The sequence below is a fragment of the Podarcis erhardii genome, assembly GCF_964252035.2.
Source record: "Podarcis erhardii genome assembly, chromosome: 8".
Lineage (NCBI taxonomy): Eukaryota > Metazoa > Chordata > Lepidosauria > Squamata > Lacertidae > Podarcis > Podarcis erhardii.
The window spans coordinates 93,092,545-93,164,633 of NC_138499.1; the positions used below are offsets into that span (position 1 = coordinate 93,092,545).

The following is a 72,089-nucleotide window of genomic DNA, read 5'->3' on the forward strand; positions in this document are numbered from 1 at the left end:
GACTCATCAAGTGGCTTGGGGCAATTCCACTGTTAGAGCAATGCTAACCCCCTTGTGATATTGGGCTGCCTGTAATGGTCACGCAGGTCTGATTTACACATGCAGCATTAAAAACCCTTCCAACTGCAGATGAAGAAACACTTAACAATCCCTTGCATCATTTCTCAATTTCTTGTGTGCTAGCTTTCCCCATGCTCCCTCCACGCCCTGTGGGAGCATTTAAAAAACGTGATTCCCCCACCTGGCCGACCATTTCAGAACTCGGAGCACTACGTTCTGTTTCATGTGTAGACCATATATGAGAGACAATGCATGCCAAGTGGTTTGAGTGCTCTACAGAGCTGTATAAAGGCCAAGAGGCATTATTGTTATTTTGTGTGGCTGAGTGCTCATGAATCGCAGTATGGGATACATAAATTTCCTTCCAAATGGAATTGCCTCCATTTCTTTAGTCCTGCCTGTTTGTTTTCCTGTTGGTATAATATCAGTGAAATGGAGGCAGACAGTGCTTTTTGCAGAACCTTAAAGAAGGTTAATATTTCCATCTACAAATTTCCCCAAGATGTTGCTAATATATTTATGTTCTATTTTCTTATTTATTTAATTTATCATCTGCCCTCTTTAAAATTAGAAGGTATAGAACACTCAATATGTTCTCCAGGGTTTGTGGAAATGATGGCAAGTAATTTGCATCTGGCTCTTGGAGGCTGAAGTTTCCGCAAGTGAGTAATATTGTGACCCAACCCCCCTCCCCCAACTATTCCAGTCCCTCCCTTTTGAAGCTAAAAATATATCTGGACAGCCATTAATTGTGAAACACACTGAAGAAAGCTGAGCTAATGGAGACAATTTGTTTTAGAAACAGTTCAGAGATTGCTAATTTCCAAATAATATGGCTTGCCTGACAGGTTTTTGCTTTGGAGTATTTCTGCTGCATACCAAGTAGAAATGCACAATGAATGGATCGGAGCAAACAAAGCACAGTAAAAAGTTCAGAGATCTTTAAAAGCGACAGCATCCCCTGCTGTACAGCGGCAGAAACAGGCTCCATTGACTTGCAAGCAAAATGCCCAGAATGACCGGGGGAGCTGGCTGTGGCAGAGAGGTGGCTTGCAGGGAGTCCCGAGGTTCTGACCTGCATTGAGAGACAAAAGGTTCCTCGATGCCTTCAGTGCAGCAGTATCCCAAATGCAATGTTTGCACTTCCCCCTGGATGTCAAGGCACTCGTTCATATTGACAGATTAGAGAACTGGGCCAAAACAAACAAGATGAATTTTAATAGGGAGAAATGTAAAGTATTGCACTTGGGCAAAAAAAATGAGAGGCACAAATACAAGATGGGTGACACCTGGCTTGAGAGCAGTACATGTGAAAAGGATCTAGGAGTCTTGGTTGACCACAAACTTGACATGAGCCAACAGTGTGACGCGGCAGCTAAAAAAGCCAATGCAATTCTGGGCTGCATCAATAGGAGTATTGCATCTAGATCAAGGGAAGTAATAGTGCCACTGTATTCTGCTCTGGTCAGACCTCACCTGGAGTACTGTGTCCAGTTCTGGGCACCACAGTTCAAGAAGGACACTGACAAACTGGAACGTGTCCAGAGGAGGGCAACCAAAATGGTCAAAGGCCTGGAAACGATGCCTTATGAAGAACGGCTAAGGGAGCTGGGCATGTTTAGCCTGGAGAAGAGGAGGTTAAGGGGTGATATGATAGCCATGTTCAAATATATAAAAGGATGTCACAAAGAGGAGGGAGAAAGGTTGTTTTCTGCTGCTCCAGAGAAGCGGACACGGAGCAATGGTTCCAAACTACAAGAAAAAAGATTCCACCTAAACATTAGGAAGAACTTCCTGACAGTAAGAGCTGTTTGACAGTGGAATTTGCTGCCAAGGAGTGTGGTGGAGTCTCCTTCTTTGGAGGTCTTTAAGCAGAGGCTTGACAACCATATGTCAGGAGTGCTCTGATGGTGTTTCCTGCTTGGCAGGGGGTTGGACTCGATGGCCCTTGTGGTCTCTTCCAACTCTAGGATTCTATGATTCTATGATTCATATATAGGGTGAAAGTCGTGAGACCAAGTCCCATCCAACTAGCAGTCCCCCTTCTGCAGTCTGAAGTGGTATAGTCCAAAACCAGTTTTTCTTACTTCGTGAACTTCCACCTGGCTAGGCCTTAGAACAGGTCTTAAGCATTACTCCTTTGCAGCAGCTGCTTAAACCTCAAGGCAAATAAGTGCAGAGTTTCTGGGAAAGGGAGTGATGGATTATTGGGGGAGGATGTTCAGCTGCTTTGTGATGACATTGGCAAGCACATGATGGCATCAGCTTGAGCAATGGTTGCTCAAGGCAAACAGAATGTTACAAAAGCTACTAGTGCTACTAATACCCCTTTGAAGTAATTTTAAGCCTCTTTCCCCCACTTCTATTAAATTCTGCAGCATCTTCCCAAGGGATGAAGGGGAAAATGGAAAAAGAAGACAGGCAGATAACACAGGCAATGCACTTAGATGGCAGCACAGATAAAAAGGAAGAACCCTTCTCCAGCAGAGAGAGATAGAATGTGTTCAATTGACCCCAGGCTAAACTGCTATAAGAATTGTAGATTGTGATCATTTCTCTTTTATTGAAGGGGAACTGCAGGCATCTTCCAATGGCACATGAAGTGCTCACAAGAGGATGGGTGAGTGCCTGGGCAGCTTCTGCTATATGGAAATCCATTGTGATACCAGGAGAGGAACGGGTGCAAAGCAGGCTGGAAAACGCATGTGCCCACCCTTTGAAATGGCACTGGGGCAAGTGGGAATGCCTATGGGTATTTAAGGATATTGCTGCTGGAATTCAACATTGGCATTTATCAGGTAGCCTGGCTCTACTCCAAAATTCTGCAAAAATGTGCCCATTGTTTCTGTCACATCTCTTCATTTGTCTCCTTTCTTACCATGAATCCAGCAGCTGGATGTGTTTTTGTGTGTTAGGCTATAGTAAGAATGACTCAGAAGGTACAATGCTGTCACTGCCTGGCCAGCTGCCCTCACTAAGACCCTGAGCAAGCTGGTATCTGGTGCTTAACCATCATATTAAAAACAGGCACTACAATGACTACATGATTTAACAGTATATTGTTAAGTGTCAATATGTTCCACTTGGTGCTTCTTATATTGTCCAGGCCACATTGAAAAAGAAGGAGAGAGAAGAGAGAAAGTACTTCAAGATAGGGAAAGCCTGTTAGCACAGCAGTATTTTATTTTAGTAGAAGGGATGTGAGGGCTATCACTGAGGTAAGTAGAGCTGTATTAGCAGTGCTATTTTCCCAGAAAAAGAGGTGCCGGAACTGTCCATGAACACCTCCCTTGTTCTCTTATAATGGTATTGGTGACCATCTGAAAGGTGCAGGAACTAAGTTCCAGACAGGGCTTTTTTCAGCTGGAACTCAGTTCTGGTACCTCTCAGGTGGGCACCATTAGCATTATAAGAGAACAAGGGAGGTGTTTGTGGACAGTTCCAGCACCTCTTTTTCGGGGGGGGTGCAGAGAAAGACACCATGTATGCATCTCAAGCATAATCTCCACATTTTGGCACCAATGAATTGCTACAACACTGGAAATACAACTGTCTCAATTGTGGCAAACTAGGTTGCTATTCCTGATACATTTCCCTCTTTTAAAAGCAAATGCATATCCTCCCCATATAACAAAATTACCTCTGTGTGACAGAGCAGATTTAGCATTTGGATTAGTTGAGGAACATATCCCTCTCTTTCTTGGGCAGATAAAACAAAGTGATGACGACTGCACCAACCAGGCCTTCGCAAATCGCCCTGTTTTCCTTTAGCTTCCTGAATCATATGCAAATATGCCCAACCTGATTGGGTGACTTTACTTTCAGGTCTGCATATGTTGTTCACTAGATGACAACATTCAAAATTGCCCAGTATCACCTCAAGACTTGAAAAGATGTGTTTCCTTGTAATTAACAGAAATGTCTATAACCTGCTTGCCCAGCTTGTGTGCCTGAGTGCTCTTCTTGCAATTTAGGGCATGATGCAGCCAAATTTAAGGAATTTTAATTTTATTTATTTTAATGACACGGAATAAAGGATGTGCTTGATTATCCATTAGAAGAAAGGGTGCTTAAACGGTGCTTAATTTGGGCTGGATCAAGCCTTTAATTGAGTTAGCTCAAATGATTAAGTCTTTTCTTATTGGAAGTAGTAGTAGTAGTAGTAGTAATAATAATTTATTGATTATTTATACCCCACCCATCTGACTGGGTTTCCTCAGCCACTCTTGCAACTTGCAGGTCAAGTTACATATTTAAGTATGCAAGGGCAATTTGAATTCAGAATATAAAGACCTCTTTCTTTTCAAGCTTCTTGCTCACCAGCAAAATCACACGTTATTGTCATGAATTTTAATTTTGTTTTCAAATTGATGAAAAGGAAAGAATATAATAATAATAATTTATTATTTATACCCCGCCCATCTGGCTGGGCTTCCCCAGAAGAAGAAGTAGAGATGAATATAAAACAATGATTTGAAACAGCCACTGTCTCTAATCTATAAATATGGAAACATTAAGGATTACATTTCTCTCTGACGTTAGATGACAGGCGAAACAATATGGAATTAATGGCATAATACAGCTGTGCTTTTCTATCACTGTTTCATTTGTTGACATGAGAATGAGAATGAGAATGTAAACTGGTAAAAAAATGGTTCCAAGCTTGCAAAACTGGATGTATTTGGGGTTGGGATGGACAGGAGGATCTGATTAACTCATGCGAAGGGGTAGATAATCAAATAACTTAATTTGGACTGGTATTGCAGCCCAAATTAGGTATTGCATTTAGTGCTTTTCTTTGACTTTAACTTAGGTATTGCAATTAGTGCTTTTCTTTGACTTTAAAAGCCACTTAGGCCACCCCCTTTACCCACATAAAACTTTCGGCATGTGTACCAAAACAATCACTTGTTGGTTTCAGCATGTTTTGAATTCTGCCCAAATTAACTGCAACTACACTCACAACAGCATATGCCAACTTCACCATGTGAACTCACTGCTTGACATGCATTGCTACTACACTTTATGGCCTGGATACTTTTAAGGCTGTGCACATCCTATAAGATCAGTGGAGAAAGACCTTGTGTCTATTCCACCAATATCAGAGGACCTTATGGCAGGAACATGAGAGAGAGCCTTCTCGGTGGTGGCAGTTATATTGAATGTATTTTTAATCTTTGTTGGAAGCCACCCAGAGTGGCTGGGGAAACCCAGCCAGATGGGCGGGGTACAAATAATAAATTACTATTACTATTACTAATTATATGGAATGCCATTCCTTGGGTATATCTGTTTGACACTCTCTCTAATTTCTTTTATTTGGGTTTTTAAAGACACATCTATTTTCCAGAAGGCATTGGTATTTTTATTGGGCTGATTTATTGGGGTTGTTCTGGAATTCTGTGTTATTTTAAAGGACTTCTAAAGTGTGTGTGTGTGTACATAGATGATTAGATAGATGATAGATAGGTAGATGATGATGATGATAGATGATAGATGATAGATAGATAGATAGAGAGAGAGAGAGAGAGAGAGAGATGATAGATAGATAGATAGATAGATAGATAGATAGATAGATAGATAGATAGATGAGATAGATAGATAGATAGATAGATAGATAGATAGATAGATAGATAGATAGATAGATAGAGATGATAGATAGATATAGATAGATAGATCATAGATGATGATAGATAGATGATGGTGATAGATGATAGATATAGATAGATAGATATTGTTGTTTATTATTTATTGTTAGGAATTTGTTGTCTCTGACACTTTTGCATAGAAAGGTGGGTATAAATCTGCTAAAATAAGAAAATAATGTATGAAAGCATTCCATATGTTCAATTGACTTACTGACTGAAAAGAAACCAAGCTTTATTCAATTTCCTATGAACGGTTAATTATTTTATTAGAGACTTTGATCACTCATTGAAGTCCCAGTAAAACCTAACATCCAGCGAAAGAAAATTATTCTTATCTGGAGAACTGGGCTGCCAAGTAAATGCTTTGCTTGAACTCTTTCTTTAAGGATTGCCCATGACACTATCTAGCTTCCCACATGACAAGTGTGGGTCAATAATAAGTAGCAGCCCGGGGTGTCACAGCTAAGATTGAGGCCAAGGGGAATTTTAGCCACTTAAGAACTTTGCACAAAACCAAACCAAACCAAACCAACCAAACCAAACCAAACCAAACAAAACAAAAACCCTCTTTATTCTTTCCATCAGACAGTTTTTGAATTAAAAATTGTGTGCAGTTTTTGTCTACTTTCTAATTGGTGGTGGCAGAGAGAAACAGAGGCTGATCTTTCTTTCTGGATGGTAGGACCCCAGCCATCTCCCCCAAGGGCAGGCCCATGCAAAACTTGTCTGAGGCCCAGGACAGGAGTCTTGTTAAAATAAAGTTATAAACTCTGGGTGAGCCCCATGGCCAGCTTAGTCCTCCAAGTGTACCCAGCTCCCTATCCTTTGCATGGGCCTGCCCGAGGGTCCTGGGTCCTTGACCATTGCTTTGGGTTGTTCCCAGGGCCTTGCAGAGCCAGTGCATTATTGCATTATTGTGCATTATTGCTGTCTAGAGAGGCCACAGCACAATGAAAGTGGGTTAAAAATAAATCAGAACATTTGGGTCCCTCCAAACATCCTTTTTATTCAACATCCACAATGATTTGTACTCATGATACTGTTGTGGCAGTCCTATGTGATTCCACTTTCAATACTGTTTGCACCTGTAAAGGTTTGGGTTGGTTACATGGCATCATTTCCAGTCAGTGAATATTCTGTAACTTCCTGCTGATCTCCCACCAGATGTCTTAGTGAATGGCACCATAGCACATATTTCAAAATATGTCAGTTCATTGCGTACATACTGAAGTACAAAGGAAGAAAGTAAACAGCCTGTATAAAGTAAAGAACAATCATGCAAGCTATGTGACATGTTGGGAAATAGTAAGTTCTGTAACTGTGGGAACTGTTTGAATCTCTCTTCTCAGAGAAATGTACCTGTTGGAGTTTATATGTTATAGTCTGCCTTAAGATTCACCTTTGCTTAATACCCTTTTTATATTGCTCATTTAAGAGAAACCAAATAAAACTCTCAGAAAGAGTGCAGAAATGGACTTCAGGATTGTTGTTGTTTAGTCGTTTAGTCGTGTCTGACTCTTCATGACCCTATGGACCAGAGCACACCAGGCACTCCTTTAAAAAATAATAATAATAATATTTATTAAGAGTTTAGAAAATACAAAAAGAAAAAATGAAATTTAAACATAACAATATAATAAAATACAAAAACAAAAACAAAAACACTACATAACACATTGAATTAAACAATTAAAAACACTTCCAATATTTTCAATCTTAACTTTCATTCGCTTGTTTCATTGACTTCCTCACGCCTCCCTTTTTGTATTCCACTTCAATTAACTATTTCAGCAAGTCCTTTCCATCTTCATCTATTTTCTGTCCTATAATTAATCTTAACATATTCTAACCTGATTTTTCTCTTTAATACATTAACAATCTATCTGTACCTAGTTCCTTATAACATTTCTGCCAAAGCCATATTGCTTCATTCCACCATTTTTCTAAAGCTCATTAATTTTACAATATTTCTGTAAATAATATTTAAATTTTTTTCCAATCTTCTTCCACCGACTCTTCTCCCTGGTCTCAGATTCTGCCAGTCATTTCCGCCAGTTCCATATAGTCCATCAACTTCATCTGCCATTCTTCCCGGGGGGGTAAATCTTGTGTCTTCCAATACTTCGTGATGAGTATTCTAGCTGCTGTTGTAGCATACATAAAGAAAATTCTGTCCTTCTTTGGCACCAATTGGCTGACCATGCCCAGGAGAAAGGCCTCTGGTTTCTTCAGAAAGGTATATTTAAATACCTTTTTCATTTCATTATAGATCATCTCCCAGAAAGTCTTAATCCTTGGGCATGTCCACCAAAGGTGAAAAAATGTACCTTCAGTCTCATTACATTTCCAACATTTATTTTCGGGCAAATGGTAAATTTTTGCAAGTTTGACTGGTGTCATGTACCACCTGTAAATCATTTTCATTAAATTCTCTCTTAAGGCATTACATGCCGTAAATTTCATACCTGTGGTCCATAACTGTTCCCAGTCAGCTATCATAATGTTATGTCCAACATCTTGTGCCCATTTAATCATAGCAGATTTCACCGTTCCGTCCTGAGTGTTCCATTTCAACAGCAAGTTATACATTCTTGACAAATTCTTAATTTTAGGATCTAACAATTCTGTTTCCAATTTTTTATAATCTAGCATCCTTCTTAACATTCAACCAAATTACAATGTTTTTGTAGAAAAACAAAAAAAAAACAAAGCTCTGCAGTTTTACTCTGTCTCCATCTTGTTCCAAAATTTCCCAATATTTCGGCCATTTGGCCTCCATATTGAGTTTTAACAAGTCCTTATATCTTATCCAAACATTAAACAATGCTTTCCTAACAATATGATTTTTAAACGCCTTGTGTGCCTTTACCTTATCATACCACAAATATGCATGCCAACTGTCAGGGGTTCAGGGAGAGAGGCGCAGATGAGGGAGGAGACAGAGAGTGAGGGGGAAGGATTCCAGAGTGACGAGGAAGAGGATGACAATGACCCAAGATTGTCCATGAGTCCGTCCAGTGAATCGGAGGACTCCCAAAAGGGAGCCCCTCTGGTCAAGCCAAGGGAAGCTAGAGGGGGAAGCAGTCAGGAGCAGGGAAACGAAGGGGGAACCCCCAGTGGGAGTTGGAGAGCGAGACCGGCTGCTCCGCTGGAACGGAGTGAGGGGGGAGGAGTGACCAGTGTGTCAGAAGGAGCAGAACAGGAAGCAGAGAGGGGAAGGAGATCAGGGCAAAACGTCTTGCCGGAAGGGGAGGAAAGTAGTATCGAGGGCAGTGTAACTGTCGAAGGGAAGGTCAGGAGCAACGTACGCGCGCCAAGTTCAAAATGGGAGGCGCACGGAAATGAAGAGAGTCCTGGGGAGGAGCCTGGTCCCAAAGCCCGAAGGAGGGGGGAGGAGGCGGCAGAGGATTCAGCCTCTGGAGAGTCCCGAAGGGAGAGAACACAGGGGGGCAGAAAGACCCTGCGGAAAAGGAAAGAGAGAAAGAGGTGGACCAGTACAAGCCTCTTAAACTGGTGTAGAGGGGGGACCGACTCAGAGGGGACTTCAGCGGTCTAAGCGTAACAGACGTAGAGTCACGGAGCTCGGATGTAAAGCTAATAATGTTCTTCAATAAAAGCTTTTGTACATAAGCTGGAGTGGACTTTGGTCTCTTGTGAGCTGGGACCACGGGTGACTCTGACACCAACCAAATACATTGTTAAAACCTTCTAAATCCAGCACATCAGTGTTTTCAAGAAGCAGCCATTCTTTCAGCCAGCAAAAAGCAGCTGATTCATAGTAAAGTTTAAGGTCTGGCAGGGCAAATCCACCTCTTTCTTTAGCATCAGTTAATATCTTTTTTTATTCTAGGCTTCTTGCCCTGCCAGACAAATCTAGAAATGTCTCTCTGCCACTTCTTGAAACAATCCATCTTATCTATGATTTGCAATGTTTGAAATAAGAACAGCATCCTTGGCAATACATTCATTTTTATCGCAGCAATTCGACCTAACAATGATAGCTTCAAATTTGAGCATGTTTCTAAATCCTTTTTCACTTCAATCCAACATTTTTCATAGTTATCCTTAAACAAGTTCACATTCTTGGCAGTCATGTTATATAATTTTATCGCTTTCAAGTTCTCCTGTGATTTTGGTTTTGCTCTCAGTTTCTTCTCTCCTTCCTTTATTTTCTCCAAGATTTTATCCTTTTTTTTCATTTTGAGTTCTCTTCTTAATTGCATTCTGTTGTATCAGGAATCCTCTCATGACCGCCTTACTTGCATCCCAGATTACTCTTTTTTCCACTGTTGTGTTCATATTTATCTCAAAATAGTCTCTCAAGGTTTTTTTGGGCCTTCTTGGTTACTTCTTCATTCCTAAACAAAGTATCATTCATTCTCCATCTAAAGGAACCAATTGGCGTCAATTTCATCTCCATCTTCACAGGATTATGGTCAGAACAAGTTTTGGGGCATATCTCCACCTTGCTAGTCTTCGGAACCAGACCTCTGCTTATCCAAATTTGGTCAATTCTTGTCCATGTCATTTTAGCTTCAGAGAAAAAAGTTCCCTCTCTTCCCAAAGGGTTCTTCATTCTCCAAATATCCACTAAGTCCATATTTTCAGTCACGTCAAAAAAAGTTTTTGGTAGTCTACCTTCTTTGGTGACTACTTGTCTCTGTGCCTTATCCATATTTGTAGACACCACTCCATTCATGTCTCCCATCAAGATCATATTGTAATCCATAAAATTCAATAGAGTCTCATGTAACTTCTTAAAAAAATTCCGATTTCCCTTCATTTGGTGCATAGATACCTACTATCAAAAATTTCTCTCCTTGTGATTGAATTTCAATTGCAACAAATCTTCCTTGTTCATCTTTAAACATAAATTTCAGTGATAGGCTCTCCTTTGCATAGAGTACTCCTCCTCTTTTTTAACTTTATCCGATGAAATAAATTCATGGCCCAATCTTTTATTGCTCAATATCTTCCTGTGTAGCGTTATCACATGTGTTTCTTGTAGGCAAATCAAGTCCAGTTGTTCTTTTTTAAATAAATGAAAGACTCTCCGCCTTTTTCCGGAGAGTTCAGTCCATTAACATTCCAACTCAATACTTGCAACGCCGTGGTGTAATTATTCTGCTTTTCCTCCAACTGCACCCAATGCTTGCTCTTCTTCTGTTGGTGTTGTTGGTATCACATTCTCTGGAGGGTCCAGTCCAAAGGAATATGCTGATATATCCAATATTCCCTTATTTGGTGATCTTCTGTCCAATGCTCTTTGCTCTAATCCTCTGTCTGATGGTCTTCTATCCAATACTTCTGGGTCTTTCCCAAGTCCCTTCTGAAGATCTTCGTATTTATCCAAAAACTTCACTTTATCCTCTACTGATCTTATTTTTATCTTCCTTCCTTTGAAACTGAAGGATAGACCTTGGGGAAACTCCCACCTGAAGATAATTTTGCTCCTCAGCTGGTCGACCAAATCTCTATAATTAGACCTAAGATCCAAAAGATATTTCGGAATGTCTTTAAATATTTCCACTCTTGACTGTAGTACTTCCAAAGACTTCTGGTAATGCCAGCCCAAAATTTTATCTCTCTCTTCTTTAGTTCGGAGGGTGATCAAACAGTCTCTTATTCTGCTCTCCCCCCCCCCTCTTCCAAGTCTGAAGGCACTCACAATTTTGAATTCCTCTTGTTCCAAGTTCAAATGCCAAAAATCAGCAAATTCCTGCGTAAGAAATTCTGTCAAACTGTCCTTCTCCAGTTCAGGTACAGCTCTAATCCTCAAATTTGTCTGTTTTTCTTTGAGCTCAATCATGGAAAGCGTCAGCTTATGGTCATCAAGTTGCCTCTGTAGATTTGGGACTCTCTCTGCCTCCAGTTGTGTTACTTTATCTTCTACAACAGCAACTTTTTCCCTAGCTTCCTCTGCGGTCTGTCGAATCAAAGTAGATTCCTGTATCAATTTCTAAGTGGTTTCTGTATTAGTATTCACCTTTTGTCCTAAATTATTTATACTTTCTATATTTAAATCAATTTTAATAGTTGCGGCATCCACTTTCGCATTGTCGCATCCACTTTCGCATTTGTCGCGCCTGCTTTTTTATTAAGCTGTTCCAATGCCTCATTAATCTTACCCAATGCAGCCGCTAATGCCTCTTCTGTTGACATTCCTCTTGATTTAGAATGTACTGATGCAGCCGCTGAGGGAGCAGGAGGGCCTGATGTTGAGGCTCTCCTAGGTTGCAGCCAAGACTTCCCAGACCTTGTTGTTTTTTCTGGGATTGACTGGTCTATCTTTCCCTTTCCATCTGCCATAACACTTAAAGAATTCAAGGTCAGTCCCACAGTCCCACAGTTTTTATCTTGCAACTGGGAATTACCTAGTACAGCTCCTGTGACAGTTTCAAAAACTTCCTCTAGAGGGAAACAGTTGCAATTTGTAACAATCCGTAATGTCCCCTTTTAAAATATAGTTCAAGCAATAAAGTTAGTTAGTTTCAGTTTTCAGTTACTTTTTAAAATCAGACGGAGACCGTCAAAACAATGTATCTCTCTTATTTAGCAAGCTGTCAATGAACGTTCTAATTGCAATGAGTAGACCTTTCAAAGCACGTCAATCTTGCTGGCGACCCATTTCCAGGTTCAGAGCAATAGTGTTCTAACTTCCTCCACGATTCAACACTTCCCCCCTCTTCTCCTGCTTCCAAAGGGGGGTTAGAAGTTTTTTACAGATGGAAATTTAGTCCTTTAGAGTAGGCTTTTCCAAGACTTTAGCTTGCAGCCTCTTTGCTTCAGTCTATTTACAAAAGGGGAAGGGGGACTTCCTGTTTTGAACCTTCCCCGTTCACTGCCAAATTAATACATTTTTTTAAAAAAAATCCAATTCTCCGCTCTACTCACGGGTAGTTGTATTAAAGTCAAATTGTCCACAGGAAAAAGTCAGCGCTCTCCGGCAACAGCTGTGCAGCTTCGCTCCATGAAGAAAGCAGTCGGTTTGAAGCACCACGCCGCTCACCCCGCGTCGCTCCGGAACCCTGAACTGGGTTTCCCCGCGAATAGGAGGGGCACAAAAGGTGCCAGCCAAATCCCACGTTCACAGGCTTCACCCGCCTGTGATTTTTGAAGGGTCCCCGCCTTCGCCGCGGCGGCCAGACCCGATTTCCACAGAGCAAGTTCCTCCTGATCAGAGGAACTCCGCCATTGCCGGTGGCGCTAACCCGGAAGTGCCACGCCAGGCACTCCTGTCTTCCACTGCCTCCCGCAGTTTGGTCAAACTCATGCTGGTAGCTTCGAGAACACTGTCCAACTATCTCATCCTCTGTCGTCCCCTTCTTGTGTCCTCCATCATTCCCAACATCAGGGTCTTTTCCAGGGAGTCTTCTCTTCTCATGAGGTGGCCAAAGTATTGGAATCTCAGCTTCACGATCTGTCCTTCCAGTGAGCACTCAGAAATGATTCCTTAAGAATGGAGAGGTTTGATCTTCTTGCAGTCCATGGGACTCTCAAGAGTCTCCTCCAACACCATAATTCAAAAGCATCAGTTCTTCAGCGATCAGCCTTCTTTATGGTTCAGCTCTCACTTCCATACATCACTACTGGGAAAACCATAGCTTTAACTATACGGACCTTTGTTGGCAAGGTGATGTCTCTACTTTTTAAGATGCTGTCTAGGTTTGTCATTGCTTTTCTCCCAAGGAGCGGGTATCTTTTAATTTCATGACTGCTGTCACCATCTGCAGTAATCATGGGGCCCAAGAAAGTAAAATCTGCCTCCTTTTCTTCCCCTTCTATTTGCCAGGAGGTGATGGGCCCAGTGGCTATGATCTTTGTTTTTTTGATGTTGAGCTTCAGACCATATTTTGCGCTCTCCTCTTTCACCCTCATTAAGAGGTTCTTTAACTCCTCCTCACTTAATGCCATCAAAGTTGTGTCATCTGCATATCTGAGGTTGCTGGGATTCATCCAGTCCAGCCTTTCACATGATGAATTCTGCATATAAATTAAATAAGCAGGGATACAGTCTTGTCATACTCCTTTCCCAATTTTGAACCAATCAGTTGTTCCATATCCAGTTCTAACTGGAACTTCTTGCCCCACATAGAGATTTCTCAGGAGACAGATGAGGTAATCAGGCACTCCCATTTATTTAAGAACTTGCCATAGTTTGCTGTGGTCGACACGGTCAAAGGCTTTTGCGTAGTCAATGAAGCAGAAGTAGATGTTTTCCTGGAACTCTCTAGCTTTCCCCATAATCCGGCGCGTGTTTGCAATTTGGACTCTGGTTCCTCTGCCCCTTCGAAATCCAGCTTGCACTTCTGGGAGTTCTCGGTCCACATGCTACTTAAGCCTTCCTTGTAGAATTTTAAGCATAACCTTGCCAGCATGTGAAATGAGTGCAATTGTGCGGTAGTTAGAGCATTCTTTGGCACTGCTCTTCTTTGGGATTGGGATGTAGACTGATCTTCTCCAATCCTCTGGCCACTGCTGAGTTTTCCAAATTTGCTGGCATATTGAATGTAGCACCTTAACAGCAACATCTTTTAAAATTTTAAATAGTTCAGCTGGAATATCATCACTTCCACTGGTGCTTTCTAAGCCCTATTTGACTTCACTCTCCAGGATAGAATCATAGAATCATAGAGTTGGAAGAGACCACAAGGGCCATCGAGTCCAACCCCCTGCCAAGCAGGAAACACCATCAGAGCACTCCTGACATATGGTTGTCAAGCCTCTGTTTAAAGACCTCCAAAGAAGGAGACTCCACCACACTCCTTGGCAGCAAATTCCACTGTCAAACAGCTCTTACTGTCAGGAAGTTCTTCCTAATGTTTAGGTGGAATCTTCTTTCTTGTAGTTTGGATCCATTGCTCCGTGTCCGCTTCTCTGGAGCAGCAGAAAACAACCATTCTCCCTTCTCTATGTGACATCCTTTTATATATTTGAACATGGCTATCATATCACCCCTTAACCTCCTCTTCTCCAGGCTAAACATGCCCAGCTCCCTTAGCCGTTCCTCATAAGGCATCGTTTCCAGGCCTTTGACCATTTTGGTTGCCCTCCTCTGGACATGTTCCAGTTTGTCAGTGTCCTTCTTGAACTGTGGTGCCCAGAACTGGACACAGTACTCCAGGTGAGGTCTGACCAGAGCAGAATACAGTGGCACTATTACTTCCCTTGATCTAGATGCTATACTCCTATTGATGCAGCCCAGAATTGCATTGGCTTTTTTAGCTGCCGCGTCACACTGTTGGCTCATGTCAAGTTTGTGGTCAACCAAGACTCCTAGATCTTTTTCACATGTACTGCTCTCAAGCCAGGTGTCACCAATCTTGTACAGTGGTACCTCGCGAGACTTCCAGGTTAGCGCCATCGGTAATGGCAGAGTTCCTCTGATCAGGAGGAATTTGCTCTGTGGGAAACGGGTCTGGCCGCCACAGCGAAGGCGGAGACCCCTCAAAAATCACAGGCGGGTGAAGCCTTTGAACATGGGATTCGGCGGGCACCTTTCGCGCCTCCCCTACTTGCAGGGAAACCCGAAATCGGGGCTCCAGAGCGAAGTGGGGTGAGCGGCGCGGTGCTGTGAATCGACTGCTTTTTCCATGGAGCGAAGCCACACAGCCGTTGTCGGAGAGCGCTGACTTTTTCCTGTGGACAATTTGATTCTAAAAGCAACTACCCCTGAGTAGAATAAATTGGAAGTTTTTAAAGAAAAAAAGACCTAATTTGGTACTGAAGCGGGGAGGCTCAAACAGGAAGAACACCTACCGCTTTTGTAAATAGATCAAAGCAAAGAGGCTGCAAGCTAAAGTCTTGGAAAGCCGATCGGAAAGGACTAATTTTCCAGCACTTAAAAATAGTGAACCCCCTCTTGGAGGCAGGAAAAGAGGGGGGGGGGGAGTTTGGACCATATATACCTGCAAGAGACAGGGGAGGAAGTTAAAATTTCACCACTCAGAACCTGGGAACGGACTGCCAATGCTTTGGAATGCGCTTTGACTGTGAATAGAGAGATACATTGTTTTTAGCTGTCCCCTTCTGATCTTAAAAAGGAGGAAAAGTAACTGAAAATTGAAACTAACTTTTTTCCTTGAGCTGTGTTTCAAAAGGCGTTATTTTGGATTAACACAAGTACAGATAGCAACTGTTTCCCCCTAGAGGAAGATTCTGAAACTGTAACAAGAGTTGGATCAGGGGAATTTTCCACTTGTAAGATAAAACTGTGGGACTGTGGGACTGACCTTGGAATTTTTAAGTGTTATGGCAGATGGGAAAGAAAAAGTAGATTCGTCATTCCAAGACAAAACAACAAGGTCTGGGAAGTCTTGGCAGCGAAGAGCGTCAGCATCTGGCCCTTCTGCCTCATCAGCGGCTGTACCAACACGATCTAAACCAAAAGGAATGTCATCAGAAGAAGCTTTAGCGCTTGCACTAAGATAAATAACTCACTGGAAAAACTTAATAAGAAAGTCGATGATGCAACTACTACAATTAAGCTAAACACAGAAAGTTTAAACAATTTGGGACAAAAGGTGAATACAAATACAGAAACCATCGAGAAATTGATACAGGAATCTACTTCGATACGACAGACCGCAGAGGAAGCCAGGGGAAAAGTTGCTGCCGTGGAAGTTAAGGTAACACAACTGGAAACAAAGAGGGTCCCAGACCTGCAGAGGCAACTTGAAGACCACAAGTCAACACTTTCTATGATTGAGCTTAAGGAAAAACAGACGAATTTGAGGATCAGAGCTGTACCTGAAGTGGAGAAGGATAGTTTGATACATTTCCTCACGCAGGAATTTGCTGATTTTTGGGATTTGGATTTGGAACAGGAGGAATTTAAAATCGTGAGTGCCTTTAGACTTGGAAGAGGAGGGAAGAAAGAGAAAAATAGAGCAAGAGACTGTTTGATTACCCTCCGATCTAAAGAAGAGAGAGACAAAATTTTGGGTTGGCACTACCAGAAGACTTTGGTAGTACAGAAGTCAAGAGTGGAAATATTCAAAGATATCCCAAAACATCTTTTGGACCTTAGGTCCAATTATGGAGATTTGGTTGTCCTGCTGAGAAGGAATAAAATCATCTTCAGGTGGGAATTTCCCCAAGGCCTATCCTTTAGTTTTAAAGGAAGGAAAATAAAAATAAGATCAGTAGAGGATAAAGAAAAGTTTCTGAATAACTACAAATAAGATCCGCAGAAGGAACTTGGAAAAGAGCCAGGAGCATCGGATAGAAGATCACCAGACAGAGGACTAGAGCAAAGAGCATCGGACAGATCATCAAATAAGGGAATATTGGATATATCAACATTTTCCTTTGGACTGGATCCCTCAGTGAATGTGACACCAACACCACCAACAGAAGAAGAGCAAGCATTGGGTGCAGTTGGAGGAAAATCAGAGTAATTACACCATGGTGTTGCAAGTATTGAATTGGAATGTTAATGGACTGAACTCTCCGGAAAAAGGCGGAGAGTCTTTCATTTATTTAAAAAAGAACAATTGGACTTGATTTGCCTACAAGAAACACATGTGATAACGCTACACAGGAAGGTATTGAGCAATAAAAGACTGGGCCATGAATTTATTTCATCAGACAAAGTTAAAAAAAGAGGAGTAGTACTTTACGCAAAGGAGAGCCTATCACCGAAATTTATATTTAAAGATGATCAAGGAAGATTTGTTGCAATTGAAATCCAATCACAAGGAGAGAAATTTTTGATAGTAGGCATTTATGCACCAAATGAGGAGAAATTGGAATTTTTTAAGAAGTTACATGAGACTCTGTTGGACTATATGGATTACAATATGATTTTGATGGGGGACATGAATGGAGTGGTGTCTACAAATATGGACAAGGCACAGAGACAGGTAGTTACTAAGGATGGTAGACTACCAAAAACTTTTTTCAATATGACTGACAATATGGATTTAGTTGACATCTGGAGAATGAAGAACCCTCTGGGAAGAGAGGGAACTTTCTTCTCTGAGGCCAAAATGACATAGACAAGAATTGACCAAATTTGGGTAACTAGAGGGCTGGTTCCGAAGATCAGAAAAGTGGAAATTTGCCCTAAAACTTGCTCCGACCATAATGCTGTGAAGATGGAAATGAAACTAACACCAATTGGTTCCTTTAGATGGAGGATGAATGACACTTTGTTTAGGAACGAAGAAGTGACTAAGAAGTCCCAAAAAACCTTGAGAGATTATTTTGAGATAAATATGAACACCACTGTTGAAAAAAGAGTAATCTGGGACGCAAGCAAAGCGGTTATGAGAGGATCTCTGATACAACAGAATGCAATTAAGAAGAGAGCCCAAAATGAGAAAAAAGATAAAATTTTGGAGAAAATAAAGGAAGGAGAGAAGAAACTGAGAGTGAAACCAAAGTCGCAGGAGATCCTGAAAGAGATAAAGTTATATCAAGTACAATATATGAAAATGATGAATCAGGAAATAGAATGGAAAATTAATCAGATGAGACAAAAGACATTTGAATCGGCAAATAAATGCGGAAAACTGCTGGCTTGGCAAATGAAAAAAAGACAAAAACTTAATACCATTACGAATTTGGAAGTGGAAGGAAAGAATATACAGAATCCAGTGGATATTAGAAAGTTCTTCCAGAGGTACTTTAAACAATTATATACACAGGAGACGCAGAAAGAAATGGACATTGACCATTTTTTGAAAACAAATGGACTACAAAAAATCTCTCAAGAAAATAAGCTAATGCTGAATTACAAAATAACGGAGCAGGAGGTAGAAGGGGCCATTCAGAACATGCAATTAGGTAAATCTCCAGGACTGGATGGTTTGACTTCAAGATATTATAGATCCCTGAAAGAATGGTTAGTACAACCTTTAAAGGAAGTCTGTAATGAAATATTGGAAGGGAAAATGGCACCAGAGTCGTGGAAGGAAGCTTATATTACACTTATACCGAAAATAGAGTCTGAGAAGACACATCTTAAGAACTACCATCCCATATCTTTGCTTAATGTGGATTATAAAATTTTTGCAGATATTTTGGCTCAAAGACTAAAAAAGGCACTAGTAGAAGAAATTCATAAAGATCAAGCGGGCTTTCTCCCGGGCAGACACTTGTCTGACAATACGAGGAACATAGTTAACATCTTAGAAAAACTACAAGTGAATATTAATACCAAAGCAGTTCTGATATTTGTGGACGCGGAGAAAGCCTTTGACAACATTTCTTGGAGTTTTATGAAGAAGAATTTGCAAGGGATGGGGGTTGGTCAAGGGTTTGGAAATGGTATAGGTGCAATTACTCAGAACAAAAGGCTAAATTAATTGTGAATAATGTAGTGACGGAAGAATTTAAGATAGAGAAAGGAACACGACAAGGTTGCCCAATCTCTCCATTGCTTTTTATATCGGTCCTGGAGGTCCTTTTAAACATGATTAGAAGGGACCAATTGCTTAAAGGTATACAAGTCGGAGCTAAACAGTACAAATTGAAAGCATTTGCTGATGATTTGGTATTGACACTACAGGAGCCAGAATCTAGTACTAAAAGAGTACTCGAACTAATTCAAGAATTTGGTCAGGTAGCAGGTTTTAAGTTGAACAAGATGAAAACTAAGGTTTTAGAGAAAAATCTAACAGTGACTGAGAGAGAGAGGTTTCAGAAGGAGACAGGATTAACACTGGTTAAGAAAGTGAAATACCTAGGGGTTAATATGACTTCCAGGAATGTGAATTTATTTAAGGATAACTATGTAAAATGTTGGATGGAAGTGAAAAAGGATTTAGAAATATGGTCAAATCTGAAGCTATCATTGCTAGGCCGAATTGCTGTGATAAAAATGAATGTATTGCCTAGGATGCTGTTTTTGTTTCAAACACTGCAAAATTTGGATAAAATGGATTGTTTCAAGAAGTGGCAGAGAGATATTTCTAGATTTGTCTGGCAGGGCAAGAAACCCCAAAGAAAATTTAAGATATTAACTGATGCTAAAGAAAGAGGTGGATTTGCCCTGCCAGACTTTAAACTTTATTATGAATCAGCCGCTTTTTGCTGGCTGAGAGAATGGCTGCTTCTTGAAAACACTGACGTGTTGGATCTAGAAGGTTTTAACAATGTATTTGGGTGGCATGCATATTTGTGGTATGATAAGGTCAAAGCACATAAAGCGTTTAAAAACCATATTGTCAGAAAAGCACTGTTTAATGTTTGGATAAGATATAAGGACTTGCTTGAAAATAAAACCCCAAGGTGGTTGTCACCAATGGAAGTGAAGGCTCAGAAAAAGCTCAATATGGAGGCCAAATGGCCGAAATATTGGGAAATTTTGGAACAAGAGGGAGATAGATTAAAACTACAGGGTTTTGAAAAACTAAAAAATAGAGTGCGAGACTGGCTCCATTATTACCAAATAATGGAGGCATATAATTTGGACAAAAAAATTGGCTTCCAGGTGGAAAAATCAAAATTGGAAACAGAACTGTTAGATCCCAAAATTAAGAACTTGTCAAGAATGTATAACTTGCTGTTGAAATGGAACACTCAGGATGAAACGGTGAAATCTGCTATGATTAAATGGGCACAAGATGTTGGACATAATATTATGATAGCTGACTGGGAACAGTTATGGACCACAGGTATGAAGTTCACGGCATGCAATGCCTTAAGAGAGAATATAATGAAAATAATATACAGGTGGTACATTACACCAGTCAAGCTCGCAAAAATTTACCATTTGCCCGAAAAAAAATGTTGGAAATGTAATGAGACTGAAGGTACATTTTTTCACCTTTGGTGGACATGCCCAAGGATTAAGACTTTCTGGGAGATGATCTATAATGAAATGAAAAAGGTATTTAAATATACCTTTCTGAAGAAACCAGAGGCCTTTCTCCTGGGCATGGTCGGCCAAATGGTGCCAAAGAAGGATAGAACTTTCTTTATGTATGTTACAACAGCAGCAAGAATACTTATTGCAAAGTACTGGAAGACACAAGATCTACCCACCCGGGAAGAATGGCAGATGAAGGTGATGGACTACATAGAATTGGCGGAAATGACTGGCAGAATCCGAGACCAGGGAGAAGAGTCGGTGGAGGAAGATTGGAAGAAATTTAAAGCTTATTTACAGAAACATTGTAAAATTAAGGAATGTTAGAAGGAGGCTGGAATGAAGTTATGTGGCTTTAGCAGAAATGTTATAAAGGACTAAGTAAAAATAGACTGTTAATGGATGAAAGGAGGGAAGGTAAAGTTACACTTTATTAAGATAAATTATAATAAAAACTGGGAAAGAGGGAAAGGATTTGCTGAAATAGCTAACCGAACTAGAATACAAAAAAGGGAGGTGTGAGGAGGTCAAGGAAACAAGCAAATGAAAGATAAGTTATGGGAAGGTTTGTTGTGTTTTTTTAATTGTTCCTACTTCTCTGTTTTCTGTTTTTTATAATCTTTTTTCTTTTTCTTTTTTTTCTTTCTTATTGTGATGTGTTATCTAGTTTTTGCCTAACTCTTTTCTTTTTGTAACCTTTAAAACTTTAATAAATATTATTTTCAAAAAAATATATACAGTGGTACCTCGCAAGACGAATGCCTCGTAAGACGAAAAACTCGCAAGACAAAAGAGTTTTTCGTTTTTTGAGTTGCTTCGCAAAACGAATTTCCCTATGGGCTTGCTTTGCAAGACGAAAACGTCTTGCAAGTTTGTTTCCTTTTACTTAAAACCGTGCATTCAGGGGGTGCAGTTGGGACTTGACTTCGAGGAACAACTCATAGCGTGGTAGCCTTTTTTGAGGTTTATGACGACTTTGGTGATTTTTGAAGCTTTTCCAAAATCTGTGCTTCGCAAGACAAAAAAATCGCAAGACGGAAAAACTCGCAGAACGAATTAATTTCGTCTTGCGAGGTACCACTGTATTTGTGCCTCTCATTTTTTTTGCCCAAGTGCAATACTTTACATTTCTCCCTGTTAAAATTCATCTTGTTTGTTTTGGCCCAGTTCTCTAATCTGTCAAGGTCGTTTTGAAGTGTGATCCTGTCCTCTGGGGTGTTAGCCACCTCTCCCAGTTTGGTGTCATCTGCAAATTTGCCCTTGAGTCCATCATTTGCCCTTGAGTCCAAGGATGCCCTTGAGTCCATCATCCAAGTCGTTGATAAAGATGTTGAATAAGACCGGGCCCAAGACAGAACCCTGTGGCACCCCACTAGTCACTCTTCTCCAGGATGAAGAGGAACCATTGAGGAACCATTGATGAGCACCCTTTGGGTTCGGTCCTTGTTCTACTGATCTTAGCAAAAGGGTGAAGCTGATTTGCTTGAGAAAAGAAACATTTTGCAACAGATTGGGCAAGGAGGTACCCTGTCAAATTCCTCACATCATGTTCTTTTGCTTCTATGAGAGAGAAGTTAATGTGTCCTCTGTCTTTTGGCCTTATTTCAAAATATTTTAGGGCTGGGTTAGGAGAACTTGCATAATTTTCCAGTAAGCATTTTTCAGTCCTCAGTGTTGAATAAAAGAGAACATTGCAATGAAATGCAAATATTGACTTAATATATTGACTTATGTTCCTGTTCACCGTGCTATGCCGGGAAAAAAGATGTTGCTCACCATTCCAATTTCTGAGTGGTGTGAGAATCCAGGGGTTCCATGCTCTTACACAGGGTTCAGTGTCCTTGCAGTGAGGGACAGTGGAGACTGTGGTGGGGGCTCACAGCATTAACTCCCCAAAAGGTCTCACTTCTGCCACGGTCACAGACTTGGATTCCAGCAGAAATCGAGTGTGGCTCCCCATCTCTGGCTTCTATCTTCAGCCTGCTTCCAACTCTCACATACAACTTAGACGGCTCACTGGGTGACCTTGAGCCAGTCATCATCTCTTAGCCTAATTTACAGTACAGGGTTCCAGTGAGGATGAATTGCGGGGTGGGGGGGAGGAGAACCATGGACACCAACCTTGAGATCCTTGGAAGATAAAGGTGGTATATAAATGTAATAAATAAAATAAAAATGAATTAAAGTAATGACTTGAGGATGTTCCCCATGAATAAAAATCTTGAAGGATCTATTTTGCAATCATGGACAATCAAAGTTTTCTTCCTTGTTAAAAAGCATTCTTACCGTACTTTTCTGTGTATAAGACTAGGGGTTTTTTACTAAAAAATAATGTTAAAAGGCAGGTAGTCTTATACACAGGGGCACACATGTTTTCTGGTGCTCCGGAGGGCAGGACCCAAACCAGTGGATTCAAATTACATGAAAATAAATTCTTATAAGCATCAGGAAGTATTTTCTGATGGTGAGAGCTGTTTGACGGTGGGACAGACTCCCTTGGGAGGTTGTACATGACCTTGGAGGTTTTTAAGCAGAGGTTGGATGGCTGTCTGTCAGGGATGCTTTAGCTGTGATTCCTGCACCTCAGGGGGTTGGGCTAGAGGACCCTTGGAATCATTTCCAACTCTAGTAGTCTATGAATCGTAACAAATGAAATAGGCTGATTTTGTGGGGGAGTTTTTATTAAACAATATAATATTTTTTATATTTTATATTTTTTTAGAAGTAGTATTTAACTGATTGGGAGTGCAACATCTGCACAGGTTGAAGGAGGACATATAGACACTGTGATCTGTTTGGGGGCTCTTTGTGTATGAATCTACAATTCATCAAACAAAGGTAGAGGCAGAAGGGAAATCTCTAAGCTGGGGCAAGAGGAATGTAGGGGAAAATCCCCCAGGCATGCAAAATAGGTATTGCTAGTTGTGATGTATTTCTCTTTCAAAGAATGCCTTTACCTTGTAAGACATTCAAGGTGAGCATAATTGTTTGCAGTTGCATAATCTGCCTTCCTGGGTGTGCTTTGTTGATTGCTGCTCTTGGTTCATCACATTTTCTCCAGAAATAGGGGTGGATGTTGTGATATATGAAATTATTTGTTTGACAGAGTTTGCATTTCCACAGTGGAGCAGGCGATTGATCCATATTGCCTATTTAGGGTTTAATTAGGGTTCAATGTGCTTGAAGGGGATACATGGTTGATAAATGGCACAGGCCTGTAGATCAACCCTGCCTGTCCACTGTATGTCCACCAAAATCTCCTGTTTGCTAGTAAAACTGAATTACTGTGTAGCGAAATGATTCATGTCTAAAATGTGTGCCACCAACATGAAAAGTTTGGAAAGCTCTTGATTAAGCCACAGGCATAGAGAAAACTGCCCAGCTCAGCTTAGCCCAAGTCATCACTTCCCACCTTAGGAGGAAATGGTAAATGGTATTTCTGTCTTCTGTAATCACTCTGATAAGATGTTGGCCGTAACAAAAGGGGTTTTGCAAGAACTATTGCGGACAAACAATGAAATAAATGTTCTTGTTCAGTTGCTGGTGGTATTGTGACTCACACTTCTGATTTTGTCATCCAACCAGTTGCACAAATTCCTTCTAAGCGCAAGCCCCCTGAAGGGAAATCCCCAGACCACATTATAAAGAGACTTCCCTCTCCATGCTTCATCAGATGTGTCCAAGCTGGGGAGATGAAGTCCATCAGTGCAGCTGGGCTGCTGTTTCTTCTGCAAAGTGCAGTTGCAGCAAATGTCACTGCAGCAAGGCCAACAACTGGGGTAAGAGATGTCTCTTGATTATTTATCATTAACTCCATATATTGTAGTTCTTTTCCTTCTGGCATAATCATCACAATATTATTCAGGTTAAATTGGGTGAGAGTGTTCAAAAGCAGCTGATTCCCAACTAAGTGCTGTGGTAGGTTTTCCAAAAAAGCATCCCCCAAAAGATAGGGGAGGTCAGGAGGGAAGCAAAGGGTGGGGGGCTATTTTATATTTGTGTTGCTGTTGGTGTTTATATTATACCATCACAGTATACAGGAGGACAGGACCCTGCCCCAAAGGCCTTACAATTTAGAACTCACCACAGAGCAGACAACACAGTAAGAAGAGGGGAAAGGGAGGCAGGGATGAATTAGGCTTTATTTCAGTGACACCAAATTTATAGCCAGTAGAACAGCATGTCCTTCAACATTTCCCTGATGAAAATAGGGATGTCCCATTCCATAATGATCATTTTCCTATTTATTTACACATCTTACTGGGTTGCCCCAGCTACTCTGGGCAGCTTCCAACTTGTATAAAAACACAAAAAGGGGTGGATGGGAGAGAAATCCTAGGTTCTTTCATGCTATCTAATCTCATCCAGGGAAGGTTCCCAGCATTCCAAACAACTGTGACCAAGAAACAGAACGCAGGGTGAGCAGTTTAGAAACATAAGAGTTGCACCTGCAATTTTGGACCAGGTTGCAGAGGCCCCTGGTCCACCCCTGACCCTTGATGACCCTTCCACCACAGGCTTAGCTTCAAAAAGTCACTGAGTGAAAAGTAGCTGCAGGTGAGCCAGGCTTTCTCTGTTGAGACTTCTGTAGGTTTCACCAGGCAGAGGAAGCTGGAGAAGAATGCAGAGCTGCTGTTGACTTTCTCTGTCTGTTGTTGTTCTATGCCTGCCTTGTCTCTTCTTTAGCGGAGCAGGCACAATTTGCTTTTAGGGAACTTGCCTGCTCTCTCTGCAGGTGTTGCAGGAGCCTACATGTGCCTCATCTCACTGAGGGATGGGAAGATGCAAGGGCATGGTACTTCTCCATATTCAGTTTCCATTCAAAGGAGGGATCACTGGAACCTTACAATATTGTATCATACTTGAGCTTATGTATAAATGTTAGCAAAACTGGAGGTAGACAGCTTTAGCGCTCAAACAAAGCAAGTTCCTGTGTCCCACATTAAATATCCAGCAAGGCATCTCTGCATCTCCAGATACTGTTTGTATTTACAGGAACCGCCCGCCCCCCTCCGCCTCAACCCACCTGAGCATTTTCTGTGTCTTTTCTCAGTCTCTCTTGCTCCCCAATTCAGAACTTCAACTTGGGTTATTTGCTGTGTACATGTTACCAGCTTGTTGTGCGGCTAAGTTATTCTTTTTCTCAATTCAGACCAAATCTGGTTTGGGGAAAAATCTGTCAAAAGGTAGTATTCCATATTGCAGGATGCTAACGATGTTTGTACACAGTGGGAGTGCACTGCATGCAAGGCATTCCAAGATGCCTTGGAATGCATCACCCTTGGCTGCAGGGAGGTATCTTTCCTACCTCCTTCTCTGCGTCTTAAAACAATCTTTTAAGAGTTATCTGCCACTGAGGGACATAATCTGAATCTTCCAGACTCTGGCCAGCTATTGCCTTTAGGTGAATAGGAAAACCCACAAGAATATTCTTAACAGTCAGAGCCTGGCCTATGTGTGGCGAGGAGCACAAAGCAGCCCAGGGCCTGGTGGCAGCAGAACAAGGCCTTTTGTCCCCATTTTTAAGTGGAGGAGGCTCCAAAGAGTCCAGTTGTTCTGGAGGAGAAAGCAATATATATTTACAGTTCCAAGCACTGACAAATCAGGGGACAGTTTTGGGAGCAGGACAAGGGATTACAGTCCCTTCAGTTATTCTTTTTTCCATTTTTTATTTTAGCTTCTCAGAGCCTAGAGGCCATGTTCAGTGTGAGGGAACAGGGAGTTGGGCCAGATTTTGCTTTTTCATGTCAAACAACAACACAACAACAGCAATGGTGGTGTGGTAATTATAGAATTATGAGTATGGTACTTTGGGGAATTACTGATGTACTGTAAATATCTAGCCTCTTTTCTTCACTTTGAACTTGCTTGAGCACACAACATGAAGAGGGAAAAGGAGTGCTCGACAGGTATGACACCACTAAATAGATTTTGTTTCTTATCAATGACCAATGAAGTCAAACAGGCCAGTTGTTCTCTCAGGCTTTTACGCTTTTGTGTCAATAATTGTATAACTTTCATGTTATTTTCCCCTACCCCAATTTTCTTGCAGCCATTTGCTAATGTGACTGGTTCTGTGGATGACCACAAAGTTTGCCGATGTTCCGTGTTCTTACCAGACACCACATTCCCTGTGCAGAGGATGGAGAGCCTTGAGATCTTAGCCCAACAGCTCTCAAATAAATTTGAGAGTGAGCTTTCAAAAGTAAGTTACTTTAAAAAATAAATAAAAGTATACACCTCTGTAGTCAGCACATACAGTTTCTGGTTTTTTAAAACTAAGTTGAGAGAGAGAGGGAGGGAGAAATCAGCTCCCATTTGTTTCACAGGGTCTGTGCAGAATAACTTCTCAGTAGATAGTGCACAGTGACGTTACACAACCTTCTATATTTTTCTGGTCTAATTGGCAACTGCAGGCTTTAATCTGTTTGATTAAGCACCTAAGACTTTGGCTCCTGCAGTTTAATCAGATAATCTTAATCAGTTAGCCTGTGAATTAAGGGACCACTTGATCATTGCTGTTATAATTCTGGTGTGTTATTGGGAGTGTTGTTATTATCATTTTATTTCTTTTTTTAAAAAATGATATTTATTCAGAATTTCAAAAATACATAGGTATATAAAAAAGAATGAAAAAAAAAACCAGGAAAATACAACAACGAAAGAGAAAAAAGAATAAAAAACATAAATACAAAAGAAAAATACAAATCCAAATTACATCCTTTCGTTTGCTTGTTTCTTGGACCTCCTCACACCTCCCTTTTTGTATTCTAACTTAATTCATTATTTCAGCAAATTCTTCCCATATTTCTCAATTTTTATTTAAATAATTTATCTTAACAATCTGTCTTTTTTTTTCTTTATTAACTCAGCATATCCTTTCCAGCTTTTACTATATTCTGTTATTCAACTTACCGTTAATTTCTTTAACCTTATCTTACCTTAAAAACCATAAAATTTCAAAATTTAAGCCATATTTATACATAACTCCTTCAAACCTTTCTACTAAAGCCAATTAGTTCCGTTCCAGCATATTCCCTGATGTTTCATTAGTATTACACTAATTCCAAAAATAGAAAGAAATTCTCCTTTTTATATACTTTTTTCCTCTAATTTTATCCAACGTCCCTTCTTCCTGGTCTCGGGTTATGTCAGTCCTTTCTAACCATTACATCCAGTCCATCAATCTGGTGTTCTAATGTCCAAGGCTCTTAGGTCTCTTCTATGCCCCCTCTGTGGATTTTCTTGTTCCTGTTTATACTTGCACCCTTCCCTGTCCCTTGTTGGTTTTTTTCGTAGTTTCTTCCCTTTCTCCTTAAGGAGTGGATCTCCGGGGAATTCCAACCGGTAGTAATCTCCATTTTCTTTCATCAAACTAGCCCATTCCCCACAGTCCCACTCCCCTAGATTAATTTTGTAATCCAAAAAATAGTTATTCCAAAAATAGTTGTCAACTTGTTTCACAGTCCCACCAGAGTTAAGAGCTTCCTTGACTCCAGACACTTCCAGACACACTCCAAGTTCAATCTTCCAATACTGCGGCTTTTGGTCATGCAGGACTTTGGATCTCTCCATTTGTATCATTTGAGATGCAATCTCGACCTCTTCCATCTTCATCTGCCCTTGGGCTTGCCCTGTCAAGCCAGTTTCCTGAGTTGGTTGCTGTAAGATTTCTTTATCTTTGTTTCCTGTTAGTTCATATTCACTGGCTACAGCAGTCATCAAGTCCAACTTTTCATTCATCAAGTTCATTTTCTCATGCAACTGCTTCAGCATAGCATTTGTTTTGCCAAGGGCAGACACCAAAACTTCCTCCCAGCACATTTCTGTTCAAGGTCAAGCAACTGGTCCCACGGTCTGATTCTCACAGCTGTAAAGTCTCCCTGTAAACTGCAGCAACAAACTGACAAGCTCCCTCTAGGGGACACAATTTCTATTTACGTCCATAGAATCATAGAATCATAGAATCATAGAGTTGGAAGAGACCACAAGGGCCATCGAGTCCAACCCCCTGCCAAGCAGGAAACACCATCAGAGCACTCCTGACATATGGTTGTCAAGCCTCTGCTTAAAGACCTCCAAAGAAGGAGACTCCACCACACTCCTTGGCAGCAAATTCCACTGTCGAACAGCTCTTACTGTCAGGAAGTTCTTCCTAATGTTTAGGTGGAATCTTTTTTCTTGTAGTTTGGAACCATTGCTCCGTGTCCGCTTCTCTGGAGCAGCAGAAAACAACCTTTCTCCCTCCTCTATGTGACATCCTTTTATATATTTGAACATGGCTATCATATCACCCCTTAACCTCCTCTTCTCCAGGCTAAACATGCCCAGCTCCCTTAGCCGTTCTTCATAAGGCATCGTTTCCAGGCCTTTGACCATTTTGGTTGCCCTCCTCTGGACACGTTCCAGTTTGTCAGTGTCCTTCTTGAACTGTGGTGCCCAGAACTGGACACAGTACTCCAGGTGAGGTCTGACCAGAGCAGAATACAGTGGCACTATTACTTCCCTTGATCTAGATGCAATACTCCTATTGATGCAGCCCAGAATTGCATTGGCTTTTTTAGCTGCCGCGTCACACTGTTGGCTCATGTCAAGTTTGTGGTCAACCAAGACTCCTAGATCCTTTTCACATGTACTGCTCTAAATCCAGGTGTCACCCATCTTGTATTTGTGCCTCTCATTTTTTTTGCCCAAGTGCAATACTTTACATTTCTCCCTATTAAAATTCATCTTGTCTGTTTTGGCCCAGTTCTCTAATCTGTCAAGGTCGTTTTGAAGTGTGATCCTGTCCTCTGCGGTGTTAGCCACCCCTCCCAGTTTGGTGTCATCTGCAAATTTGATCAGGATGCCCTTGAGTCCATCATCCAAGTCGTTGATAAAGATGTTGAATAAGATCGGGCCCAAGACAGAACCCTGTGGCACCCCACTAGTCACTCTCCTCCAGGATGAAGAGGAACCATTGATGAGCACCCTTTGGGTTCGGTCAGTCAGCCAGTTACAAATCCACTGAGCGGTAGCATAGTCAAGACCGCATTTTACCAGCTTCTTTACAAGAATATCATGGGGCATCTTGTCAAATGCCTTGCTGAAATCAAGGTAGGCTACATCCACTGCGTTCCCTTCATCTACCAGGCTTGTAATTCTGTCAAAAAATGAGATCAGGTTAGTCTGACATGACTTATTTTTCAGAAATCCATGCTGACTATTGGTGATCACAGCATTCCTTTCTAGGTGCTCACAGACTGTTTGCTTAATGATCTGCTCCAGAATCTTCCCTGGTATTGATGTCAGACTGACTGACATCTTTAAGATGTATCCAACAAAGGGAAATTTACTTTCGATTTTCAAATACTTTGTTTCTTTAAAATACAGAAATGCAGAAAGCAGCGTTGAAGTTAATTTGTTTCTCTTTTTTTTTAACTATCTGTCAAATCAATGGACATCTCCAACAATTTCAATCCAACAATTTCAATCAATGGACATCTCCAACAATTTCTGTCCTGACACCCCGTCCCAAGGTTTGGGACGATGGAAACTTATATTCCTTTACTCTCTCTCTGCAGGCTTAGATGGTCAAAAAAAATTTTCCCCTTTTCTCCTGCTGCCAAGGGGGTTTTATTGGTTATAAATGCAGGAAATTTCAATCTTTAGATCAATCTTCCAGGCTATTTAGCTTGCGAAATCTTTTTTCAGTCTATTTACAAAAAGCGGAAGGCGGACTTCCTGTTTAGACCTTCCCACTTCATTGCCTAATTCATAAATTTCATAAATTTCTTGGTCAAATATTCCGTTTTTACTCACGGGTACTTGTTTAGAGTCCAATTGTCATCAGGAAAATGTCAACGCTCTCCGGCGATGGCTGTGCGGCTTCCCTCCATGAAAGTAGCAATCGGTTCGCAGCACCGTGCTGCTCACCCCACTCCGCTCCAGAGCCCCAAAGAGGGGTTTCCCCGCGGGTAGGGGAGGCGCTCTTGGTGCTCTGCCGAACCCCACGTTCCCAGGCTTCTCCGCCTGGGATTTCTAGCGGGTCCCCACCTTCGCCGCGGCGGGAAGACCCAATTTTCACGGAGCCCATTCCTCCGGTTGGAGGAACTCTGCCATACGCCGATGGCGCTGACCCGGAAGTCCTATTATCATTTTATTTCTTATGCCACACCCTCGCATAAGAGCTCTGGGTGACTGATAGGTCACCCTGTTCCAAGGACAGGTGCAGCTAGCAAACCAGTCAAAGCTGAGCCTAGCCACATGAGCCACATGGCCACATGAGCACCTACAGCTTGGAAGCACCCCCAGACTACAAACCTGTTCTTTTAGGGGGAGTGGCACCCCATGTGGAACATGACATTCACCTATTTCTTGGAACTGGAACCATTTATCACCAGAGTCTCTGTCTTATCAGAATTCAACCTCAGTTTACTGGCCGTCATCCAACCCATCCCAGTGTTCAGGCATCATTCCAGCACTTGCACAGCCCTTTCTGATTTGGATAGTATGAAGAGAAAGAGTTGACTTTCATCAGCATGCTGATGGTAACATGCTTCAAATATCCAGATGAGGTCATCCAATGGATTAAAATAGATGTTGACTAGCATGGGAGACAAAACAGAACTTGCCATGGGGTTGAACAGAAGTCAGAAACACAAAGGAAAAGATTAAAAATGGCCTTTCCTTCAAAGAACGAGAGTTAGCTTTGTCACATTGCATTGTAACCTATACTTCCTTTAACTTTCAAAAAGGCACAGGTCCTGAGGTTCTGTGCAGGCATAATTAATAAAATCAGAGGTTAAAAAGCAGCCAGTTAATCAAGTGAAATGTTTTCCTTGGTTGAGAGCCCCACATTAAGCATACTGCTTAACATACAGTGGTGCCCCACAAGACGAATGCCTCGCAAGATGAAAAACCCGCTAGACGAAAGGGTTTTCCGTTTTGGAGGTGCTTCGCAAAACGAATTTCCTATGGGCTTGCTTTGCAAGACGAAAATGTATTGCGAGTTCCTGCAGGGTTTTTTTTTCCCCTCCCCCCTTTTTCTAAGCCGCTAAGCCGCTTATCCGCTAAGCTGATAAGCCGCTAAAAGCCGCTAAAAGCCGCTAAACCGCTAATAGCGCTAATCCGCTAAGCCGTCAATGGGCTTGCTTCGCAAGATGAAAAAAACGCTAGACGAAGAGAATCGCGGAACGGATTCTTTTCGTCTTGCGAGGCACCACTGTACTGGGGTTGGGGGGTGTCTGTGGATACAGAATCTACTGATTAGCCTCGCTTTTACTGTAACAGCAAGGGAAGCTCCTGTTATTATTGTGGCAGGTAGTTATGGGGGAAAGCAAGGTGGATCTTCTCACACAAAAGGGTGATAGTACCCTGATACTCCTCCTTTCTGTCTGAAAATATTGCAAGACCTGAAGGTGGGGGATTCAACAGCTCCCTCTGCCTTGTGAAGCTGCACAACAGTAGGTTGTTTTCATGTGGTCATGAGGCTGTCTAATTAAAGCAAAGCTGCTTAGCCTTTTGCTGTTTTGTGGTTTGCTATAGGAATTCTGCTGCCTTTCCCTTGCAACATTCATTAAAATCCCCACAAATAAGCCCCAACATCTGTAATTTCGAGGAAGTGGGGGTGGGTGAGGTTTGGGGGTGGAAATACCTCATGCAGCCAAGAACCAGCATTTGACATTGGCTGCTTGATGAAAAATATGCAGGGTTTCAATTAGGTGTCCAGGAGAAATTATTTGACTGCTCCAGGAACCAGACGTCGTAACAAATGAAGTGTCCTTGAATTAATCAGGAGGAAAGACAGAACACTAAATTATAAATTCTGGCCATAAATATTAATAAACTTTCTAACAGTATAATCAGGAAGAGATAAGAAGTTTAAGCATTAAAAAAAATCTGCAACAGGGAGGTGGTGGAGACAGAGACAGTTCTCTGGGAACATTTGTTTTTTGCTTAAACAATTTTCTTTAAAGTAATAGGAATTATGACACACCTGCCCAGGGTGAGGCTTACATATGTTCACCTCTGTCCTCTTGTTGACGAATGTCCCTGTCTGCAGAGAAGAGAGGATCCTGGCCCAGGAAGGAGTTGTGTTGGCTGAATGGGAACCATGAAGAGCCAGGGCAAGGAAACACCAACTGATAGTGGACGATCTGGCCATAGATGCCAAGAATCTCCATAAATTTGTCTAATCCATGTAGGTGCCATCACTGCCTCTTGTGTGAGTGAATCCCACAGAATATATATTCAGCATAGCACCAACTACTAGGGGCAGCCCCCTCAATATTTTTTTTCTCCGTATTGAGAGGGAGAAGGAGGCCGAGCACCAAGCCGCCTCCTGCTCCTCCTCCTGCCAACAGGGACATCACTGATTGACAGAAGCTGCCTCGGCTTCTGATGTCAATCCATGATCTCCTATTTCGATTGCTGCCAAGCCTCCACCAAGGCCTGCTAAGGCTGCTGATATCCTTCAGGAAGCCAGGCTCCACTTCCGGAAGTGCACTTCTTCTTCTTCTTCTTCTTCTTCTTCTTCTTCTTCTTCTTCTTCTTCTTCTTCTTCTTTTTTTTGAGTTTTGAATGCTTTGTTGTATTACATACAAAGTAACATAAATAGTCACTGGAAATCAAAAATAGAAGGAAATAAACAAGTACTCAATCCATGATTAATACACACTGTAAAAAAAGAAAAAAGAAAAGAAAAACGATTGGTGGTTAAATTCACCATGACCTCCGATTCACCCATTGTGTTACCCTCATTACATTTTTAACTACACACTGAACTTTATCTTCTCTATGTTGTTCCATTTCATTTGTAAGATTCTTCTATTACCCACAGAAAGTCAATATATAGAGTTTATTTAAAAGAACATTGTAGAAACATAAATCTGCTGGCAGGTCTGGATTGACTTTCTCTGGAAGTGCACTTTGAGGCACAAGCTACTTGAAGTACATCACTGGCTGCTACAAGGATACTCTCCCCTCAGGGGCTGTCCTCGCCCCCCTTATGCACCGGAGCCCAGCAGAGAAGAAGCGTGGCATCGGTGCCAGCACTCCTTCTCTTAGCCACCTTAGGTATGGGGGGGGGGCAGTGCAAGAGACCAAGTGGCTGTGGCCGTGGCATTGTGGTTTGGGTTTCGGGGTACGAGATGTGAAGAGGCATCAGTGGTGTTGGGCGGGCGAGAGGGCAAGAAATGTTGGACCAACGTTGAAGCATATGCTGACTTAATGTCATGATGTCACACGAGCAACATCTGCCCCCTCAATCTCACCCGCAAATTGGCACCTCTGATAATGCCACATGTGAAGAAGTCCTTTCCTTTCTCTGTCCTGAATCTTCTGACATTCAGCTTCACTGGATGGTCCATGGGTTATAGTGTTATGTCTGCCATGCGTAACTTTATAGACCTCTGTCATTTCTCTCCTTACTCCTTAAACCTTTTCTCTAAGTTAAAGAGCCCCAAATGTTGTATCCTTTCCTCCTAAGGGAGGTGCTCCATCCCCTTGATAATTTTGATTGCCAGTTTCTGAACTTTTCCAACTCTACAATATCCTTTTTTCAGGTGAGGTGACCAGAAATGTCCAGGTACAGTAATGCCATAGATTTGTATAATGGCCTTATGATACTGGTAGATTTATTTTCAGTTCCTTTCCTAATGATCACTTGCATGGAATTTGCATCTTTCACAGCTGCCATACACTGGGTTGAAAACTGTCCACTATGACCTATGCGGCCTAGGACCCTCGTACCTACAGGACCGCCTCTCCTGGTATGCCCCGCGGAGGACCTTAAGGTCCACAAATAACAACACTTTGGAGGTCCCAAGCCGCAAGGTGGTTAGATTGGTCTCAGCTAGGACCAGGACCTTTTCAGTACTGGCCCCACTCTGTCACAAGAGACTAGGGCCCTGCGGGACTTGACATCTTTTCGCAGGGCCTGCAAGACAGAGCTGTTCCACCTGGCCTTTGGTTTGGACTCAGTCTGACCCTTATGTTTCCCTCCCTTTATGGTTTTGATTTATGGGCTACTATTAAAATGAGGCTGCATTTTAAATGGTATTTTAACCCGTATTTTAATAAACTGGGTTCCCCCCATTATGTTTTATTGTAATTTTATTGGTGTTAGCCGCCCTCTGGCCGGGGAGGGCGGGGTATAATAAAAATTTATTAGTAGTATAGTAGTAGTAGTAGTAAGTGAGTGAGACAGGACTGACCCTTGCCGAAGCCAGTTTGTTCATCTTCAGCAGGACTTTCATCTGTATTCTTGGTAATTCTATCTTTAACAATGCTTTTCACCAGTTTTAATGTAACCAGCCTGAAGTTCCCTGGATCCAGCCTGGATCCTTTTTAAAAAACGGTATTACCCTGGCCACTAACTAGTCTTCAGGTACAGAGGCTGATCTTAGAGACAAGTTAAATATTTTTGTGAGAAGGTCAGCAATTTTTCTCTCTCCCTCTCTCTCTCTACATACAGTGGTGCCCCGCAAGACGAATGCCTCGCAAGACGAAAAACCCGCTAGACAAAAGGGTTTTCCGTTTTGGAGGCGCTTCGCAAAACGAATTTCCCTATGGGCTTGCTTCGCAAGACGGAATGTCTTGCGAGTTTTTCCGACTTTTTTTTCCTCCCCCCCCCTTTTTCTAAGCCGCTAAGCCACTTATCTGCTTATCCGCAAAGCTGATAAGCCGCTAAAAGCCGCTAAGCCTCTAATAGCGCTCATCCGCTAAGCTGTCAATGGGCTTGCTTCGCAAGACGAAAAAACCGCTAGACAAAGAGAATCGCAGAACGGATTCTTTTCGTCTTGCGAGGCACCACTGTACAATACATAAAGGTAAAGGGACCCCTGACCATTAGGTCCAGTCATGGCCGCCTCTGGGGTTGCGGCGCTCATCTCGCTTTACTGGCTGTGGGAGCTGGCGTAGAACTTCTGGGTCATGTGGTCAGCATGACTAAGCCGCTTCTGGCGAACCAGAGCAGTGCACGGAAATGCCATTTACCTTCTCGCCAGAGCAGTACCTATTTATCTACTTGCACTTTTTTGACGTGCTAGGTTGGCAGGAGCAGGGACCGAGCAACGGGAGCTCACCCCGTCGCTGGGATTCAAACCGCCAGCCTTCTGATCAGCAAGTCCTAGGCTCTGTGCTTTAACACACAGCGCCACCCGCATCCCTTGCATACAATACATACATACATACATACATTTCAGTTTTTAAACAATATTTTGACAGCAATTTCACGTTTGAGTCATTTAAGATCTCTTGGGTGGATAACATCCAGACTTCCAGATTTTTTTAGGTTTTTTTTTCTCAATAAGATCTAGAACTTTGTCTCTTGTAACCACTATTTGTTCCTCAGACTAAAAGTTTATTCAGGCACAGAGATCTGTGCTATAGGCTTTTCTATGAAGATAGATGCAAGTGATTCATTCAGCTTCTCTGCCATCTCCTTCTCTTGTTTAGCACACCTTTGATTTCCTTGTCACCCAAAGGTCCACCTCTCTAACTGTGGGATGGGATTTAATAGGCAGGAGAGGATATATTAATTGCAATTTATTCCTCCAGGGCCCATGTATGAGAGTTGAACATACATTTAAAATATGGGCCTGAATAAAGTTTAAAATCCCATCCTGAACAGAAAAATTGGAAGTATAGGAATTAGGCTGTGAAGGCTTTCTCACCTGACTTCACAAAGAATCAGACAACAGACTGAGAATCACATAATCATAGAATTGTAGAGGGTCATCTATTCCAGCAGTGACAGATTTCTTGCAGAAGTTAAGAAGGGATGGTCAAGGACTAAAATCAGCCATTTGGTTCATTCTTAATGGGGTCCCACTTGTAGGACTACAAAAATAATTTAACAACCTACATGAATAATTTTGATAGGAACTTTAAAAAAATCATTTTAATCATTTGTGCTTACTAGCGAATTATCTTGAGCTATTCAGCAAAATAAGTGATTACAGAAAAAGTCGTCTTCCCAGTTGAAAGCTGTTTAAGGATAGTTTTAAACAATGAAATTTCTGAAACCAAACAGTGTTGTTCTCCTGCGGAGCACTATGTGATTAAAGTTATGGTAGCTGGAAAAAGAAACCCCCCAGCCCTGCCCCAAACCTTTGCGGCTCCGCAGTCCAGCTGGACAATTCAGCCTAGCAGGGCAACAAACCCTCAAGCTAGATGCAGAGCAACACATCCTCTGACATAATCTTGGCAGATAACAGATCGGGTCAGACATGAAGACAAAGCTTTTCTACAGGGGTGTTAAAGATACTCACTTATTTATGAGAATTGTTTATACAGGAAAAATAAAGAGCTTTTTGAGCCTTCTGTTTCATAGTTGAGGTCATTTGGTAAAGACATAAAATAAATGCAACCTCATTTGTTATTGTTCTATATAAAAACATTATTCAAGTCATCACCTTTCTTATTATTTCCAGCAGCAAATGATTGATGGATCTTGTAAATGCATAACTGTTCTTGAAAATGGCTAGGTGCCCCAGGCACTACACTTCAAGCATCTGTTTGAGACGTGCTTATATTGCACCGGTATGTCCTCTTGTAATCTCACACTGGAATCACAATGCTGAGGATTTCTTTTACACAGTCAATCATCCTGACATGAAAACCTATTAAATATCACAATCTGAAGGGTTAACTAGAGGGTGACATGATCCGAAAAGAACCTGTATGGCTTTGGATTGTTCACCACATGTACTCAGCTAACAGAACCGTACAAATGATACGTTTGGTGATAAGCTAAATCTAAGGTCATGATTGTGAAACATTGTTCATTTTTACTTTTTACTTTTTACTATGATGTTCCCATACACCCTGAGTTCACATTCTTCCAGGTTTCATTCCCCTAACCCTCCTGAAAATTCAACCAGCCCCACTCCCTAATTGCTGTTCTGTGAAGGCCTATTTAGTTCTACATGCTTTGCAGGAATCTCAGCAACCAACTTGAACTGGGTGGTTCAAACTTCTTCCCTTCCCTGTGATAGGTGATGCCATGATAGTTAACTGGTGTGAAATAAAAGGAAGGCTGTAATGCAGATCATGTGTCCTATACATCCATTTCGTCTGTAGTTATAGGCAGGGACTCTTGGGGTTCTCTGCCTTGTCCCAGGGGCATCTGGTTCCGAGAATGGGACTTTACCTAGTTAATTTCCATGGATACTCAGTACTCAGGTGTTATGGGTTAAGGGGGCTGCTTGTGCGTAAATGGTTGAGCTCTAAACTCATGCAATCAGTTTCTAAACTCTCCCAGTCAGCGGAGCCATGCGTGCATGGCTACCTCAATCGCTGGCAGAATCCGTCAGTGGGCGTTTCCGGAATTTGCGCCAACATAAGAGTTCTTTGACGGAAACTCTCCTTCGGGATTCTCGGCGTGACAGTTTCCTGCGCGGAGTAGGCGTCCCCAGCGGAGGTCCTGAGCCTTCCGCGCTGTTCTCACTGGAAGCATCTTGGAGCCATCCCTCCGATTGAGTTTCTGCAGGAACTCTCCCTCTCCCCCTGCTGGTTCCTTCCTCCGCATCCGAGGGTCTCTTAGCCTCTGTGAGCCCTTCCACCACCTGACTCTCCGATGGCAGTTCCCTGACATCAGGCTTCCAAAACATCTTTAGATATAGAAAGTAGCGTGTGTATGCAGTGTTGGCCCCTGCAATTGGTAAGGTAGGTAATCTATGTAAATGTATTTCTGCCTAAAAGCTCTTGTGATCGATTGCACTTGATTGATGAATTCACCAGATTTTTTTTTTAAATTATGGATAAGGATCATCTATGTCATTCTGTCACAGTTGGAGGCACTTTTCTGTTGAACTCAATAAAAATTAAAACCCACTGAGAAAAATGCGGCTGAACAGTGATTACGCTTTCCCTATTCTGCAGACATTCTTCTTTATCTATGTCATTTATCTGTAATCTTTGTCTTTATTTTTAGACCAGAATCCACAGCAATGTTATATAAGCTTCTGTGCTCAGTGGTACCCAAGTAATCATATTTTGATCTTGGCGAGATTATAGAGGTGCAGTGGGGCAAAACTTTTCTTTTTAAAAGGTATCTTAAATACATTTTCTAAAATGGAATACATTCCTGTGTATATGTATAGATTACCAAGTACACCAAAGAAATTGCAATGTATGAAAAAAAGATTGTAAACCTAACCATCAAGATTGAGCACATGGAGAAGATGAGCATTTCTTACACTGAACTGGACTTCCAACTGATGAAACTGGAAATCAGTGAAATGGAGAGGCTAGTCACACAGCTGAAAAGTACGCTAACGGGAAGCAATGTGATTGTTGAGCAGCTGTATGGAGAGGTATGGTAAAAGTTTTGTTAAGATCCACAGTTTCTCCTGATAAAATCTCCAGTAGCTTTAATATGATTCTCCTGAAATTATGCACATATAACCAAAGGTAGAAATTATTCCCTCCCTTCCTAGCCAGTTTACACAAGGACTGGAAAATATGGCTGGTCCATGAATAAGAGAAAAGTGTCAAGGATGAAACAGTGGGGCTGGAATAAGGGTCAAGAGTAAGGGGGAGAAGGATGCAGGCCCCCAAGGAGGAAATGGGAGCTATGTGGTCCAGAATAATTACCATAGACCAATCAAAGCTCCACAAGTAGCCTGCTCTGTAAAAAAATTAGTAACTATTCCCACACTGAGCACTGAAAAGAATTCATAAATTTGCATCCAATCGCTCACTCATTTTGTTCAAGGCACTTCACAGTAAAAGAACAAAACCATGCACACAAAACAAAACAGGAAGTTAAAGCAAATTAGTAACCTTATCCTAAGCTATTTGCAAAAGCCAAAAGATTTCTATGTGACACTGAGCACCTGTCATACATCTATCTACATTAATGGTGATGGCATAAAATTTATTGTTAGAAATGCACAATTTCTAATTACAGTTGTACCTCGGGTTACATACGCTTCAGGCTGCAGACTCCGCAAACCCAGAAATAGTACCTCGGGTTAAGAACTTTGCTTCAGGATGAGAACAGAAATTGCACAGCAGCAGCCCGGCGGCAGCGGGAGGCCCCATTAGCTAAAGTGGTACCTCAGGTTAAGAACAGTTTCAGGTTAAGAAAGGACCTCCGGAATGAATTAAGTACTTAACCCAAGGTACCACTGTACTTACTGCACTCTTGGTAACATCCTTTATTAAAATATCAGCAAAAATGAGTTTGCAAAACAAACTTGAGCATAACCAAAAGTCACTCCTACCATTTTATGTGCCTAGATTAAGAATTTGAGTCTTATGGTGAATGAACTGGAATCGCTGGATAAGCATAACATCCTTGCAGTCCGCCGAGAAATTCTGGCTCTAAAAAATAAATTGCAAGAATGTGAAGCGAATACAAACCAGAGCACCACCAGCCACTACATCCCTCCTGGTAAGAATTTGTTTTGTTAGATGATGAAACGTATGTTGCAGAAGTATATTTTCATATTTTCCATTCTTGGAGGGCAGGGTAAATAATTAGATCTGAGGCTTCTTTCCTGAAAACTTTTCATTTTGTTACATATATTGTGAATGAATTATCTTTAGTATTCATTTGCCCAGCCCTCAGCATGTCACACTCTGGCCATTTTCATCCTTCCTTGCAGTGAATGAGAAAAAGAGCAGAGAGGAGGAGGACCAGGCAATTAATGGAGAAATTCTTCATTTTGCAATGAAACAGGGATTAAAATGCTTCTGAAAGTAAATAAGTAAATAATATCCTAACCAACCAGAAGTAAGCCCTTTTGAACTCTAAAAGGAAGGGGGAGGCCTCAATTTCAGCAGCATCTTGGAAGGTTTGGGACTTCAAAACACCTGGCACTGGATGGCATGGTGACATCATGTGATTGACAGTGGGTGGCCTTTCCCACCTGTCAAATTTGGCCTGCAACACCAATCCTGATAATGATTAGGTTGTGTGTGACTGGAACTCTAAAAAACACCAAAGGCTCCCGACCCCTTAGATTGTTCCAGGTTGTGTGTGACTGCAACTCTAAAAAACACTGAGACATGACTTGGTACCTAAATGAAGCCACATGGTAAAATGCGCAGAAAAATGCTGGAATAAAACACTTCCCCACTGGTCAAAAGTACAAAGAACGGTCAAAATTTTGACTTCAGTTTATTAAGCAGATTGCTTGCAAGGTTCCTGAATGAGTCTCCCACCCTACCCAACCTGTTGAGCTTTAGCTCAATGACTCTTACCACATTCATGGCTCCTAATTTTGGAGGCGGGGGACCTTTGTCAGAGGTAGCAAGATTCAGTGATAACTCACTGATTCCAGAATTTAATACATTCAAGTTATCTACATAACATAATGGAGGATCTTGTTGATCTTTCTGCAGTGACTCTCTTCTGAAACTGCCTTTGTGATCTGCTGCTCATCACAATCTTGGGAAATACATTTCCTGCACTATCAGTATGCTTGCAGTATGCTAATGAAATGGGCCATAAGGGAAATCAGTCTCAGATAATCACCATGGCAAAGTGTAGAAGACACTTCAATGACCACAGATTAACAGGGACCCCTGACCCATCAGGTAGTGTAGTGGCTTCTGTTATGCTCTTGGATGGCTCCCTTCATCTCATTTGGGCTTATTCAGAAAATCTTCTGGTGAACAGCACACCATTCTGCTGAACTATCTCTGCTGCCATTTTCACAGGACCCAGGATTTGCCCTCTGAGTAGGCGGCTGCTGCCCATTCCCTCGTGATGGGACAGTCTCTGGTACTTTACATGCTTGTGGGGACCTGTGACCCTCCAGTGTTGTTGGGCTGCAGCCACCATTGTCCTAACGTGCGTGTTCAGTGGCTAGAGAGGATGGGATTTGTAGTCTAATAATATCTAGAGGCCCACAGGAAACAGTCCCTGGATTATAAGGTACAAAGTGGGTCAGGAAAAAAGTTACGTGTTTTGTATGAAGGGCAATTCATCTCAGAAAGATCTTATTATTTTTGTTCACCACATGCTTCTGTTTCCTTGCTAGAAGGATAAATGAAGTGATGGAAGACAAAGTTTCATTGTTCAAAACACCTTCTTAAACTTACTTGCCTTTCAGGCAGCAGCTGCATTTTCTCTCTGAAGGATGAGGAACCCTTTTGTCTGTCAGGTCATGTGGGGCTGGGGAGAGAGAGATTTAAAACATACACACATATACAAAAGATCTGAAACAACACCTCTGAAGCCCAGAAAGGGCATTACTCTCCTTCAAGAAACAGCTAAAAAACTTGAATTTTGAGTCACAGAGTTGTGTGTGCAGGGGGAGAGGCTCTATGCTTTTTGCACTAGTCATTTTCCGACACACAAAAATCTCTCCCAGTAGCTGTATTTTCATCCTTTTTGGGGAGGTTGCTGGATGAGCTTTCACAATAAATATACATCTGTATGGGGGAAAGCAGTCAGAGTAAGTCTGAACAAAAGAAACTAGTCTGCCACTAATTTGTTTAAAATTACTGCCCTCCACAGCAAGGCTACTTTTCCATATTATTTTAAAACAAGGCTGTTGGGGGTTTATTGTTACCTACATTTGCATGTAATCTCTAATTTGCCCCTGACTTGACTGCAACACCCAGTTAGCTGGGGAGCAGGAGGACCCTGTAATTTCCCTTACTTTCTAAGTGGGTGGGGGCTTTGTGGGTTTACAGCTTCCTTGCACTCATTGAAGCAGGTGAGAGCAGATAGTTAAGTACATTCTCCCAGCAAACTTAGCTCCATGTGTATATCTGCCAGCCCATTTGGCTTCCATTTGCTTTGGGTTCATATTATATTTATAATGTTTGTATTAAACTGGGTGATTTTTTTGTCCTGATTCCAATGCTTTCCTTTTTCTCCTTTCTCTTTCCTTGATATTTTGTGGCGGGTGTGAAGAGTGCCTAGGAAATCCCAGAGCTGTCTAAGCTTATGAATCTAACAAGACTATATAAAGTTTAACGGCTATGGCAGAGCTTTAGAAAGTCACCTCATGAGATGCTTATCTTGTGGCTGTGCTCAATAGAGTGGATTAGCCTAGTTTGCAGCAATGTTAAAACAAAATATGTCCTCCATTTTGCTTGCAAATTTCTAACTCAATGCTCATTCCAAGGAAGAAAAAAGCATTTGGCATACTGAATTACACCCTCATTTTCTGAAGAACATTTTGGCAAATCATTGACATTTTCATCTGTTTAACAATTCTCCCCTCCAAAAGTAGTCTTTTGTCTTATCTACACAGTTACTTCACTGTAGATCAGTGCTAAATAAAAGCATATTTGATATGCCTCTGACTTCTAGCATGGCCACTGACTACTGTAAACATGATTATAATGCCATGAACAAGTGCACCTGTTTCAAAAAAGGGAGCTGCTGCCTTGTAGGTGCATCTGCCCTCTTTACACATGCACACCTTATAGATAAGATGGCAGGGTATTATTTTTTCCTGTAGTGTTTTCTAATGTGAAAAAGTGTTTTACAAGTCTAATGTCATTTATACTTTCCTGTGAGACTGAGAAGTAACCAATGGTTGCTGGTGTAACTCAGCTGGTAGAGCATGAGTCTCTTAATCTCAGGATCATGGTTTCAAGCCCCATGTTAGGCAAAAGATTCCTAGATGACCCTAGGGGTTGCTCCAACTCTACAGTTCTATGATTCTATGCCCAATGAGCTTCAGGGCTGAGTAGGAATCTTAATGGAGCTATCCTATGTCCATGGCTGTAGCCAGGATTTTTGTTACGGGGGCAGGCTTTTGTTAGGGGAGGGAGAACCTCACATGTGTAATGATTTGTAGAGATTTTGATTGATTTACGGGGGGCGGATGCCCCCCTGCCCCCTGGCTATGCCCATGCCTACACCTGTCCTGTTTCTGGGAAGCTGTTGCCTAAAGCGGTCTAATGTGCTAGTGACACCTGCCTGTCTGTCTCCACCTCTTCTCCCTTCTCCCTTTCCTTTCATGTAAAGTTATGATGAAAGCCTCTTGCAGTCTAAGTCTTAGACTTAGACAATTCAGGAAAGAGCAAGAAAGAGTGTTTTAGCATGGATCTCATTAAGCTTATTTCAGTTTTATCCTGCTTTAGCTTTCATAACTTACTTCAAAGACTCCTGAGAATAGTGAATGTGCTTAAAATTTCTTTGTTTGGTGATGGCCTTGATGGTTTAGCAAGTACTTGAGAAGGGTCCAGAGAGGAGTATGCTCATTTCCTTCCAATTTGCAGAAGGTGGTCTGAAGCAGGGAGCCTGCTGTGCTTTGGGAAAACCTTTGAGAGCCGTGTTTGTCCAGGGATCTGAAAAGCATGTATGGAAGTCTCCCTGCTTCAGAAGATTGCTTTCCTTGTGCTAAAAGGTGATGGGAAAGGTGACAGAGGGATGCAGCTCGTGGATATGTCTCTGCTGCCTGTCCCACTCTTGGGTTTCCTGAGCTCAAAATGTAGTGCTTGAAGATGACTTAAAGCATTTGTCTTTCAGGGCAAAGGCTTGTGCTCAAATCACTTCCACCACAATGACTTTCAGTCTTTGCCGTTTAAGAAAGGGAAGAAAGATCCCTGGTTCCTCTCCCAGAACTGCAGTCCTCAGTATCTGGAAAAGCACCCATATACTCTCTTAGTGCCCCTTCAAACATTGCAAGGATTGTGGGTACATGTGTGTGAATATGCTGTGTGCTTCTGAGATTGCCTGAAATTTGTAAGTGCTTTTCTAAGCTTTTCCTGATGACTGTGTACATGTCATGGGAAACTGTGAGGGGTCCCCGTTATCTATGAGTTATACTTGAGGTGAAAGAAAGACTAGCATGGCTCCAGCATATTGTGGGGGACCACAGGAGTTTACTAAGTATATGAACATATATCTGCTAATTCCCCTAGTTGTGTGTGAAACATTTCTTAACTCCCCTGCATTGACATGCATGCTGTCCCATGGTCAAGCTTTGAAAACAAGTGACAGCTTGAATAATGGATGTACATTTATTTCTTATGCCTTCCAATATTTACAAAGTGAGAGGATGCTTCGTTTTCTTCTACTCCCCTCCACCCCACCCTGTTCTGCTCAGTATGCCTACATTAAAGAAACTCAACAGCAACACAGTATTCAGATCTAGTACAAGAAATGGATAACCTACCCTGACTATTTGTGTGCATGTTGTGTGCATGTTGAAAAGGCTGTTTTGTTTTTAAAAAGAAAAACCTAGACTGGATATTGAACCTCAAACAATGTTTGATGTTAATAAACCAAACCCACTTCTAACTTTAATAATTCATGTATTATTTCATAAGTAAAGAACAAACAAATGTTCAGGAAAGAGATCTCTTTAAGGGGAAAAATAAGATCTTCTTATTTCTTTTGTACCATAAAAAGCCTTTTGGCTGAATACATGATTGTTTTTTATTTATGAAACAATGCATGAATTATTAAGATGAAGCTAGATCCATGCTTGGTTTAATGACATGAAAAATTATTTTAGGCTGAATCTCTGCAACTTGCTGTGGACATTTTTATATCTTTTTTGCAGCTTTTTAAAAAGTAAGTTGCAGGTTTATGCATGCCGTTAATAAGCATTTAATTTGAAAATAACATTACTGATTTAGGTGCACTAATTCATAATGTGTTGACAGTTAAGGGCAAACTATAAATTATAGTGGCTTCTCTGCTGTGTAAAGAGCTCCCATTGATTTAGCGAGCTGGTAAGTGGCACAACATTTAGCAGTAAACCCGGATCATAAAACTACATATTATATTCCTGTATTGGGCTGATGGAGGTATATATAACTCTAAGTACAGAAATGTAGGTATGCCAAGAGCTGAGATCATGTTGATTGCATGTGAGTTGGGCAGTCCCCAGTTCAGTTTTTGCCTTACCATGAACTCTCTCAGGGTTGGATTTGGCAACTCTCCCATCAATAGTCTGGGGATAGCAATCAACACTGGCCTGAGCTGTTGTAAGGGTGACTAAAGGCTCGTTCACACTTCCACTTGCCCCATGTCTAGAAAGCATGGGTCCCTGGGTTTTCCCAGGAACAAATGGAAGTGTGGATGAGCCCTGAGTAACATTTGTCTTATAGACGCACTACAATCAGATCAGGAGGTTGAACTCCACAACTTCACATTGCAGGTAGAGGATTGCATATTAAAGGACAAGATTTAGCTTTCTACCTGACATGCTAGTTTTCTATGTGCAGGTGTTTTTTATTGTTGTTTTTGGAGGTGGAGGTTCTATCATGCCCTTCTCCTGTGCATTCTGAAATAGTACAGCCTAGAAGCAGTTTTGCCAAATGCTAATATGTTTTGTCTAGAGCAATGATGGGAACCTATGGCCCTCCAGGAGTTGTTTGACTCCAGTTCCTATCAGCCCTAGCTAGAATGGGCAATGGTCAGGGATGATGGGTTTTGTAGTTTAGTAATACCTGGAGGGCCACAGGTTGCCCCCCCCCCATCTAGAAACTCTCTAAAGTGTTATATAAATGCTTGATGTTGTTACGTTAACAACCATTTCTTTTCAATACTATTGACCCTGGGAATGCATTGTCCTCCTGTTTTAGCAATATGTTTGCTTGGGAGTCAGAATGGTGGATAAAGTCAATTCAATTCACATTTAAAGGCAAACTTGCTTAATCCACACTTTGCAAAACAATATGCGAACTGAAACATAGCCATCCTTCTGGACATGACACTCTTAGTCAATTTTGCCCGGAATGATTCATTTAATCTCTGGGGCGAAACCCCCGTGATTGCAATAGGTTTTCTCTAGCTATGTTCCAAACTGATGCGTTGCCAAGACACCTGGTCTGGAGCGAGGGTCCTGTGACACGAAAGGTAATAACTAGCCAAGAGCAGGATGGGAGGTAGAAATGAGGGTGAGGAAGTGGTGGTGAGTGACTGAGGGCACAAAGCAAGTGAGAGGTGAAGATTTTAGAGACATAAGTTATTTCACTGCCAGAGATACTCAGAATCTTTGAACTGCATATGTGCAACACACTCTGTTTTTGGTTGGTTTCAGGAAGCTGCAGTCATGGTGGAATTGCAAATGCCAGCCAGCCCTTTGTGATACAGCTAAACTGGAGAGGATTTGACTACAAATATGGTGCCTGGGGAAGATATACCTCTCCCCTGAACCCTGAAAAGGAGCTCTATTGGGTTGCGCCACTGAACACTGATGGAAGATACCTGGAATATTATAGACTTCATGATTCCTTTGATAATTTATTGCTGTTCAGATACTCTAATCAATTTAGAATTCTATATGGCCAGGGCAGTGGTATGGTGGCTTACAACAACTATATGTATTTTAACCAACATGGCTCAAGAGATATGAGCAAACTAGATTTAAGCACCAATACTGTGGTGCTGAAGAAAACTCTTCCAGATGCTGCTTTTAACAATCGGTTCTCATATGCAGGGGTGTCATGGCAAGATCTGGATTTTGCTGTGGATGAGAATGGATTGTGGGTAATTTACTCAAAAGAAGCTAGCACAGGTAATATCGTGATTAGCAGACTTAATGAAACAACTCTTGAGGTGATCAGTACATGGGAAACAAGGCAGTACAAGCCAGCCGTGTCCAATGCTTTTGTTGTGTGTGGTGTGCTCTATGCCACAAGGCCCATCAATACTAGGAAGGAGGAAATATTTTACACATATGACACAAACACAGGAAGAGAAGGCAGAACAAGCATCACTCTAGATAAAATGCTAGAAACAATTCAGAGTATCAACTACAGCCCTATAGATGGGAAACTTTATGTGTTCAATGATGGCTACCTTGTTCAGCATCAGTTGACCTTCCAGACTCTTCCACAACAAAAGTGAAGCAGAGGAAGCAGAGGTTTGACCTGTTTGTAATTCATTTGTACTATCTCCCAATATTGCTACTACATTTCCGAGGGGCGAGGGGCAGAAATGTAATATTAACTCATGGCAACATGGAAGTTTGGAAAACTTGGGGCAAGGTCCAGCCAATGTTGAACACTTAAATTTCAATTATTTCACCAGCCTTTGCTTTATTTCATTAAGCCTTTGCTTAACATTCCCATTGAAATGAGCAGGACTTAAAACTGCTTAAGCTTGGCTTGATTGTGCCCATAACAATACGCCTTGCGTGGTTCAGACCAATTGTCCCTTTAGGTCAGTGTTCTTCCTATGTGTGATGCTCATGTCTGTTACTAGAGGGGGGGGGACCTGGTCTTTTTGGATTGGGGCAGGGGAATATATTCATCTCTACCTCAGGGCTTTCCTACTCCATATTATTTGCTATGCAGACTTACAACATTTCCTCTTAAAGCACCACTACTGTTATTACATTTTCCCAGTGCTCAAATTGCAGTAGTTCATTGCAGTGAGAATTTGGTTCTGCTCCCAGGCTGCGGTTTGTGTGTGTCATAGGCACCATTTGGTTAGCATTTGTGGTATCAGAATAACACATGACAACTCCTTGTCTGTACTCTCTCCCCTATTCCTGTGCCTTATAGTGACATGTTTTATACATGATTATAGTTTTAAAATATTCTTTGAATGTCATCAACACTCATCTAGACTTACTAACAATAATGAAATGTTTTAAAGTGGAAAGTTATATAAATTGTAGACTGAGGACTCTTTCATCCCTCTCCAGCACTCTGAATGGTGCTTTGCCAATTTCACTTTGGATAGTCAGAATGAAACTGATAACTTTTGGGGGGACAGGCCCTTTATGGTTACTACCCCTCTCCACTGACTCCCACAAGTATATCTTGTGAAATCTGGATGGGGCCTTAAAGTTATTGCTCAGGGATATGTGGAAGGATCACAAAAAAATACAGTTAGTGGATACGCTCATGAGGCACACTCCTTCTGTGAAAGCCCAGATAATAAAATTAACAAGAGCTACACAGCAAAGGATTGTTATGTTCATTTCAATGAGGCTTGCTCAAGAGAACAATCCACAAAGTAGATTGTGACCTTTATGTCCACACAGCATAATCCAAGCCAGGGTGTATGCAAAACAATTTGCCACTAATGTAAAAGTACTGCCAATTTTAGCCAAATATTAATCTATCTCTTTGGATAGATTCCAGTCCTCAAGCTTCTTGATGTGAAAAGAGTCATGCAAAGGTAATAAAGATTTAGGCCAAATGAAGCCTTCCTTTTTTGGACTGGAATATATAAAAAATGGCTCATTGCTGTTGTCCCTACTTTTGGAGGAAATGGGAGAGCAATACTATTTGTTTTATGAAAAGGGGGTCTTATTTGTGACATTTTGGACAACAAATTCCAAGATACTATGCAAACATTTGTAAAGCCCTCCTTTGTTGTGATCAATGAGTGAATAATAGATTTTTTTGTAGCAAGAAATTATAATATGCTATGCCATCATTTGCATTTTTATTAATTATGAATAATTGTGATTAGAATTTTGAATGAACAACATACAGTAAATTTTCTATGACTTCTATATTTTGTAAATAAAAGAAAACTCTAGACCACCATCTAATACAGAATTCAGTGTGCTTAATCTCACAACTGCCTCTCTTCTACTTGTTCAAAGGTTTCTTCCTGCACACTTCTGTTTGCCATATAAATATCAAATAATGAATATTTTAAAAACCCAAAAAATTAAAAGTAGATTCATAATAAAACATGGAAGTTGTGCTAGCTTGGATACTGTAAGTGCATTTGCATAAATGTGATGCTTTGCATTATTCATGTTGAATGCGGGCTTATATTTATTTGGCACTGAATGTTGCAGAAAATGCATAGCTTTACCACTGGTCTGGTTTTTCTTTTCTTTTTCAATAAACTATATTAGGCAAAGAAAAATGAAATGGAATTCTTTAGTGGGTGATGCTGTTTCTGACAGCTAGTCTAGGAAACAGCTTGGGCAGATTCCATTTCAAACCATGATGCTCACACGCCACTAGACATGGTGGCTTATGTGACTCCTAACAAAACCCAAATGGGTGTATAGAAGTAAACTGTGCAGTCTGTCAGCAAATTTTGTGTGTATTACCCAACTGGATTAGAATCTTGGGAAGGCCAGCTCAACTGACATCATGAGCATATTTCTTACCAATGTGGCCAATCTGTATAGCCCAGTTTTATTCACACTGAAGATCTGAATGTTCCTCCATCTGAAAATGTCTTTCTGTACCACCCATGAGGCCAGGTGAAGTGACCACCTCAGGCAGCAGGATCCACAGAGGCAGCAGATCCTGATGCAGTTCCTGGAGGGGGCACCATTTTCTGGTTTGACTTAAGTGCCAAAATGTATTGAGCTGGCCCGGTTCCATATACAAAATTGGAAGCCAGGGAGAAAAGTTCCAACCCTGTCCTCTCGCTGACATCAGGTTTTCTAGGCTGAGGAACTTCTGCATGGCATAGCTTTTTATCTAAAAATGTGTGGAATTAACTTAAAAGCTACTGTCACATTTGCTACATTTACCTGACCACCTAGTTTGATAGGAAGCAGCATGTACTGTGCAGCCACCAGGGATTCAGAAACACCAATTGCATATGTACACTGAGCAGAGAGCTGTGCTTGGCCAAAAGCCCCTGTTGATTAGCACACTCTTTGTCAAACCTGTAAAATGGGCCTAAAGTCTGTCCTTACGCAATGCCTTAATTTGGGAATCCAGTATGGTGCTAATATAAAGAATGAGGGGGGGGGGAGGAGGAGAAGAAGGAGAAGAAGAACTGTTTACATTGCCAGCTTAGTAGGAGATCTACTATAGGAATCCTCATTTTGTGTTATTGAGAGCTGGTGCAGCTTAATCACCAGGAGCACATGTGTGAGCCTGGAAGTACCTGATTCAAATGGCACTTCAGATGATAGAAATGATAATAAATTAATATAATCATCGTTAATTTTTATCTTGTCCTTCCTTGAAGAGATCAAGGATGCATCTCTTGTGCCCCCACCCAATTCTCTTTATCTTCATCATGTCCCTCTCAGAGAGGTTTGGCTGAGAAATAGTTACTGGCCCAAATTAGGGTTGCCATTTTTCAAACAGTGAAAATCTGGACAGAAAAGTTCAGCTTTTTGGTGGAATGACAAAAATGGATGTTTTTGAGCTATTTTTATGGGAAATTGGCAAAAATGACACTGCTGACATGGGTTGCCATACATTTGGATTTTCCCAGATATTTTGCCGATTTCCGCCCGGACACTGTTGCCAACTGCAATATTCTGGATAAGTCCAGAAAATTCCAGACATATGGCAACCTTAGCATCATACAGAAAATGTAATGGCTGAGGAGGGATTTGGGTCTATAGACGATGATGATGATGATGATGATGATGATGATGATGATAATGATAATGATAATAATAATAATAATAATAATAATAATAATAATAATATCCCGCCCTCCCCATCAGAAGCTGGGCTCAGAGCAGCTAACAACAGTAAAAATAACACAGTTTACATAAAATCACAATCAATTAATTGAAATACATTCTAAAATCAATTCATTCTAAAATCAATTCAGAGTCAAATTAATGGCAACCATTGGTCTAGAGTTCTATGAGGATTACAGAAGGAGGGGGTCAAACTGTGCCTTGGCCAAAGGCCCGGTGGAACAGCTCTGTCTTGCAAGCCCTGCAGAAAGATGTCAAGTCCTGCAGGACCCTAGTCTCTTGTGACAGAGTGTTCCACCAGATCGGGGCCACTGCCCAAAAAGCCCTGGCTCTGGTTGAGGCCAGCATAACCTCCCTGTGGCCCAGCATCTCCAAGATGTTTTTATTTGAAGACTGTAAGGTCCTCCATGGGACGTACCACGAGAGGCGGTCACGTAGGTACAAGTGTCCTGGTCATATAGGGCTTTAAAGCTTAAAACCAGCACCTTAAACCTGATCTTGTACTCCACTGGGAGGCAGTGCATCCAGTATAGCACTGGATGAATGTGATCCCATGGCAAGGACCCCGTAAGGAGTCTCGCCGTGGCATTCTGCATCCGCTGGAGTTTCTGGGTCAGTCTCAAGGGCAGCCCCACGTAGAGTGAGTTACAATAATCCAGTCTGGCGTTCTGAGGACCTGGGTGCCTTTTGGGGACTCCCCTACTCCCCAGTAAGCTCGTAAAGAGCCCGAGAGCCAGTGGGGTTGGAGATGCGGCACAGCGGAAATGACTGTTTCCTTCACAGCACGAAGCTCCATGTCTGGCAATCGTGAGCGGCCAATTCCTCCAGAAAAAAAGGACTAAAAATTCAGAACCGTGAGTAAAGAATAAAGCTTAAATAAGACCACATTTAGGAGAGAAAGGGATTTAAAAACGGAGGCCAATCCCTTTCGCTGAATTAAAGGAGAGTTGGTAAACGTGGACCGAAGCCCTGAGAGAGAAAAGAAAGTTTTGCAAGTTAACTCCAAAGCCCCCCTTCTGCAGGGGGAAGGAGGGGAAATTATTTTTAGTCTCAAAAACCCTGTGAGACTGTGTATTAATATAAAGAAGTGTCTTCATTTTGTAGCGGACCTCCCGGTAGGGAAAGGCTAGACTCCATTGTGACGTCACAATGGAAGAGGAAACATTCAAATTTCGTTTCCATTGACTTGGATATTTTGTATCCTGCTGCTGCCTGGACTTGCTTTTAAGTAAAAAAAAGTATCTGTCACTTCCAGGATTGCCTTTTAAATATTAAAAGGGACTGAGAAAATTTTTTACAGACTGCCTTTCAGTAATAACAAATAGAGAGGCTGCTTGCTGCCTGAAACTGACTCCTGTGGGATTATTGTGGGAACCTGTTTTCTCTCTTCTTCCCCGCTTACTGTGGGACTGACCTTGAAATTCCTGAGCAATTATGTGTGCTGAGAAAGCAGAGAGGGGAACAGCAAGACGAGGCTCCAAAAGTGCACTCTTTGAGGAATCTGTAATGCAACTGTTGAATGAAATTAAAGACAACATAAATCACAATACAGAGGGCATAGAAAATTTAAATAAAAAGTTTGAGGACTTAAGTGTGGAACTGAAAGAGGTAAAGACTGGGGTCACAACTAATGAGACAAGGCTCACACAGCTTGAGACAGTTAGAGTCACTGATTTGGAAAGATTACAATATGAAAATTCAAATTTGATTGCAAATTTCTTCAGAAGAAGGAACGGGAAACCCATCTAAGATTGAGAGGTGTCTCTCGACAACAGGAACAAGATCGACTCAAGGAGTGGTTGACAGATCAATTTGTGGCGTGGTGGAACTTAAGAAAAGAAGAAGTAGACCTCTGGCCCCCAAAAAGGACTCAAAAATTACCTATGATTGTATAGTGGTCTTTACGACCAAAGAACAGAGAGATACCATTTTGGGGCTGCATTATAAAAAAGGTCTAAAAATTCAGGACAAAGCTATCGTCCTCTTTAAATAAATTCCTAGACACTTCTTGAGCCAGAGATCAAACTTCACAGATTTGGCTAACATTTTGAGGAGGAAAAATATCTTCTTTAGGTAGCGATTCCCAGAAGGTGTCTCCTTCAAATTTGGAGAAAGAAAGCAAAGAATTAAGACTGTTGGAGAGAAAGACAGATTTCTGCAAAAGTACTCGGTTGAACTTGGACTGGAAAGCTCACAGTTGTCAGGGGTGGAAGCAGCGACTCCTTAATTTATCATCATGGCTTTGAGAATTTATTCTTGGAATGTTAATGGTTTAAATTCTCCTCAGAAAAGGAGGCAGGTTTATCATGTTTTGGCAAAGCAAAATCTGGATGTAATTTGTTTACAGGAAACCCATATTACAAGACTACACAGAAAAATTTTATCCAATAAGAATTTAGGTCAAGAATTTATTTCTTCAGATAGTTAAAAAAAGAGGTGTGGTGTTTTATGTCAAGGAAAAATGGAATCCAAAACTGATTTTTAAAGATGAGGAGGGAAGATACATTGCAGTGGAAATTTCAGCACAAGGTGAAAAATATTTGTTATTGGGAATCTATGCACCTAATGATGGCAAAGCAGAATTTTTTAAGAACTTGGAAAAAAGTCTTTTGGAACATTTGGATTATAATTTAATTTTAATGGGAGATCTGAATGGAGTGGCATCCACATTAATGGACAGAACTCAGATACAGAAAATAGTGAATGCAGGCAGATTACCCAAGACTTTTTTTTTAAATAACTGACAAATTTGATCTGTCAGATATATGGAGAGTCAGGAATCCAATGGAAAAAAAGGTTCACATTCTATTCAGATGCAAACCAATAATTTTTGAGTATCGATTATTTATGGATATCCAGGGACCTGGTTCCTAAAGTATCAAAAATGGAAATTTGCCCTAAAACTTGCTCAGATAATAACACAGTTTTTATGGAAATGAAAATGTTCGTACAGGGATCTTTCAGATAGAGAATGAATGATGACTTGTTGAGGAATGAGCAAATTGTAAAAAAAGCCCAAAAAGCTCTAAAGGATTATTTTGAGATCAATATGAATCATGGAGTGGAAACAAGGGTTATTTGGGATGCTAGTAAAGCAGTAATGAGAGGATTCCTCATCCAACAAAATTCAATTAGGAGAAAGATTTAGAACGAGAAAAGGGATAAAATTTTGGACCAACTAAAAGATAATGAGAAGATCCTTAGATGTAACCCAAAGAATTTGCAGACACAAAAGGAAATTACAAATACTATAACAGAAGGAAAGTCTGTTGAGAACTCTGTGGACATAAGATGCTTTCAGAATAGTAATTCTGTATAACAGCTGTATAAAAAAGGTAAAGAAGATAAAGCTATAATTGAGCAATTTATCAGAACTAATGGTTTGCAGGAAGACAGGAGTGCCTGGCGTGCTCTGCTCCATGGGGTCACGAAGAGTCGGAGACGACTAAACAACAACAAAAATGGTTTGCAGAAGATTCCCAAAAGTAAAAAGACCCTACTAAACGAACTAATTTCATTTTTTTAAAAAAAATAATTTTTATTAATTTTCATAAACAAAAAACACACAAATAAAAACATTCACGAACAATACATGACTTCCCCATGCCTCCCCTTCACTGCACCCTTGTTTCAAATTTTTTTAGCAATCCTTCATTCCATTTCTATATTTAATTTCCCTCAAGGTTCTCTTGACTTAAATATTTACAGCTATAATTCTCTGTTTCTTACCCCTTGACATTTTATCAGTCTGAGATTTTGCAACAATTCTTAAGATATATTTTAAATTTTTTCCAGTCCTCTTCCACTGTCTCTCTCCTCTGATCACGGATTCTGCCGGTCATCTCTGCCAGTCCCATAAATTCAGTCACCTTCGTCTGCCATTCTTCCAGAGTAGGTAGTTCTTGCATCTTCCAATACTTTGCCAGAAGAATTCTTGCTGCTGTAGTTGCATACATGAAAAAAGTCCTATCTTTCTTTGGTACCAATTGGCCGACCATGCCCAAGAGAAAAGCCTCCGGTTTCTTTGCAAATGTCCACTCAAAGATTTTCTTAATTTCATTATAGATCATTTCCCAGTAGGCTTTAACCTTTGGGCAGGTCCACCAAAGATGATAGAAAGTTCCTTCACATTCGTTACATTTCCAGCATTTATTATTGGGCAAATGGTATATCTTTGCAAGCTTGACTGGGGTCATGTACCACCTATAGATCATTTTCATTATGTTTTCTTTCAAGGCACTACATGCCGTAAATTTAAGGCCTGTGGTCCATAACTGTTCCCAGTCAGCGAACATAATATCATGACCTAAGTCTTGTGCCCATTTGATCATAGCTGATTTAACCGTTTCATCCTGTGTATTCCATTTCAGCAACAAATTATACATTTTAGACAAATTCTTAGTATTGGTCTCTAACAATTCTGTTTCCAATTTTGACCTCTCCTTCTGAAATCCTAGTTTCCTGTCCTGCTTAAAAGTCTCATTTATCTGATAATAATGTAACCAGTCTCGAACTTTGGATTTTAGTTTCTCAAAGCTCTGTAATTTAACTTTTTCACCGTCATATTCTATAATTTCACAATATTTTGGCCAATTAGAATCCATGTTAAGTTTTTTCACCGCTCTAGCTTCCATTGGTGACAACCATCTGGGTGTTTTATTTTCCAACAAATCCTTATATCGATTCCAAACATTATACAAAGCTTTCCTGACAATATGATTTTTAAAGCCCTTATAAACCTTTGCCTTGTCATACCATAAATATGCATGCCAGCCAAAATTATTATCATACCCTTCCAAGTCTAAAATGTCTGTGTCCTCAAGAAGTAGCCATTGCTTCAACCAGCAGAAAGCTGCTGCTTCGTAGTAAAGTCTTAAGTCCGGCAGAGCAAAACACCCCCTATCTTTTGCATCAGTTAAAATCTTAAATTTTATTCTGGGCTTTTTGCCCTGCCAGACAAATTTGGATATATCTTTCTGCCACTTCTTGAAACAGTCCATCCTATCTAGAACTTGCAATGTCTGAAACAAAAACAACAATCTCGGCAATACATTCATCTTAATAACGGCAATTCGGCCTAACAAGGATAGTCTCAACCTAGACCATATGTCAAAATCTTTCTTAACTTCCAGCCAACATTTCTCATAATTGTCTTTAAACAAATTCACGTTTTTAGATGTTAAATTCACCCCCAGATATTTCACTTTTTTTGTTATTTCCAAACCAGTTTCCCTTTGAAAACTATCTTTTTCCCCCATCGTTAGATTTTTTTCCAGCACCTTTGTCTTCTGTTTATTTAATTTAAAACCAGCCACTTGACCAAATATTTCAATTAGTTCAAAAACTCTTTTTGTGCTGGCTTCTGGCTGCTGCAAAGTCAAAACTAGGTCATCTGCAAATGCTCTTAACTTATAATGTTTAGCTCCGAGGTGTATTCCTTCAACCAGCTGGTCCCTTCTAATCATATTCAACAACACCTCCAGGACCGATATAAACAATAGAAGGGATATTGGGCAACCCTGTCGTGTCCCTTTTTCTATTGGGATCTCGTCCATAACCACACCATTCACAATTAATTTAGCTTTTTGCTCAGAGTATATTGCACCTATACCATTTTCAAAATTTTGGCCTACCCCCATCCCATGGAGATTCCTCTTCATGTTTTTTTTTTTTTTTAATTTTTATTAATTTTCATAAAACAAAAAACACACAAATAAACAAACAATACATGACTTCCCCATGCCTCCCCTTCGCTGCACCCCTGTTTCAAAAAAATTTTTTAGCAATCCTTCATTCCTTTTCAAAATTTAATTTCCCTCCAAATTTTCTTAACTTAAATATTTACAGCTATAGTTCTCTGTTTCTTAACCCTTAACATTTTATCAGTCCGAGATTTTGCAACAGTTCTTAAGATATAATTTGAATTTTTTCCAGTCCTCTTCCACTGTCTCCCTCCTCTGATCACGGATTCTGCCGGTCATCTCTGCCAGTCCCATGAATTCAGTCACCTTCGTCTGCCATTCTTCCAGAGTAGGTAATTCTTGCATCTTCCAATACTTTGCCAGGAGAATTCTTGCTGCTGTAGTTGCGTACATAAAAAAGGTCTTATCTTTCTTTGGTACCAATTGGCCGACCATGCCCAAAAGAAAAGCCTCCGGTTTCTTTACAAATGTCCACTTAAGGACTTTCTTAATTTCATTATAGATCATTTCCCAGTAGGCTTTAACCTTTGGGCAGGTCCACCAAAGATGATAAAAAGTTCCTTCGCATTCGTTACATTTCCAGCATTTATTACTGGGCAAATGATATATCTTTGCAAGCTTGACTGGAGTCATGTACCATCTATAGATCATTTTCATTATGTTTTCTTTCAAGGCACTACATGCCGTAAATTTAAGGCCTGTGGTCCATAACTGTTCCCAGTCAGCAAACATAATATCATGACCTAAATCTTGTGCCCATTTAATCATAGCTGATTTGACTGTTTCATCCTGTGTATTCCATTTCAGCAACAAGTTATACATTTTAGACAAGTTCTTAGTATTGGTCTCTAACAATTCTGTTTCCAATTTTGACCTCTCTTTCTGAAATCCTATTTTCTTGTCCTGCTTAAAAGTCTCATTTATCTGATAGTAATGTAACCAGTCTCGAACTTTGGATTTTAATTTCTCAAAGCTCTGTAATTTAACTTTTTCACCGTCATATTCTATAATTTCACAATATTTTGGCCAATTAGAATCCTTGTTAAGTTTTTTTACCGCTCTAGCTTCCATTGGTGACAACCATCTGGGTGTTTTATTTTCCAACAAATCCTTATATCGATTCCAAACATTATATAAAGCTTTCCTGACAATATGATTTTTAAAGCCTTTATAGATCTTTACCTTGTCATACCATAAATATGCATGCCAGCCAAAATTGTTATCATACCCTTCCAAGTCTAAAATATCTGTGTCTTCAAGAAGTAGCCATTGCTTCAACCAGCAAAAAGCTGCTGCTTCATAATAAAGTCTTAAGTCCGGCAGCGCAAAACCCCCCCTATCTTTTGCATCAGTTAAAATCTTAAATTTTATTCTGGGTTTTTTGCCCTGCCAGACAAATTTAGATATATCTTTCTGCCACTTCTTGAAACAATCCATCTTGTCTATAATTTGCAGTGTCTGGAACAAAAACAACAATCTCGGCAATACATTCATCTTAATAACAGCAATTCGGCCTAACAAGGATAATCTCAGTCTAGACCATATGTCCAAATCTTTCTTCACTTCCAACCAGCATTTCTCATAATTGTCTTTAAACAGATTCATATTTTTAGATGTTAGATTCACCCCTAGATATTTCACCTTTTTTGTTATCTCCAAACCAGTTTCTCTTTGGAAACTATCTTTTCCCCCCATCGTTAGATTTTTTTCCAGTACCTTTGTCTTTTGTTTATTTAATTTAAAACCAGCCACCTGACCAAATATTTCAATTAACTCTAAAACTCTTTTTGTGCTGACTTCTGGCTGTTGTAAAGTCAAAACTAGGTCGTCTGCAAATGCTCTTAACTTATATTGTTTAGCTCCGAGGTGTATTCCTTCAACCAGCTGGTCCCTTCTAATCATATTCAACAACACCTCCAGGACCGATATAAACAATAGAGGGGATATTGGGCAGCCCTGTCGTGTCCCTTTTTCTATTGGGATTTCATCCATAACTACACCATTCACAATTAATTTAGCTTTTTGCTCTGAATATATTGCACCTATACCGTTTTCAAAGTTTTGGCCTACCCCCATCCCATGGAGATTCCTCTTCATAAAACTCCAAGAGATATTGTCAAAGGCTTTCTCCGCGTCCACGAAAATTAAGACTGCTTTTCTATTTATATCAGTCTCCAGTAGTTCCAAAATATCTATAATATTCCTTACATTATCTGACATATGTCTCCCTGGGAGAAAGCCTGTTTGATCTTTATGAATCTCCTCTAACAACACTTTTTTAAATCTTTTTGCTAAAATGTCTGCAAAAATTTTATAATCCACATTTAAGAGTGATATAGGGCGGTAGTTCTTAACTTGATGTTTCTCAGTTTCTGTCTTCGGTATAAGTGAGATGAATGCTTCTTTCCACGATTCGGGAGCCTTTTTCCCCTCCAAAATTTGGTTACACACTTCTTTCAATGGTTGTGTTAGCCATTCCTTCATTGCTTTATAATATCTCGCCGTCAGTCCATCTGGCCCTGGTGATTTTCCTAATTGCATATTCTGGATGGCACCCTCAATTTCCTGGTTCGTAATTTTTTCATTTAAACTCCTTTTATTTTTTTCCGAGATCTTTGCTAGTCCATATTTTTTAATAAATTCTTCTATCTCTTGTTCATCTTTCGGCCCTTGTGCATATAATTTCTTAAAGAAACTTTGAAAACAGTTACTGATTTCATTTGGTTTATTTATAAATTTTCCCTCTACTTCAAGGAACGTCACAGTGTTCAGCTTTTGTCTCTTTTTCAGTTGCCATGACAGCAATTTCCCACATTTGTCAGCTGATTCAAAAGTTTTTTGCCTCATTTGTTTTATTTTCCATTCTATTTCTTGATTCATCAGTTCCATGTATTGGGTCTGGTAGTATTTTATTTCTCTTAAAATCTCCTGGGATTTTGGTTTTGACCTCAGTTTCTTCTCTCCTTCTTTCATCTGATTCCAAATTTTTTCTTTCTTCTCATTCTGTTGTTTCCTTTTTATCGAATTTTGTTGAATTAGAAAACCACGCATGACAGCCTTACTTGCGTCCCATATTATTCTTCTTTCCAGATCTGTTCCTAGATTTATTTCAAAGTAATCTTTCAGAGTCTTTTGGGCCTTTTTTAAGATTGCTTCATCTCTGAAAAGGGTGTCATTCATTCTCCATCTAAAAGTTCCAGCTGTTGTCAATTTCATTTCCATCTTTACTGCATTATGATCAGAGCAAGTTTTTGGGCAGATTTCTGTATTTTTAACCCTTGGTGCCAGATTGCTAGAAATCCATATTTGGTCAATCCTGGTCCATGTCATTTTTGCTTCAGAGAAGAAGGTCCCGGAGATTCCTCTTCATGAAGCTCCAAGAAATATTGTCAAAGGCTTTCTCCGCGTCCACAAAAATCAAAACTGCTTTTCTATTTATATCAGTCTCCAATAGTTCCAAAATATCTATAATGTTCCTTACATTATCTGACATATGTCTCCCTGGGAGAAAGCCTGTTTGGTCCTTATGAATCTCCTCTAACAACACTTTTTAAAATCTTTTTGCTAAAATGTCTGCAAAAATTTTATAATCCACATTTAAGAGTGATATAGGGCGGTAGTTCTTAACTTGATGTTTCTCAGTTTCTGTCTTCGGTATAAGTGAGATAAATGCTTCTTTCCACGATTCGGGAGCCTTTTTCCCCTCCAAAATTTGGTTGCAAACTTCTTTCAATGGTTGTATTAGCCATTCCTTCATTGCTTTATAGTATCTCGCTGTCAGCCCGTCTGGTCCTGGTGATTTTCCCAATTGCATATTCTGGATGGCACCCTCTATTTCCTGGTTCGTAATTTTCTCATTTAAAATCCTTTTATTTTTTTCTGAGATCTTTGACAGTCCATGCTTTTTAATAAATTCTTCTATCTCTTGTTCATCTTTTGGCCCTTGTGCATACAATTTCTTAAAGAAACTTTGAAAACAATTACTAATTTCATTTGGTTTATTTATAGATTTTCCCTCTACCTCGAGAAATGTCACAGTATTCAACTTTTGTCTCTTTTTCAGTTGCCATGACAGCAGTTTCCCACATTTATCTGCTGATTCAAAAGTTTTTTGCCTCATTTGTTTTATTTTCCATTCTATTTCTTGGTTCATCAATTCCATGTATTGGGTCTGGTAATACTTTATTTCTCTTAAAATCTCCTGGGATTTAGGTTTTGATCTCAGTTTCTTCTCTCCTTCTTTCATTTGTTTCCAAATTTTTTCTTTCTTCTCATTCTGTTGTTTCCTTTTTATCGAATTCTGCTGGATTAGAAAACCACGCATCACGGCCTTGCTTGCATCCCATATTCTTCTTCTTTCCACATCTGTTCCTAGGTTTATTTCGAAGTAGTCTTTCAAAGTCTTTTGGGCCTTTTTATAAATTGCTTCATCTCTAAAAAGGGTGTCATTCATTCTCCATCTGAAGGTTCCAGCTGTTGTCAATTTCATTTCCATCTTTACTGCATTATGGTCGGAGCAAGTTTTTGGGCAGATTTCTGTTTTTTTAACCCTTGGTGCCAGATTGCTAGAAATCCATATTTGGTCAATCCTGGTCCATGTCATTTTTGCTTCAGAGAAAAAGGTCCCCTCTCTTTCCAGAGGGTTCCTTGTTCTCCAAATGTCAATCAAGTCCATTGTGTCAGTCAGTTCGAAGAAAGTCTTTGGTAGTCTCCCATCCTTAGAAATTACTTGTCTTTGAGCTTTATCCATATTTGTGGAGACAACTCCATTCATATCACCCATCATTATGATTTTATAGTCCATAAAATCCATTAATGTCTCATGCAACTTCTTGAAAAACTCAGCCTTCCCCTCATTAGGTGCATAAATTCCTACAATCAGAATTTTTTCTCCTTGAGTTTGAATTTCCACTGCCAGAAATCTTCCTTGTTCATCCTTAAAGATCATTTTTGGTTCCATTTTTTCCTTGACATAAATCACCACTCCTCTTTTCTTAACTTTATCTGAGGAAATAAATTCCAGTCCTAATCTCTTATTTGTCAAAAGTTTCCTGTGTATTCTGGCAATATGGGTTTCTTGCAAGCATATTATGTCTAAATATTCTTTCTTTAATATATGAAACACTTGGGCCCTTTTTCGGGGATGGTTAAGACCATTGCAGTTCCAACTCAGAAGTTGCAGAGACATTTTTGTTACTGGGTATCTTTTCCACCGACTGCTCCAAGTTCTTGTTCCTGATCGGTCGGTGCTGGGGTCAATCCAAATGATAGGTTTGCAATATCCGGTATTTCTCTCTCACTCACAGTTCCTTTCTGAAAGTCTTCAAAATTTCTCTCCAAAAAATGTTCTTTATCTTGAATTGTTTTTATTTTGATTTTCTTCCCTTTAAAATTAAAGGACAACCCTTGTGGGAACTCCCACCTGAATGGAGTGTTGTTTTGTTTCAATAAATCCACTAAATCTTTGAATTGAGTCCTCACCTCCAAAAAATATTTAGGAATATCTTTAAAAATCTGTATTTGAGAATTCTTAATAATCAGAGCCTTCTGGAAGTGTAGGTTCAGTATTTTGTCTCTTTCTTCCTTGGATCTCAAAGTGATTAAGCAATCCCTTGGTTTCTTGCCTTGCTTCCTGCCAATCCGGAAAGCTGTAGTTATTACAAATTCATCTTCTTCTCCTTCTAATTCGTCAGTCCAAAATTCTTGAAACTTATCTGTGAGAAATTCCCCAAGGTTGCCCTCTTCCTCTTCTGGTACCAATCTCAATTTCAAATTCTTGCCTTTCCTCTCCAATTCCATAAGAGCCAAAGTTGCATCATGTTCATGTACCTTCTTTGCAATGGGCGCAAATTTTCCCTTAGTTTCCTCGGCAGTGCTCTTAGCGATCTCGGCTATTTTCCTTGTTTCCGTACTTTCTTGAATTAGACGATTTATAGAGTCTGTATTAGATGATATTGTCGTTGTGTTCAAATCCAATCTTGTTGTCAATTCTGTCAATTTCTTAGAGTTCTCTGTAGATTGCTTAGTGAGTGCTTCTAAAGATTGGTTTATTCTGAGCAGTGCCTGTGTCATAGAATCCATTGATGCTGTTGTTACTTTTTCCTGTGCAGCTGCTGCTCCTGATATGGAGCTTCTTTTCTGAGCCTGCTTTTGAGCCTGTTTTGTTTTGCTTCTTGTTGATATTTCATCCAGAGGAGTGCTCATAACTCAAGGTCGTTCACACAGGAAGGTTGCAAATGGAAAATCCCACTTCTTTACCTCAATACAGCAGTCTCTCTTTTAGTCCTCTAGAGGGAGAAATTGTATCCAGGCAGGAATAACAAAGAAACAGGGAAGCAAATAACCATGCAAGGTCCCAAAGAAATAAAGTCCAACCCAAAGTCCCACTTTGTTGCAATTTGAAATCAGATTCTGCCAAGTAAAGTCCCGTTATTATATTTCAAGTAAAGTCTTACTTTGTATCCACAGTCCTCTCTTTTTTGACAGTTCGTTTCTAGACGCTCACCGCTCAGGCAGCCTGGTCAGAGGTATCGGCAGCGGAGAGTTTCCCGTTCACAACTTTCTTCTTCTAGCGGGTTAAATTAAGTCAGTTTTTCCTTCCCCCCTTCTCCCGCTCAGTGGGGGGAAGACCCTTTCAATGTCAGGTTTAGCAAAGTTCAAAAAGCGTTCCCTTTAAATACAGCTTGCTCTTTTCATTGCTGCGTCAGTCGTGCAGTTCCGGGAGGCTGACTTCCTTAATTTTTGCCTTTCCCGTTTTTAGCCAAATCTTCTTGATTTAAAAGTCCCATTCAATTTGTTTTGCAGTTCTTACTCACGGGTATTGTTGCCAATCGGTAGTTTCAGGAAGGAATCGGCGCTCTCCGTCAATGGCGACGCGGCTTCGCTCCGCGAGCTGGGTTGCGATCCTCAGCACCGCGCTCACACCCGATGCCGCTCCGGAGCCTTTAAAAAGACTCTTTTGCGATACCGGGGGGCGCAAAGGTGCCCACCGAATCTCCTTGTTCACAGGCTTCAGTGCCTGTGATTTTAGGGGTCCCCCGCTCGCCGTAGCGGGTCAGACCCGAACTCACGGAGCAGTCCTGCTTCGGAGCTCGAAGCAAGGACCGCCATTAAGACGCTGGCGCCGACCGGAAGCCTAAACGAACTAATTTCAAGACAGGAGGTAGAAAATGTAATAAATTCAATGCAACTTGGCAAGGCCAGATGGTTTATCAGCAAAATACTATAAGACATTGAAAGACTGGCTTATTCAGCCACTGTTAGAAGTTTGCAACAAGATTATAGGAGGGGACAAAGCACCTGAAACCTGGAAGGAAGCTTATATTACTCCGATTCCAAAACATAGAATCATAGAATCGATCTGGAAATTACGGATTCCCTCCGAGCTGCGGAGGGAATCGGCTCCACCGAGGACGGGGCTTGCCACGCCGGCGACGCGGGGACCCTTAGAAACCGCAGGCGCTGAAGCCTGCGGACGGGAAGACTCGGTGGGCACCTTAAGCACCCCCCCGACCCTCGAAAAAGGGTACGGAGGGTGGTGTGGCGCTGAGAGTCGATCAACACCTCGGTGGAGCGGAGCCGAGAGCCACGACCGGAGAGCGCTGACTTTCTCCCTGGAAATTTGGATTGAAAGAATTAACCCGTGAGTAAATGGAATTTGGCTTTAAGAAATTTTTCCTTCGAATTGGAGACGACCGGAGGGTGTGCTAAAAGGGAGTCCGCACCCCCCCTTAATTACAGACAATTTTTAAGCAAAGCTCAGAGAACTAAGGCGGAAAAGATACACTTATACATTATAAAAGAAACTTCTTCCACGATTTAACAAAGGAAGTGTTGTGCTGGAGAGTGAGGAGAAATTTTTTTTTTTTTGTGAAATCCCCCCCCCCCCCCGGGACCAGGGAGAGTCCCGTGTTTGAGTCTGGTGCAGAAGAATAAGCTGTCAAAAGAACTGTTAAATGGACAGATTGAAAACTTGTTAACTGATATCCCTCTGAACTGAAAGTTAAATTGAAACAAAGTGGTTGGAGACTTGATAGAAAGAAATAAAAAAGGTTTGGACTGTTGGAAAAAGTTTACAAAGTAACCAGAATCCCTCTAGGGGGATTCCAAAGCTACTACAATGGCGGCAGAAGGAAAACTACAGGCAGAGATAAACAGGATATTTTATCTTGTGGGAATATTGCAAGAGCAGAGTCTGAGTATGAACAAACAATTAATGACCTTGACTTCAGGAACAAGCAACTCTGCTGAATGCATGAAGGATTTGACAGGAAAGGAATCTGCAGCCGAAACAGAAAAGACATTCCAAGAATCGGAGGAAAGAGAGCAAGGAGAGGAGAAAGAACAATTGAAAAATACCAACAAAAAGTCCATAATGGTGGAACGCAAGGGAAAAGACTATTGGATTATCTGGATTACAACACTGCAAAAGATGTTAAGGATGAAGGAGGGGGCCCCTGAAGTATCTGGAACACAGGAACTCGAAGGATACAAGAAATACGATTGGGGCTATCCTTTTGATCATGAAAGACTGGTTGACTTTTGGCAGCAGTTGCTATCAAGTATCCATGTGGGAAGAAAAATTGGAGTGATGGAGAATGGATTGTTTCGAGATTTGATGACCGATATAAGAGACTTCCAACAGAATCGACGGAGAAGAACTGAAAGGGACTTAAAGGCTTCGGACGTGAGGAATCCGGGCTAAAAACTACGGTTGATTTTTATTTGAAAAGGGACCAGAACCTGGGAAGGGGGGAGGGGGAAGCAGAAGGGTAAGAACGACGATAAATTTTGGGTTGGGTGAAAAGGGTCTATATTTAAAAACGGGAAATCGGGGGAAGGGAATCTACGCCGACCTTAGGGAAAAATTTAAATGTTTATAAGAGCTGGGGATAAGAGAAATGGGGCTAATTACGAAGAGATATATTTAAAAATATCAATTATAGGTTAAGAAGAAGAAACTAAAATTTGCTGAACGAATCATGGGAATAGGGATGTATGAAGAGGGGGTGGGGGGGAGTCCGGGGAATAAGGTTAAGAAAACAAGGTGTTGTGATGATATCTGTTTTGTTTTTGTTGTAACTTGTGTGTTTGTGTTTTGTAACTTGTGTTTGTCTCTAAAAAATGTGAAAACCCAATAAAAATTATTATAAAAAAAAAAAAGATTTTAGGGGTCCCCCGCTCGCCGTAGCGGGTCAGACCCGAACTCACGGAGCAGTCCTGCTTCGGAGCTCGAAGCAAGGACCGCCATTAAGACGCTGGCGCCGACCGGAAGCCTAAACGAACTAATTTCAAGACAGGAGGTAGAAAATGTAATAAATTCAATGCAACTTGGCAAGGCCAGATGGTTTATCAGCAAAATACTATAAGACATTGAAAGACTGGCTTATTCAGCCACTGTTAGAAGTTTGCAACAAGATTATAGGAGGGGACAAAGCACCTGAAACCTGGAAGGAAGCTTATATTACTCCGATTCCAAAACATAGAATCATAGAATCATAGAGTTGGAAGAGACCACGAGGGCCATCGAGTTCAACCCCCTGCCAAGCAGGAAACACCATCAGAGCACTCCTGACATATGGTTGTCAAGCCTCTGCTTAAAGACCTCCAAAGAAGGAGACTCCACCACACTCCTTGGCAGCAAATTCCACTGTCGAACAGCTCTTACTGTCAGGAAGTTCTTCCTAATGTTTAGGTGGAATCTTCTTTCTTGTAGTTTGGATCCATTGCTCCGTGTCCGCTTCTCTGGAGCAGCACAAAACAACCTTTCTCCCTCCTCTATGTGACATCCTTTTATATATTTGAACATGGCTATCATATCACCCCTTAACCTCCTCTTCTCCAGGCTAAACATGCCCAGCTCCCTTAGCCGTTCTTCATAAGGCATCGTTTCCAGGCCTTTGACCATTTTGGTTGCCCTCCTCTGGACACGTTCCAGTTTGTCAGTGTCCTTCTTGAACTGTGGTGCCCAGAACTGGACACAGTACTCCAGGTGAGGTCTGACCAGAGCAGAATACAGTGGCACTATTACTTCCCTTGATCTAGATGCTATACTCCTATTGATGCAGCCCAGAATTGCATTGGCTTTTTTAGCTGCCGCGTCACACTGTTTGTGGTCAACCAAGACTCCTAGATCTTTTTCACATGTACTGCTCTCAAGCCAGGTGTCACCCATCTTGTACAGTGGTACCTCGTGAGACTTCCAGGTTAGCGCCATCGGTAATGGCAGAGTTCCTCTGATCAGGAGGAATTTGCTCTGTGGGAAACGGGTCTGGCCGCCACACACTGTTGGCTCATGTCTGCCGCGTCTGACACTGCCGCGTCACACTGTTGGCTCATGTCACATTTGTGGTCAACCAAGACTCCTAGATCCTTTTCACATGTACTGCTCTCAATCCAGGTGTCACCCATCTTGTATTTGTGCCTCTCATTTATTTTGCCCAAGTGCAATACTTTACATTTCTCCCTGTTAAAATTCACCTTGGTTTTTTTTGGCCCAGTTCTCTAATCTGTCAAGGTCGTTTTGAAGTGTCATCCTGTCCTCTGGGGTGTTAGCCACCCCTCCCAGTTTGGTGTCATCTGCAAATTTGATCAGGATGCCCTTGAGTCCATCATCCAAGTCGTTGATAAAGATGTTGAATAAGACCGGGCCCAAGACAGAACCCTGTGGCACCCCACTGGTCACTCTTCTCCAGGATGAAGAGGAACCATTGATGAGCACCCTTTGGGTTCGGTCAGCCAGCCAGTTACAAATCCACTGAGTGGTAGCATAGTCAAGACCACATTTTACCAGCTTCTTTACAAAAATATCATGGGGCACCTTGTCAAATGCCTTGCTGAAATCAAGGTAGGCTACATCCACTGCGTTCCCTTCATCTACCAGGCTTGTAATTCTGTCAAAAAACGAGATCAGGTTAGTCTGACATTACTAATTTTTCAGAAATCCATGCTGACTATTGGTGATCACAGCATTCCTTTCTAGGTGCTCACAGACTGTTTCTTAATGATCTGCTCCAGAATCTTCCCTGGTATTGATGTCAGACTGACTGGGCGGTAATTATTTGGGTCCTCTCTTTTCCCCTTTTTGAAAATAGGGACAACATTTGCCCTCCTCCAGTCTGCCGGGACTTCGCCTGTTCTCCAGGAATTCTCAAAGATGACTGCCAGTGGTTCTGAGATCACATCTGCCAGTTCTTTTAATACTCTTGGATGCAGTTCATCTGGCCCTGGAGACTTGAATACATCTAAACTAGCCAAGTATTCTTGTACTATCTCCTTAGTTATTCTGGGCTGTGTTTCCTCTGCTGAATCATTTGCTCCAAATTCTTCAGGTCGGGCATTGTTTTCTTTATCGGAGAAGACTGAGGCAAAGAAGGCATTGAGGAGTTCAGCCCTTTCTGTGTCCCCTGTTTGCATTTCACCATCTTCTCCTCTGAGTGACCCCACTGTTTCTTTGTTCTTCCTTTTGCTACTAACATACCCATAAAAGCCTTTTTTGTTGCTTTTAACCTTTTAAATAAGATCAAGATAGATCCAGTGTCAAAAACTACAGACCAATTTCCCTACTCAATGTGGATTACAAATTTTTTGCTTACTGGCCAATAGGCTGAAGAAGGTCTTGTCAAAATATATTCACAAGGACCAGGCAGGTTTTCTGCCTGGTAAACATATGAAGGACAATATAAGGAATATAGTAGATATTCTGGAAAAGTTAAGAGCAAGAAAAAAATTGTAAAGCAATGTTAACGTTTATCGATGCGGAGAAGGCCTTTGACAATGTACTTTGGAGTTTTATGACACAAAATTTAGAAAGTAGTAAGGTGGGTCAGGATTTTTAAATGGTATTAATGCAATCTATTATGAACAAAAAGCAATCATAGTAAATAATGTGGTGTCGGAGGAAATTAGAATTGAGAAAGGTACCAGGCAAGGGTGCCCACTTTCCCCTCTGCTGTTTATTTCAGTCCTTGAGGTCTTTTTAAGTATGATAAGAAAAGAAGAACAAATTAAAAGTATAGTAGTAGGATCCAAACAATATAAATTAAAAGCCTTTGCTGATGATTTGGTGTTGACACTTCAAGATCCAGACTCCAGTGCAGTAAAAGCACTGGAGATGATACAGGAGTTAAGGCAGGTAGCAGGATTTAAGTTAAATAAGAGCAAAAGCAAAGTATTAGAGAATTATCTGGATAATGAGGAAAGGAAATTATTACAAGAAAAGACGGGCCTAGTCTTTGTGAAAAAAATTAAATATCTGAGAGTTAATGTGTTGGCGAAAAATTTGAATTTATATAAAGATAATTATGAGAAATTATGGAATGAAATTAAGAGAGATTTGGAGATTTGGTCAAATTTGAAATTGTCATTAATGGGCCAGATTTCTGTGGTTAAGATGAATGTATTGCCAAAGATGCTGTTTTTGTTTCAAGCCCTACCAATTATCTAGATTCATCTGGCAGGGGGAAAAACCCAGAATTAATTAACAAATTATTAATGGATTCAAAAGAAAGAGGGGGATTCTCCCTGCCAGACTTGAAGATTTATTTTGAAGCTGCCACTCTTTGCTGGGTTAAGGAATGGATACAATTAGAAGACGCAGATGTTTTAGACTTGGAGGGATTTGACAATGTGTTTGGATGGCATGCATATTTATGGTATGACAAGGTAAAGGCCCATAATGGTTTTAAAATTCATGTAATTAGAAAATCTCTATGTAATGTTTGGATAAAATACAAAGATCTTTTAGAGAGGAAAACACCCAGATGGCTCTCGACAACGGAAGCAAAGGACCAGGAAAAGTTAAACATGGAATCCAAGTGGTTGAGATATTCAGATTTGTTAGTGTAAGATAAAGAAGGATTTAAATTAAAACCATTTGACCAAATTAAAGATAAAATAAATTGGTTACATTACCACCAGATCAATGAATTGTATAAATTAGATAAGAAAAATGGTTTTGCATCGGAAAAAACCAAACTGGAAACGGAGTTGTAGATTCTAAAGTTAAAAATTTGTCTAAAATGTATAATCTGTTGTTGGAGTGGCAAACAAAGGATGAACAAGTTAAATCTGTGATGATAGATTGGGCAAGAGATGTGGGACATAACATAATGTTTGAAGATTGGGGAAGGTTGTGGAGGAAAGGGATCAAGTTCACTGCTTGTATGGTGTTAAAGGAAAATAGTATGAAAATGATGTATAGATGGTACTTAACCCCTGTAAAATTAGCAAAGATTTATCACAACAGTGATAATATATGTTGGAAATGTAAAGAAAAGGAGGGTATCTTCTACCATATGTGGTGGACCTGTCCCAAGGTGAAAGACTTCCGGGAGAAGATTTATAATGAATTGAAAAAAATTTGAAATATGCATTTGTTAAGAAACCAGAGGCCTTTCTTCTTGGAATAACAGGTTTGGAATTGCTCAAAAAAAATGTTAGATTGTTTTTGTATGCCACAACTGCAGCTCGAATTTTACTGGCCAAGAATTGGAAAACACAAGAAGTACCAACTGTGGAGGAATGGCAGATGCAGATGATGGACTTTTCGGAGCTAGCCGACCTGACCAGAAGAGTCCGTGACCAGAAGGAGGAGGAGCATCAGGAAGAATGGAAGAATTTCAATATTTACTTAAATATGCCAAGATAAATTAATTAGAAATACTTGCAAGAAAATAGATAGGCTAAGGATTTAAATATGTGAAGTTATAGAATACTATGTTTAAAGCAAAGATGAAAAGAAACAAAGATGTTAAGAGGATTAAGTAAATTTTATGAGAATCTGTTTTGGAAAACCGTTACAATGATATATATTGAAATTCAGTCAAGGGAATTTGAGGAAGTCACTTAACAATGTCAATAAGATTGGATTAAGTTCAGTTATGATATTTGTTTGTTAGTTAGTTTAAAATTTTGGAAAATTAATTTTAAAAATTGGAAATAAATAATAATAATCCAATCTGGAGGTGACTGTCGCGTGGATCACAGTGGCTAGGTCAGGGCAAAAGAGGTAAGGAGCCAACTGCTTAGCTTGGCAGAGATGAAAAAATGCCGCCTTTGTAACCTGTGCCTCCGTGGAAAGGGAGGTGTCAGAGATTACACCCAAACCGACAGTGCTGGCACTAATTGCGCCCCCACAAGAGATGGGAGTTGCCCCCCCCCCAATCCCATATCGTCCCAACACAAACAAAGGACCTCTGTCTTCGAAGGATTTAACTTCAACCGGCTCCCACGTAACCACAGCTTCCAAACATCTGATGAGTGTGTCTGGGGCCAAGTCAGGATGGCCGTCCATCAACAGATAGAGTTGGGTGTCATCAGCATATTGATGGCAACCCAGCTCAAAACTCCGGACAAGCTGAGCAAGGGGGCATATAAAGATGTTGAAAAGCACTGGGGTGATCCATATAATTTAGTCCTGTTTTCCATTCCTTCCTCTTCTCATTGTTGCTGATTGCTTTTTAACACCTACTTATCCCTTAGCACATTATGGCATAGGTTCTCAAGTGGCCTCCTCACCTTTCATACAGAAGCCTGTAGGGGATGCTTTTAAACCACCAAGCAATTCCAGAAGCAGGCTCTGACTCTGCCCTTTTGGTGCAACTGTGGTTTAGTGAACATTGTTTCTGTTTGCTGCTACATGGGTCGGTAGAATGGAAAATGAAAACAAACGTTGTTGTTTTTTTTTTTTTAGTGTTGTGCAGTGTGTTGTGTAGTGCAGGAGTTGTCAACCTGGTCCCTACCGCCCACTAGTGAGCGTTTCAGGATTCTAGGTGACAGTAGGGGAATCTTCCTTCCATCAAGCACTGGTAGGCGGTAAGGAAATTTTACCATCAAGAAAGATTCATTAGTGGGCGGTAGGTAGGACAGATTGTGAAGCTGAGGCTCCAATACTTTGGCCACCTCATGAGAAGAAAAGACTCCCTAGAAAAGACCCTGATGTTGGGAAAGATGGAGGGCACAAGGAGAAGGGGATGACAGAGGACAAGATGGTTGGATAGTGTTCTCGAAGCTACCAGCATGAGTTTGACCAAACTGTGGGAGGCAGTGGAAGACAGGAGGGCCTGGCGTGCTCTGGTCCAGGGGGTCACGAAGAGTTGGACACGACTAAACGACTAAACAACAACAACAGGTATAAAAAGGTTGACTACCCCTGGTGTAGTGCATTGGAACATCCAGGATAGATTATTTATGTATGCGATGACAGCGGCTAGGAGACTACTGGCCCAGAGATGGAAAGAAGACAAAGTTCGAACCAGAGACAAGTGACTGATGAAGATGATGGACTATGCCAAAGTGGCGAAAATGACTGGGAAAATCAGCAACCAGAAAGATATGAATTTTAAGGAATGGGAAAAAAAATTGTATTTAAGAGAACACTGTAAACAACTAAAAACTTTGGCAGGATTTGAGTAATGCTTGTAATGTACGAAAAACCATGGCAAGTGGATTACTATTCTTTTAACAAATTAGAGAAAATAAGAAAAGCATGCGGGGGGGGGAGATTGATGATGGAAACCAGGGAAGGGTGGCGGCAGGTCAAAGGATTCAGAGAATCCTAAATGAAGAGGTGAATGATTTGTTT

General features: G+C 40.9%; 1 protein-coding gene across 2 annotated transcripts; it reads left to right on the top strand.

Moving 5' to 3' along the window:
- Window positions 1-2,691: 2,691 nt before the first annotated feature.
- Window positions 2,692-49,272, top strand: OLFM4 (olfactomedin 4). Of its 2 annotated transcripts, XM_081872790.1 has the most exons (6): window positions 2,692-2,858; window positions 24,109-24,302; window positions 26,576-26,728; window positions 38,610-38,822; window positions 39,751-39,904; window positions 46,473-49,272. In XM_081872790.1, exons 2-6 carry the CDS (start codon window positions 24,216-24,218, stop codon window positions 47,279-47,281), a joined length of 1,416 nt encoding a protein of 471 aa, XP_081728916.1. In that variant the 5' UTR covers window positions 2,692-2,858; window positions 24,109-24,215; the 3' UTR covers window positions 47,282-49,272. The 2 variants fall into 2 exon arrangements, with proteins under 2 accessions (XP_081728916.1, XP_081728915.1); XM_081872789.1 differs by lacking the exons at window positions 2,692-2,858; window positions 24,109-24,302 and having other exon boundaries at window positions 26,232-26,728.
- Window positions 49,273-72,089: the final 22,817 nt, after the last annotated feature.

Coding starts and splice junctions, on each gene's coding strand:
- OLFM4 (XM_081872789.1), top strand. CDS start 26,405: ATGAAGAGGGAAAAGGAGTGCTCGACAGGTATGACACCACTAAATAGA. Junction 26,729..38,609: donor TTGAGAGTGAGCTTTCAAAA/GTAAGTTACTTT, acceptor GTATATGTATAG/ATTACCAAGTACACCAAAGA. Junction 38,823..39,750: donor TTGAGCAGCTGTATGGAGAG/GTATGGTAAAAG, acceptor TTATGTGCCTAG/ATTAAGAATTTGAGTCTTAT.